This window comes from Diceros bicornis, chromosome 24 (assembly GCF_020826845.1).
Source record: "Diceros bicornis minor isolate mBicDic1 chromosome 24, mDicBic1.mat.cur, whole genome shotgun sequence".
Classification (NCBI taxonomy): Eukaryota; Metazoa; Chordata; class Mammalia; order Perissodactyla; family Rhinocerotidae; genus Diceros; species Diceros bicornis.
In genome coordinates this window covers 9917910-9989998 of record NC_080763.1, presented here as the reverse complement: position 1 = coordinate 9989998, position 72089 = coordinate 9917910, and the positions used below count along the sequence as shown (strand labels likewise).

The window sequence follows — 72089 nt, the reverse complement described above, 5'->3', positions numbered from 1 at the left end:
GCAGGATAGAAGAAGCTTTTTAAAAGCTGAGTGTAACGTTACGTCGCCAAGAATCCTTAGACAATAGAAAAGGAAATGGAATTTACCCAGGGAACAAAAGAGTCTGCAGCTCACTTCTCTTTAGCCTCTGATAAGATAACCGTGTGGAATCCACTGCAGGGCTCCGGGCGAACAGAGGTTGTGCCCAGATGGGGAAGAGGCTTGTCGCAGGAGAGGCTCATGGGGTCGGTGCCTAGTAGCCCCAAGTAGAGCATTTGTTATAATGCCAAATTGACATTAAGGCAAGGAAGCAAAAGGCTGTGTTTCATCTATGCCACAGATTGCCAGGGGGGACCCCAGAGTGGTTAGGAGCCTGGACTTGAAGGCAGACTTCCTGGGTTCCAAAGCCCGGGCTTAACCAGCTAGTAGTGGGGCACCCTTGTGCACGTCAGGCACCCTCTCTAAGCCTCAGTTTTTCATCTGAGTAATAGGACAACTATCACACCCATGTCATGGTGTCATTTTGAGGATTTAAGTGAGAGGCTGCATGGGGAGCACTCAGCATCATACCTCGCACAGGCACACACACAGCATCAACCATGTGCTGGTGCTGGTTTGATTTGCTTTGCCTGGCCCTGTGCGAAGTGGTTGTGGAAGAGTGTAGCCCATGTTCTTTTGGGCATATCCCTCTGGGCCTGTCGTTTCTGTGTCTGGAAGAAGGGAATGAAGCATCTGAAGCTGGTTTTATGTGTTTGTTGCTTCTCTGGGCCTCCATGCAAGTCTCTTTCCTTAGGAAGGCCAACTGAAAAAGCCTGCTCCCTCCTTTCACTGCTTTACCTGGCTCTGGAGACTTACTGTTCTGGATTGAGACGTTGGGAAGTCCTCTCCAGTGAATTAAAAGAGATAAGAAGGGAGTAGTTAGTAAATAACTTTTATCTTGGATGACAGAGGGAGGAACAAATTATATATTGTGACTCAATACAAGGGACTCTGTGGGTTCAGCGTGTCTCCCTGATTGGGGGTTTCTCAGGGGTGGGATAATGAGGTACAAATCCCAGGAGTCCCTGGCAGGGTCTCCACATTCTTTGAGACCAGCGCATTTTCTTAGGAGCCAAATCTGGAGGATTTAATAATCCTATCTTAGAAATCAGGTCCTGTCCCCCACCCCACACTGGCCCTTCTGTGGCCTATGTTGCCTTTTAGGAGTTTGTGGGAATGCCAGCTCCTCGCACACGTTCCTTTCTTTGAGATTTAGGAAGGATTTAGCGAGTCAAGGATTTAGGAATAAAGTGGAGTGGTGATGTGGGCCCCCCAGGGAAAGAGGGGACACCAGGGAGGATCAGACACCTGCCCTCGGATGAAAAGTGTAATGAGCAGCCACAAAGCCCCTTCCCCAACCAGCCTGTGAGACTTCTTCTTAACCCCGGGCAACAGCTGCAAACACTGCCTACCCGCCATTTAAAAAACAATCAGCGTTCACGAGTTAGAAATTAGGCCAAATTTAGTCATAGGGATACAATTCATATTTACAGCCCTTGAAAACTCTCCTGGCCTATCCCCTTGCTCTATCAGGGCGGGAGGCCATGGGGCTGGCTTCTGTGCTTCCCAAGGTTGAGAGCCTGCCCAAATATATTTCAAGGTGATTTTTCAAAAGTCATGCTTACATAGTGATCTTGAGTTCTTGCGGTGAAAAGATTAATTGGCCAACTTGAATTTAAGACCTAAATGGGCTTTACAAGCAGTGTCTGCAGCGCTGCATTAAATATTCCATATAATTTATTCACCTCGACTCATCCTGACCTGGGAAGCATACATCTGAGGCTAAAGGCTCACCCTGCCTGCAAACTGGTGGGTGGGAGCCCCCACATGAGCCTTCCTCCTGCCCATAGGGACACAAAGCTGGCTCTACAGAGGCTGGGGACATCCAGGGAAACACAGCCACTTGCTGTTCAGGAGGAACCTCCAGCCAACTGCATGGTTTATAGCTTTGAAGAAGTTGAAGGGGCTGTGAAATACCCAGCAACAGAAGTTCACCTGAATCCACAAATTCTAAGACAGATGTGGAGCTGTGCCCATGAAAGGATGGGGTCAGCTGACCTGCTGACAAGCCAGGGGGGTGGAGGGACTGGAGAACTGAGTGCACTCAAAGCTTCGTCAAGTCCTAGGTGAGCACCTCCCATGAGCCCAGCCAAAGTGCTCACCTGGGCTCAGGGCAGCCCTGGAGGAATAATTAGGAGCTGTTTGGGAGACAGTGGCAGCCCCTGTGGACTCTGCCCCTGCCCTGCTATCTCCCATTTGCAAAAGCAGCTGGCTGTGCCTGCTCCCCAACCCTTCGTGGTGCAGCAGAACTGGGTGGGACACAAGAACGTGCCTGGGAAGCTCCGGGATGGGGCTTCCTCTGCTGTTTCCATAGTAACAACCATTACTTAGCGAGCTCTCATTAGGGAGCAGACCGTGAGTTAAGCAACTGACCTGCATGCTTGACTCAGGGCGGAACTAACATTACGCCTCAGATGGATGCTGCCATTCTTCCACTCCCCTGTGCATTCACTGGCTTGTCTCATAACTCTGTACAGCATCTCTTACTGTTCCTCAGTGACAGGAATCGTCTTTTCCACATCTTTATCTCCTGCAGAGATTAGCTCGGGGGCTTGCATGCACTCTTGGAAATGTTAAGTAAAATCCTCCACTTATGTACTGGATGTGCTGCTGAATGCCCACCACACTCACAGATGATCTTGCCTTATCCCACATGGCCTTGTCACCCTAGGTCAGGGGTTGAGTCTAAGGCAGCTGTCTCACAGGCTGGCTGTGGCCCATGAGTTGGCCCAAAGAGGGAGCTCAGCCCAGTAAGACTCTTGAGGATGAATGTTGACTGGCCAGCCAATCAGATCCTCTCTTGGATTAAAGGTCTATGGAGGGAGTGCATCAGTTTGGTGGCAGCAAAAGTAGTGGAACCAAGTTGAGTCACAAATGTGGTGGAATCTTGAAAGTGAACAGCAATGGCTGCCCACGTATAAGAGGCTAGAGCTCTTATATCCTTGAATGTTGTAACCCTGAGGCTTTATTTGTCTAGCTAAAATTACATGCTATATTTAGGAACACGTTTACTCTTCTACAACCATCATCCAGATGTATAAATACTGTAAAAGAGTTTGGGAACATAAACCAAAATGAAAAACAGCCAAACAAATAGTTTCTTGGCTGAGCCCACTGTTGTGAAATTCAGGCCAAGGCCAAGCACTCTGCGTTGCCCGCTCCTCCTCCTCTCTGCCCTTCCTCACCTAGTTCCACGGTCTCACATGGCTGACTGGAACGGGACCTCTGGCCACACAGGCTGCTATACCTAGAATATAGGCCACTGCCTTGTTCTCCAGAGGGGATGTGGGTTAAGAAATCAAGCTCTCTTTGGATAAGTTGTATTTCTGGTTGGCCAGGGAGGAGCGTTCCCAGGTTGCGGTAGATCCAGCATGGGGTCTACCAATCTCAGGTAGTGCCAAACGATGGAAGCCTTCCAATGTGTAGGTGCTTTTTGTTGATTCCTAGGTAATTTTAATTTTTTTCCAATGTGCATTGTCTTTTTCTATCCTCATTATAGTTTACTTGTCCCCAGATAATGGGGAATTGATTATACTCGGTAATTCTGTATATATCTATACACTTCCATATAAGATGCAAACATTTTACGATAGGCATTGCCAACAAATGTGACATGGTAACCAACAATAATGACTACATTCTAGAAAGTAAAGGAAGCTATGGTTCAGCTAATAACATGACGAACTAATAACATGATTTTGTAATAATACAAAGTCTCCTTTCCCAAATCACTGCAGATTTGAAGACATCCAACCTGGATGCAGTTAGAAGAAATAAAATGTCATTGAGTTTCTGTTAAGATATTTTTATATAAATTGTTGCCCAGAAGACACAGTGGTTCTTGAAGGTTCTAATCACAGGTTGGTGTATCTGAGCTAGGACTTAAAAGTGCGAAGTTGTCAAGAAGCAAAGGACTTCAGATCCCAGTGAAGATGGAGTATCAGGGACCAGATTTATCCTTCTACACGAAGCAATTAAGGAAACAGACAAAATATATGAAACAGAGGTTTTTAGGACATCGGACAGTCAGGCAGCACAGCAGAGGGATCCCTGAAAGAAGGGAAACATAAAACATGAGCCTCGTGAATGCCCCAGCTTCCTGCCCGGGCAGAGGCTATGGCGCAGGGAGAGGGAACCAGCTCACCCCAGCCACCCCCTTGTGCTGAGCAGAAGAGTTGGGAGTCCGGCGAAGCCAAGGCCACTAGAATTCTCAGGAGTCTCTGAGGAAGCTGAAGAGGGAAAGAGCTCTAGAGATCTGCAGAGGTTCCTGCAAGTCTTCAGCTGAGTTCCAGTCAGCCACGTGCGTGTGAGGAAACTACGTAAGCAGGGACAGAAGCACCCAGCACGGGACAGTGGTGTAAGTATTCCAGTGGAAAACTTGATGTGACTTCAGTTTGGGGAATTTAAAAAGTATCACCCTCTATTTGATGAATAAAGATGACCAGTTCATGATAAAACTCCCTTTTGCACAGGCTGCCAGGAAGCCACAAACCAAGCACAGTCCATATGACATGCATTCTCTATACTAGCCTTACTCCAGGCTTCATCTTACTTCTGCTGTTCTTGCTCTGTGTCTCAGTCAGTTTGGGATGCTAAAACAAGGTACCATAGAGTGTGTGGCTTATAAACAGCAGAAACTTATTGCTGACAGTTCTGGAGGCTAGAAGTCTGAAATCAAGGTGCCAGCATGGTCAGGTTCTGGTGAGGGCCATCTTCTGGGTTGCAAACTGCCAACTTCTGGGCAGCATCTTCACGTGGTGGAAAGAGAGCTAGCCAGCTTTCCGGCCTCTTATCCTAAGGGCACTAATCCCATTCATGAAGGCTCACCCTCATGACCTAACCTTTCAGAGGTCCCACCTCCAAATACTATCACATTGGGGATTAGAGTTTCAACATATGAATTTTTATTAAAGAAAAAACCAAAAAACCATTGGATTGTATATTTTTGAAAACTACCTTTTAGAATAAGGTATAAACATCTAGCCAAATCAGAACTCATGTTTCAAGAAGAAAAATTCTAGTTTTGACTTTTGGAAAAGCCAATAGGACAAAGATTAGCAATGAAAGTATGTCTAAAACTTTCAAGATTGATGGAAAATAGTAGAAATCTACAGGATGTAAGAGAGGGAATAAAATACTTAAAGGAGAGGAAGATTGATGTACTGTTCTCTCAGATAAATTCTTTTGATAGTATATTATCAACGTCTTCTCTACTCTCCAGGGCACGTTGTCCAGACTCAAAGCCAAAAATAGGGTGCGGTGAGGGAGACAGGAAAGCTTGGGGATGGGTGAAGCTCAGAGATGGAGTAGCAGTCAGGATGGGATGGCAGTAAGTCAAAGGCAAGGCTCACGATTCGAGAGGGGACCAACAGTGGGTTGAAGCTCAGGATAGAGGAAGTCAAGGATGGCGAGGGAATATGTTGTTAAATGCTAAAAGTTGGAAAGAAAAGGGAAAGCCTTTCCTTATAGTAGAATACAGAGAGTGGAGTCAGAAAATCAATTGATGCTAAAACTGGTGGGTGAGAGTTTGATGAGGAATAGACTATTTACACAGTCTCAAATAATCTCCCCACAAATTACACATTAATTACGAAGGGAAAAACAATGACTGCACAGTGGAGAAAACCAGCAGGCATCACCTTAACTGAGTGATCAAAGATAACATCACCAGTAACGGGATAAACAGATAACATGTGCCTCCTGATATGATGCACACAGGAGGACAGGATGTAAATTCTGTGTTGGTCCTGCCAAAATTGCATAAACTGAAACTAATAATGAAAAACATTGGACAAATCCAAATTGAGGGATATTCTCAGAATAACTGGCCTCTACTCCTCAAAAGTGGCTAAGTCATTAAAGACAAAGGCAGGCTGAAGAACTGTTCCAGGATGAGGAAACAAGAGATATGACAACTACATGCAATACGTGATCCTGGGTTGAACCTTGGAATGGGAAAAATAGCTGATAGACATCTTGGGATAACTGGTGAAATCTGAATATGGACTGTAGATTAGGTAACTATATTTTACCAATCTTATATTTCCTGATTGTGATAACTGTACTGTAATTATGTGAGAAAACATCCTTGTTCTCAGCAAATACACATTGAAGTATTCAAAGGAAAAGAAGCACAATGTTTCCAACTTATTCTCAGATGGTTCAGAAAATTTATATATATATCATATAGAGAGAGAAAGAGAGAGAGGGAAAACAAATGGGGAAAAATGTAAACAATTGGTAAATCTAGGTAAATGGTATTGGGAATTCATTGTACTATTCTTGCACTTAAAAAAAATTTTTTTTGATAAAATATTATGAAAGTTAAAAATGGAATGGTCTTTTTAGGGTCACAAAATAAGTGTGAATATAAGATGTTTCACAGTGTCAAGATGGCCACAACAAAGTTCATGTGCTCTTTAAGAATCACCAGAGCCCTGTCTTTTGACAAAGCTTACTTTCCAGCTTGCCTGGGGAAAACTATATGCCATCTAAAAGTCTGCACTCAAAATACTAAGTTAATCATTCCTGTGTTCTGCTATGCTGGAGACAGCTCTCCCAGAGAAAAAAGGCAAGGAGGTGTGGATGACCTTTGGTAGAGCACCAGAAGGCAAGGCCTTGAAAGCCCCAACACCCAATAAAGCTCAAGCACTAAGATTAGAGATCAAGTCTTGTCTACCTCATTTAGGTTTTTTTCCCCCCAAGTCATTTATTGAGAACCCCCCAAAACTTCTATCTTTGGGTGTGACTCAGGATAAGAGAAAGCATCCTAACTGGCCCAAACTGCCATGGGTGAACCTTGCCACCTGCCCTCAGGACTCAGCAGGGTTTGGGGTATCTGAGATCTGCAGGGTTTTGCAGTGAGACTGTGCCCTCTTTGACAAACACCTGCTCTCACTTCACAGCATGACAAGGAGATGGGCTAATGCCCTTGGGGTTCACTGGCTTTATTACATATCCACCACCCAGAAGCACCTTGTCTTACAGAACAGTAAACTGGCCTACTGAAGATCAGTCCCAGGTAGCCACCAGCACATGTGGCTCTTTAATTTAGATAAATTAAAATAAAAAATTCAGTTCCTCAGTCACACTAGCCATATTTCAAGCGCTCAATGGCCACATGTGCCTAATGGTTACCATACTGGATAGCACTACAGACAGTTCTGTTGGACAGCATTGGTCTAGAACCAAAGTGGTAGAAGTAGATCACTTGCAAAAATTTTGCTTTCAATTCCCATGACTGCTGGTTTAGAAACTTTAGTATTCAAAGGAGGAATGCTTACACCAAGGTACAAAACCATAGTTCCACTAAGCTGGAAACTGACACTGGCACCTATTTAGAGCTCCTCATTCCACTGAGCAAACAGATTTTTAAAAGGCTGGGGTAGGGGTGTGTGTGTTAAATCATTGGCTGATGTGTTAGTCAGTAAAGACTAAATTATGCTCTCACAAATGACTCCCAACTCTCAGTGGCTTACAACAACAAAGGCTTATTTTTCATTCGCGTTATATGTCAATCATGAATCAATAGTTTTGGCTCTGCCCATGTCCTCTTCACTCTGGGACCAAGGATGACGGAATAGCCCCTATATGGGGCAGTGCCAAGCTCATGAGAGAAGGGAAAGGCGATAGCAGAACCACATGATGCAAGTTTCTTCATGGAAGTCTCTTAAGCTCACATTCAATTGGCCAAAGCAAACCACATGGCCAGCCTGATGGCAGTGGGATGGGGACGTATAATATTCTCAGTGGAAGGTCTCACAGGAAGTGCCCTTTAGAGAGGGCCAAGGAGTAAACACAAAATAAATACAAAATAAAGTAAATACAGAATACAACAGCTTAGATGATTGACCCAGACCGTTAAGAGGACATAGTGTTGCTGATACAACAAAGAGTGGTGTGTACATGTCTAAATGTTTCGGATAACTTACCTTATTTCTCCCCCTACTCACCCACGCACTACTGTCAGTTGCTGGTTAAACTGACCATTAAGTGTGTAAGTTGCTGAATGGCAAGATGGGACTGTGATGGGACTAAAGAGTAGACATCACAGAGATATCTTGGACTTGGAACGGTAACTGACAACACTTTGTATTATCTCCCTCTGGGGAAGGGCTAATGCATTTTTGAAAACTGCATTATGTGAGTCAGGAGTATTTTGGGGAGTATATGAATGAAAAGGATGTGGATGTGGATACTGGGAAACAAATGAGATGAATTATAGCAGACCGTTGCCATAAATTGTTGCCTAGCATTCACTCCCTCTTCCTAACTGTGTTCTGATTTTCTTTGGGAAATCTCTTATACAGCATTATGTATACTCTTGGTGCTTCACTAAAGCCCCAAGTGCTTTTGGTGTCTGCCCCACTATGAAGCTAAGAGAACAGATCCTTCCTCTAATTACCTTGGTTCCTACCCATTTCCAAGCCTGGTTATCCAGTCTTCCTACAAGTCTGTGAACTTCTAAATTGCCTTTCTATAAATTTCACTTTTTGTTTAAATTATCTCAGGCTCTATTGCCTGGAAAGGAAGAGCCCTAACTGCTCCATCCACTGTGTGGTAGGCACTGTGCTGCGTGTTTTGTATACATTGGCTCAACAATTTTCACAGCCATCTACCAGCCTCATGGGCAAGACAGGCATATAAGGGCTAATTGCTAGTAGCAAGGGCCGCAGAACCCACCTGTCTTGGCTAATTGGGAATTTTAAATGGGGAGCATTTAAGTGCCAGGATTACTGTAGGAATCAGGGTTGATCCTCACCAGCCAGGTAATAGGAGGGAGAAGAAGCAGTTTGCAAGATTTCTGTTTCCAGCCTGTGTCCCACGTCAGGTGAGGCAGGAAGAGAAAAGGAACAGCTCAATACATGGTTGTGAATAAAGTTGGTAATCTTGTCAACAAATGGTGCTGGCAAACTGTATATCCACAAGCAAAAGAATGAAGTTGGGCTCTTACCTTATAACATAGACAAAAATCAATTCAAAAATGGATTGAAGACCTAAATTTAAGACCTATATAATCCTTGGAATAAAACATAGGTGAAAATCTTCACGATCTTGGTTTAGGCAGTGATTTCTTAGGTATGACACCAAAAGCTTAGACAATAAAAGAAAAAATAAATTGGACTTCACCAAAATTAAAACCTTTTGTGCATCAAAAGACACTATCAACAGAGTAAAAAGACAACCCAAAGAATGGGAAAGAATATTTGCTAGTCACCTATCTGATAACAAATTAATATTCAGAATTTATAAAGAACTTCTACAACTCAACACACCAAAAAAACCAAACCACCTTATTAAAAAATGGGCAAAGAACTTAACAAGACATTTCTCCAAAGAAGACACACAAATAGCCAATAAGCACATGAAAAGATGCTCGACATCATCAGTCATCAGGGAAATGCAAATCAAAACCACAGTGAGGTACCACTGCACACCACTTAGGACAGCTATTATTCAAACAAAAGGAAAGTAAGTGTTGGTGAGGATGGGGAGAAATTGGAGGCCTCGTGCATTGCTGGTGGGAATGTAAAATGGTACAGTGGCTGGGGAAAACAGTCTGGTAGTTCCTCAATAAGTTGAACACAGAATCACAATATGACCCGGCAACTCCATTCCTACATATATACCCAAAAGAATTGAAAACAAAGACTCAAACTTGTACATCCATGCTTATAACAGAGTTGTTCACAATAGCCAGAGGGTGGGAAAAACCAAGTGTCCATCAATGGATAAAGGGATAAACAAACTGTGCTATGTACATCATTGGAATAATATTCAGCCAGAAAAAGGAATGAAATTCTGATACATGCTACAACATGGATGAAACTTGAAAACATTATGCTAAGTGAAATAAGCCAGACACAAAAGGACAAATAATGTATGATTTCACTTATATGAAATATCCAGAATAGGCAAATTCCTAGAGATAGAAACTAGAATAGAAGTTGCCAAGAGCTGAGGGGAGGGGAGTGGGGAGTTACTGCTTAATGGGCACAGAGTTTCTGTTTGGCATGACGGAAATGCTCTGGAAATAGTGGTGACATCATGAATGTCCTTAATGCCACTGAATTTTATGCTTAAAATGGTAAATTTTATTAGGTATATTTTACAATTAAAAAAAATATGTCAAAAAGATAATAAAGCTGGTGATCTCTTCCCTGATAAGTTAATTTAAGTGGCTAAAGTTGAAAAAATACTGTTCTTTTCCAGCTTAAGGATTTGTTTTACAGGTTATTTTAAATCATAGTGGGAGATAAATCTAGTATATTTTAATTATTGATAGTCTCCAACTTACACAATAATCCATATACATTAGGATTTCTATTTTTTTTTTTTTTGTCTTTTCCCTGCATCACGGTTGTCACCAAATTTGGAGGCTTTTAAGGTAGTCTAACTTAAAATATAGGCTCCGTGGCAAACATAAAATTCACTTTGGTGCTCCCGGAAGCACCTCAGAGAGATAAGGAAGCATCATCTAAAGATGAGCCTGAGGCCCGGGTATCCGCTGGGGCGCAGAAGCATGCAATAGAGAGCGCAGTTTCCATGTGAACTGCCCACCGAGTCTCAAAGGCAGAAACTCCAACTGCAGGTGTGGATGGCAGTGGAGGGGCCTCTGACAGGGGCAGCTTTAGCATCTTTCAGGGTTAGTGACAGCAGGACTTCATTGTTTAACAGTGATTACTAATACTCCCCAGCAACGCTGGGCAGGACGGCAGAATCCGCAGCAAGATGAAGTCCCCAGTAAGTGAGCAGAGCCCTTGCTGTTGGGTTTTGCTTTTGTTTTGTTCTCTGCTCATCACTTATATTCAGAAAATTTCTACTTCAAAGAATCATATTTACTAATAAGAAAAATATACCGTTTTACCTCATGTCCCAGCCACAGCTGCTGTGACTGCGCTGGAGTGGAGGAAGCAGAGCCCCGTGGGTGGAGGGAAGCTTTCTGATAAAACAAAGGGTTTTGCAATGTTTACAATCAAATTATCACATTCACAGTGAATGGACTTGGGTAACAGCTTTAGAAGCAGCTCAAAAATATGCACATAATAATTATACATCTTAAAATAGTCACATCAGAAATAAGTTGCTGATAAATTGGAGGCTGTTTTATAGTGTTTTTTAAATTATGAAATATTTGTTATCCATTGGAAAATGATAAACTATCAAATACTTGGCTGCTTTTAGCTCTAACTCCACATTCTGAATGTTCATGTTACTTGTTTTGGCTGGGAGGGTGGTGGTGCACAGGACAGCCGCGGAGCTAGAACAAACAGGAAACCTCAAACAGCATCTCCTGTGGTCCCCGCCTTTCTGCTCCCACGCACTAGCCTCCAAGTGCACAGCTGACATTAGACCTCGGCTCCCAGCTCGTACTGGCCAGGTAATAGCCAGGCCAGCTAAAGAGGGCTCAGCTAATGTTACGAAGGACGTCTTCCATGTGGATCCACTGGTCTGCTGGAACTACTGCCAAGGCTCTCTACAGCCTGTATCTCTTCCAGAGGCTCCAGAATATTCCACTCGGGTGGAAGACATAAATTTTTCTGACTGGGCAATCAGCCAAAATTATTTGAAGATTGCTGGTTTCGGGCAGCACTGCACTGGGTGGTATATGAGGGGAGGACAACTCCATGTGTTATTGAAATGCCACTATACTTGAGGAAAGCTGATTTGAGATAAGCAATGTCATATTCATAACATAAACACAGTGAAAGCTCTTTTCAAGAAGCAGAGGACATTAAAAAGCAGGTTTTCTTAGGGATGGACCTTTATCTAAACCTCTCTCACCCCCTGCCCCCAGCACCAGGACTCGGAGTATAGGAAATTCCTGGAAGGCGAGCATTCTCCCCAGCCTCAGCTGCCTTCCCTACACAGTACTACTTTTCCTTCGCTCACCTGTTTCCTCTGCTTGGAAAACTCTTCCCACTTAGCTCTGCCGATGCAAATCTAACCACACCCTCAACGCCAGTGTTCTACTTCATCCCCAAAGATGCAGGAACACTGCCCTCTTTTCAATAATTATGAGCACTTACAACGTGAGACCATCCCACGGGGTCCCAGCATCTATGCTACCAGCAGACCATGTCTCCTGGAGCGTATATAATACCAATCTCGTTTTCTGCAGGTGCACACACATGCACAGGCTTATCCATCCATCATATTGTGCCCCCGTGGTAGTTATTACGGTTCTTCACAAATATTCTAGCTTGTTCCTTTCAGGTCGCCTTCAAGTTAGATGTGACTTACTTGCTTTGGCCAATAAAACAATCCAGGTAGAGGGAAAAGCTAAAGCAAGGGCCTGTAAGACCCTAGGGTTTGAATGAGAGAGGCATGTTCTGGGAACAGCCAGGAGACCAGTGTGGCTGAAGCAGAGCGAAGGAGGTGAGTCCAAGAGGTCACAGGGACCAGATCATAGAGGGGGGCTTTGTAGGCCACTCTAAGGACTTTGGCTTTTATTAAGTGAAACGGGAGCCATCGCAGGGATTTGAACAGAGGATCTGAGGAGGGGCAGGGAAGGAGGCAGGCATTCACTGGGGATGGTGGTGGGGTAACTTTCAGTGTGAACCTTCCAACTTAACCTTCACTGCTGAAGGATTTTTTAAGCTTCCCAGGTCATTCCATCTTGTGGACAGGTCAATAACTACTGCTTCAGAGAAGCCAGAGAACCGATAATAGAAGGGAAAGCTGCAATCCTTATCTTAAACCTCATTTTAATTGCTTTCCTAATGGAACCTACAAGGACAGCTGACAGCTGAAGTTGGATCATCCTCTCCCCTTTCTCTAATACAGGGTCTCTGGAGGGATAAAATGGAGGGAGAACAAGAGACATGACTCATCTACCAACCAGGGACACATTACTGACTGCTATAAAACATAAGGATGACTTATGGGGCCTAAATTGATTAATTCCATTTTGAATTTCAGAAAAACAGAATTCTGTCAACTTTTAAAAGAACATACCTCGTTTTACACTTTAAAACAACCTCCCTTTCCTGCTGTTAGTATTTATCTCCTTTCCTTCCCTTCCTCCACATTCCCTTTTCTTCTTCCTCCCTTGCCAAAAAGAAAAATGCCAACTTCATTAAATGACTTTCAATTAAAGTCTAAGAAAATCATGATTCTAGGATTAAAAAGTACAATTATTTTCACATAAAGTACTCAAATTTTTATACTTGAACAAATGATTTTTGAACAAAAGTGTTTGACTTTCAGTCCAAGAAACTAAAATACCCACAGTTCCAATAGATTAAGAGAATCATTTATGTGACCTTCAAAAATTGCTACTGCATTCTTTGCTACTGCATTCTTCCTTATCTTAAATTATGGACACTTGCCCTCCAAGAAGTTTCCTTCTTGGAGTCCTGCTCCTCCTGAGATGAAGCTTTTACCAACAGTGTGGTCCTGTCAGATGCCAAATCCACCTGGTTGTGAAGCAGGCAAACCTCTCTGAAGGTCAAGTGGAACCAGAACACTAGTGACAAGCGCTGTGGAGTTGACCTTGAATAAGGATATTTACACGAGCATACGTAATACACTTATAACCATACTGTCATTAAATACTCCAGCCTATATATGTTGTAAAAGTCAGGACACAGCACATGGCAAACCCTTATGATATCCAAGGATGCAGAATTCAACGCCCTCAGACTTTTCTAAAAAAATATTTACAGAAGTTCTAAAGCAGAATGTAGTCTACGAACTTATGTATTTAAAAGAAGACCAAGGGAAAAAAACAAGGCAAGCATTCTGATTTCAGTAAATACAGTAAATAAAAGTAAATATTAAGGAACGAGGACACCAAGCAAGCTTCCTTTCTGTGATCCGGGCACAGAAGCAGTTTCATTGCCCTTATTAAATGCTAAGACCACTCTCTTTTTATTTTAAGGATCGTTGCAGACAAGAGTCTGTCTGTCAAAATACATCAAGAAAGGTGGACAGTTATAAAAGTTGAATTTACATCAGTTACATGAAGACTTTTATTTGCTTAGTAACAAGTTAAAAAAGTCACTTCCCATGTGCTTTTACTACATCCAATCAATAGAAAATTTTAGTTCTTTTGTTAGGAATGTTCTGGAGACTTTTAATTAAAAAAAAAACCCTCAGTTTTGTTAGCAAGCAGTGAAGAGATCAATGGCTAAAATAATTGAGAATAACTCTGCTCTTATAATGATATATAGTGAATCTTTGTTTTCTTCATTAAATAGAATCAAATACACATTCAAGATTGTTATACTGAGAATTTAAAAGACAGATAATCCCGGAATGATTTCAGTATGCTAATATAAAGTACACATATACCCCTTTAACCTAGAACAGTCATAAACTCTTCTAGGGAACCCTTTGACTTTTAAATACTAGACAATTTTAGTCAATTGTACCAAAACAAACACAAATAGCAAAATATAATACAAAAAGATCTTTAGGAAGGGCATAGCACAGCTACAACCTAAGTGAGGGTTTGACTGTCACCTAGAAAGTTGGAGCTCTCATCCACCTTTAACAAAGACTGCACTTAAAAGAATAATTATTTCCAGAGACTTTAGTGATGTCTCACAATCAGACTGAGTTGAACTCATTCATCTCAACACCCTTAATAAAATGTTTGAAAGAAACTCTCCACTCACCTCATTTAATTATGTAATTCAAAATAAATCCTTAAAATCATTTCCCCATCTTATCTTTATGCTTCATTATAATCCTGCCTGAACATTTAAATTCAATATTATTTCCTTTCCAGGTCACTGCTGGAATAACATTTCTCATACCAATCTTTAAGCAGCAAGTTGATCTAATACTAGAGCATCTGTGGGGACTCTATGAGAAGTTGGAATGACAAAGACTAAGTTAGCAATTTAAAATAAAACGTTACCTTAAGAGCTTTCATTTAATTTCAAGGTAGGAATTATAAATTTGGTATTGTCTATATTTATCAAACTTCATATTTGCAAATTTGTTCAAATATACATATGTAGCTTTTCTTTAAACCTGTCATCCAGTTTTAAGGATCAATTCTAAGGAGACACGATTAAATTGAAATATAATGAGAAGTACTGACTTGCAATCTGATCATTCAAAAAGAACTTCAAAAACATTAAATTGAACCAGATAAAAACTGCCATTTTGGTAGATCAAAAATGGTCAAATATTAGAAATTTCGCTGGTCCAAATTAACATCTGGAAAAACTTTTGTGTAGCTATAAGCAAAGCCATAAACAAAGTGCTTTGGTCTGGAAGACCCAAGCCCACACCTAAACTATAGCAGGGAACGACACACAGGCAGTGTGTTTATTAGCTACTCCACTATTTAGCTAACAGTACAACTATGAACATGAAACACAACATCTTATAGAAAGCTTTTCAGATACCCTGAACCACCTTATATAAGGTCTCAGAACAAATAACTATGAATCTCATGAAAAGACAACAGGCAGCAGCAAAGCACAAATCTTTTACCAGCCTCTGGTGAGCGGCTGGTTTTGTGGCAAGTAAACCAAGTCCTAGAGAGCGCATACAAGCCAAGTTTTTCTGGGGTAGTTCATCTAAGAATAGACTTTTCAACTAGAATCAAAATTTCTGTGATTTTATGGGAATTTCAGTATGAGCTATTAAGTGATAACAAGGAAAAAAGAGTATCTCAATATTAGTTTCTCAGTAACTAATCAATTAAGGGGAAAAAGTAACTGAAATAAACAATTTTTACTAAAAAACACAAAACCAAACCTAGCTTCAATGTTCAAAAGAATAACTACAAAAACACAAAAACAAAACTACAGGATACACTTTGACAAGTGAACAGGGACTAGTTACACGTAAGCCAAATAAATCCTTATTTGCCTCCACCTTACTTAGTTCTAAGACTTGCTACCTTTGGTTATGATGCCTCGTTATTGTGTTTTCATTACACATTTTACAACAAAATAAGCTCTTGAAGTTCTCAGAACTTCAGTCATATCACCAATTCAATGTACTCTCAAATCTAATTTTAATTATGCAGCCTGTAGAAGTCACACTTTCAGACCTGAACACAGGTAGTACATACAACCAATTATCAGAATTAGCATAGGAAGTAAGCATCCTAAACTCGCTCACACGTTCCACTACACAGAAGGCACTACACCAAGGATACTAGATGAGGAAGTCCTTTTTCCAGACCACTTCCAATTCCCAATTTCAACTCTTCAAGGAAGTAAGAAATATATATCATCTATAAGAAGACAAATGGGAATGCTCTTGTCAAAGAGGAACAACTTCTGGTTTCTTTATTTCCGGAATGTTTTCATGAAAATAACCATCAACCAAAATTTACTGGCTTTCAGTAATCTTCCTAAAATCAGGAAGAGACAAGTCTAGTTCAAATTGTGATTATCAGATCTTTTTAAGCAAATTAACCAAATTCAGTTGAACAAAAATTCTCTTAAGGTCTCCTAATAAATAAATTCAAATTTTCCAGGTTTCTGGTCAGAACAAAAATGCTGCTTGCCATGTCAAACAATCATAGATACACACACATTATGCAACTGCCTGTTTATTTAGTGGCACCTGTTTTGCAAACTAAAAATTATTTCTACTTTTCATCTCACATACAATCTGCAACCATTCACAGGCTGAATGCAATTCCTTCAACGAACTTGAAAATAAAAAGTACATTATTAAAGTAAGAACTGAATTCACATATTTTCTTTGGACTAGGAAATGGTACATAATATAAAATGCACATTTATGGAATTTCTTCAAAAGTTTGGATCACATAAACTGCAAACAGCGGGTGAGTTAACTGTGGAGAATTTTGTTGTACACTGTGTTTAGGAAAAATATTTCTGCAGTTGTATTAGTTTTACATATGTAGGTTTTAAAAATGAATCTATATATAATGCAACATGCTTTTAACATGTACACAGTCTCTCTACTCATAACATTTATACAAATTAAGTGAAATAAATCATTTCAAGAGTGAAACCAACCAGTATTGGGGCATATTACTACAAACTAGATACTTTCCTGCAGATTTGTTGTTGACTTAGTCAAGGGCTAACCAGGTAAAACAATGGTTTCTGTGTTTCAAAATTCCCACAAATAGGAACTAAATAAGCTGTAATTGAACATCCAATTTTGGCAACAAATGCAATAAGCTAATCAATTTTTTCATGGTAGTTATATTTTAGAAATCTCATTAATCCTGTACATTGGTGGCTATATGTTAGATCCTATTTTAATATTTTGTATCAGTAAGTAAATACGTAATTCCTTAGAATCTGAAGTGAATTGAACATTTAATGAACTTTAACACCAGGAAGCTCAAAATCTTAAAACCTGAGTAAGATCTGACTGTTAAATGTGTTGTTTGTGAATACATTATATCTGTACTATGCAGGTCACAAATGGTCCACAAACATTCAATTTCTGTTTTACCTCTTTTCTGTTGAGTTTCAAAAGTGGGGAACTTATAGAATGATGTTATGCTCCAAAGTTAGTCCAAATACTATATTTTTTCACCTTTCATCACTCTCCTTTTCCCCAAAATACCACCTTTAAAAATGATATTTTAATATCAGATTCTAGCCTAAGCCCCCATCCACCACCTCTATCTTTTAAAAAGTAAAATAATTCCTTAAAATACACTCAAATTATTTTGATGTCCTTGAAATATTTTTATGGGCTTTGCAGGAAAAAGGCTGATGCCCTATTACGCTGTAGTATGAGATCTTAGCCAGGGGCCCAAGGACCACTGCACTATTGTAAACTTTGGAGAGTTATGTACATTATATGCATTTTCCTGGGTGAGGAAGTTCCTAGGATTCACTGGTCTCCAAGGGCCTGTGTCCCTAAAAGGTTAAGAACCATTGCTATAAATGAATTTGTGCCATTCATTATACCTAATTATTACCCATTTTGTTCTGCAGTACTTCAGATAGTACCATACAAATGCAAACGTTACGAAATGTCCTTTACTGGATCAGGAGGACTATGTGCAACATTTAGTTCAATGAGAAAGCTATTAGTAGAAAACTGGGTTTTAGAGCAATGAAAAGAACTGAAGGGTTGGGTTTTGTGGTGAAGAAACATTGCATTTATTTTTTCAGTTGTTTCTATGTTGAAGAAGCAGTAATTTTTATCATTATCTCTCTCGCTGGAAAACTCAAATTATCTGAAGAAGCAAATGTTGGTTCTTGCTGGTTTATGTGATGGTTTATTAAGGACTGTGATTAACAGTCCTTAATAATTTACTGCTGGGTCCAAGGAAGACCTTCCTATGGCTTTTAAAATAATTAAGAGTAATCCTCCTCTGTCCTCCTAACTGGAATCTCCTCACCCCTCCATCTCCTAAGTTTTCTTATTTTCTGCCTACTTTTACATAGCATTAATTGGCCTTGGTGAGGTAATGCACTAAGTTTCCTGCTCAAGAAAATGGAATTGGCCTGTTTCAGTTTGAAAAGAGAGAGAGAAGAAAAACCACCAAGAGGGTAGGAGAGGAAATGAAGCAACATTTCACGCAGGATAAGGGAGAAGAAAATTTCACTTTGTTGTTGTATCAATTTAAACAACCTTTTTCCCTATGTAATAAAAGTGTGAGTTGTCAACAACAATTTCAGTACCTCTGAGTTCTTCTAATTGGCGCACTCCTACCTGCTGGTAATAAGATTAGGCAAACATCAGCAGAGGCCAGCAGCTTAACATATAAAGCAGGTCAAGAGCAAGAATCTGCGCTGAGGTGAACAAAAGCGGAAATGGCCGTCTGACGGTGAAATGGGCCAAATGCCTCTCCTCGTTTCTGTACAGCATTCTATCAGTAATAACCAACACCTAACTGACAAAACAATACAGTAGTATACTCATGACATTTAGAAAATGCATTCTTAAATATTTCAAGCATATTCTGAAGTAATGTATAATTTAAAACAAATACAATCCAAAACTCAGCACACTGCTGAAGCAAATAAAGTAAAATTAGGCTTCTAAAATTTTAAACTATAAAAAAGTCTTCCTAATGCTTAAAAGAAAAACTAATTAAAAGACTAGATCCTCATTTAAAAAATGGTCATCTCACCAGAAGTATCTGCAAGCAAAAGTATATGAAACTCTTTAAAAGTTCCTTCAAAGAAAAACCTCAGATGAGAAACATTTATATACTGAAATATTTACATAATATTTTCTAATATGAAATCCTAACAATACTGTACAAATAGCAATCAAAACATTAAAAGCTTAAACCTCTCATTCAACTAAAAGTATACATCATGAAATTCAAAATTAAAACAAAACAGAAAAGAAAACCTGTAACCAATTTCATCAGTTCTTTCAGAAACTACAAACTGAATTTCCATATGAATTTGTCCAGTAAAGATGGGCAGTGAAATTATTTTTAAAAGTTAAAACACATTATAATCATTTGGCTAAAATTGGATATTAACACTGGCAGTGTGTTTTCAAGAAAAGAACACTGAGTTTTACTTAAATAAGATGAATTTAGCTAGAGATATATATTTTTTAAAATGCCTTGGGGCAGGCCAGATGGCGTAGTGGTTAAGTGTGCACGCTCCGCTGCAGCGGCCCAGGGTTCGGATCCCAGGAGCGCACCAACACACCGCTTATCAAGCCATGCTGTGGCAGCGTCCCATATAAAGTGGAGGAAGGTGGGCACGGATGTTACCCAGGGCCAGTCTTCCTCAGCAAAAAGAGGAGGATTAGCGACAGATGTTAGATCAGGGCTAATTTTCCTCACACACACACCCACACAAAAAAGCCTTAAACTCCACCAGTATTTCCGGTTGGAGAATTCTAAGAAATCCATTACCTATTTCTCTGACTTGCTGCTGTCAGCGGAAGAGTAAAGGCCGTTCATTAAAGGCAATCAAGCACACTCAATAGACCTGAGCCTCATCAGTCCAATTTCATTTCTATGCAGAGCAAAATTTTCTTTTGAATGAGATTTTTAACTTTGGGGAGAAGAAAATAACAAAAGAAAAGAGCTTTCCAGTGAATAAAGGAAGTACAAATGAACACTTTAGGGCAGAGACCTGCCTCATTCAGGAAAGTATCTGGCAGACAGTAGTTGGGCAATAACTACTTTTTTGGATGAGTGATCCAGTTCTAATGTTAACATACATTAGATTATAAACTCTACTCAAATGTAAACTTCTTGAGGGCAATGACCTATTCTTAGCCTAGAATAGTGTTTTGCAGATAACACAATACATTTTGTGGAAAAGCTGAGTTATTAGCTGGATTAATATATGGTCAAATGAATGATCACTAGAAGTACTGCTATAACTCAGATTATCTGAATTACATAATTGATTCTTTAATCCAAATTTGTTAATGTTATGTAGTTAGTAAAAAAAAAAAATTAAGTGGCTGGAATAGTATACTAATTGCATAGTACTCTAGAAGCAAGTTAATGCATTATAATTAAAAATATGTTTGAAATAGTTCTAAAGCTTATTAAGAAATTTTAAAAGCTAATGATAATATTGAGAACTGCTTTTATTATCTGTAAAAATACATTCCCTAAGAAAGTGGAAATTAAGAGAGTTTACCTTGCTAAAACAATAAGAGATAAGTGAAATTTTTTAATGTTAGGGTAACGAGAGTCTGCTATACAAAATGAATTTCCTATTAAAAGCAGCAAATTGGGTTTATCTTATTAAAACATTTAAATGAAAGTACATTTTGAATAGTATATTATCATCACACAAGAACTTTTCCCTCCAGGGAAAATAACATATAATACATCAAAAAATTTTGAGGCATTGCCCTGAGATGCTAATTAGCACACAAAAGGGGGTGAGAGGTCAAGAATTTAAGTGGTACAAAAATGAAGTGCACAATAGAGGTGCAAAAGTGCCTTTTAAAAGTGTGGTTGGTTCCTTACCACCCCCATTACCCCCAGGAATCAAGAACACACACAGTCTGCTGTTATACTGTATACTTCCTTCCTGTATTTTTCTAATGAAAAATTATATCTAGTATGGCAATGCTGACTCATGTGGAAAAGATTTAGTCTTCTTAGATCACACAGTGCAGTTTCTCTCACTTTCAAGCCTAATTTCAGTACTAATAATTTTAACAGAGGAATATTTTAACCTCCTCTTTTTTATTTAAAGACTCTCAAAAAGGCTCTAAATATGCTGTTATGGTTTGAAATATAGCTTTTCATCACATTTTTACTTGTGATTTAAGATTTTGCATCTCAAAATCCAATTCAAGGTTTTGAAATTTCCAGAACTAAAAACTTCAGTCTACTTAAAAAATTAAGGACCTGGCTTCTTGTAATAGGGATTTAGTTTTCAGTACTATGTCTGGTAATCAATCTACACTAGAAGCATGGTCTTCACTAAATGCACATCTAGATGCTTGCAAAGCCATAACTTAGAACGTTATCATACTTCGCACTCTACCACAGATTGAGACATTAAGCATTTATTTGTAAGTTAAGTACGGAATTTGTTCTGTAATTCCCACTGTTATGAATTTCTAAATATAAATAGTACTTGTTTTTCTTCATTCATGCTGGATTAAGATATAAATTAAGTACAATTAAGTTACATTTAATCACCTCACAAATATGAGGGATAATGAAAAGATTTTGCTGGTATGTAACTACTTAAATCTGAGACATTTCACATTACTTTTCCTCCTACTGTACTCCCTTAACTTTACATTAGTTTTAAGGTTATATATACAAATATGTATATTTCCAAGTTAGGGAAAAAACAAATGCAACAAAATTGATCATACTACCTTTTAAACACAAAGTTTTGATTTTGTATTCAATGTTGTATTTTAATCTTACATTTTAATAGTTTTCTAGAGGGGAATCTGCCTACTGAATTATTAAATTACATGGTGATAAATACAATATTCAACCTAAAGAGACAAAAATACAGAAGGGCACAAAACAGTAGTCTTTTCAATGTGACAGATTTTAAAACTTACTTTCACATGCTTAATCAGAGGAATTTAAGCCTAAATTAAATTAGGTTATTTTTATATCTACAATTCTTTAAGCTTTGCAAGTTATTTTTAAAGGTCAACAGCTAAATATTATCAACATGCTATCTTTCAAATCACAAATACATCTTAACTACTTGATTTCTAAAGACGGGCCAATTAAAAATCACAAACACACTCACAAACACACACACACACCCCTACCATAGAGTGTTGGACTGTCAAGCTTTGACAATTATTTAATTAAACAGTAGGCAAATTCAAGCTGATAGACATCTTAATGAAAAAACAGCAGCCAGAAAGAAACCCATTTAAAAAATAGATTAAGGAAAAACAGAGACTTAAATCTTTCAGTCTTTCTAATGGAAGAGAAACAGTTCCATCTATGCCTTGAGTAACAGTATTTTCCAATTAAAAGAGACTAATATCTTTCCCCATGAGAAACTTTTCATTTACAATGGCATGGTGTTTTAAAAGGGTGGGGTAAAGGAGGAATTACACATACATGATTAAATTTCTTGTTTGTTAAATCAAGCTTTATTGATAAAATGGAATTCAGAATATCTTACTAGGAACAGCAGCAGGCCCAGCCAATCATGATAGCAAAAATGTGGCAGTCTCCTACTCTATGTAGGAAGCTGCTGCTTATCAATTAGTTAATTAAATGTAAGGACTTGTAAAAGAGGTGCAAAGAATCAAGGCATTTTAGCCCCAAGATTGATATTCTTATGAATATACTGTATTACCTGCAATACTCATGGCAACAAGGAAAGAATAACCTAAAAGACAGTTAAATGAAGGGACCAGCTTTATCAACAATGCCAATCCCACTGCCAAGAACATTAAGAAAGTTTTCAACTAATTCCCTGGATGTTCAGCTTTGTAAGATTCTGGAATTATCCTCCATCATCCAGTGCACATTTGAGTGTCTGGCTGATGTGGCTGCTGCTCTCCCTGTCCCAGCACAACGCGACTTGAAAGGGCTATATCTGTTGCATCGCACAACAAGCCAAACATTTCTTGTAACTTTGATAGTGATTTAAAGCAGTTCATAATTAAATATGAGCATTTTGTACAAGGACAATTACACTTTACAAAAAACAAAATCATACAACAAAAATTGCTGGAGTCTGATTTACAACATGAATTATGGTTTGAAATCACGTTTACGTAAGTCTCAAATTTACAAAAAAAAAAAATCAGTCCTGGGCTAGCTGTGGTACTGCTGAAGTTCTCTGGTGTAATCACTCTCACCCATTTCATATGCCCTTCTTTAAAGTTGAAGATGGATGTTTAAAAGGTTCAACGAAGTTGAGCTGTACTCTCCTTTGGAGGTGAAGGTAAACTCCGTGGCTAGATGAGCGGTTTTACCACATATCATCAGTTGATGTAGAGTCCTTTATAAAAGGAAACAAAGCAAAACAAGAAACTAAAGCTTAGAGATGCCAAAATACATTACTTTCTGGATAATGAAGATAAGGTTTTGTAAAGTTGCCTTCAGAATATAAATGTTTTTCAAAGTATGTAAGTATGTGTATGTGTGTATATGACATATCAGTATTTATTCTGTTCAAAGAATTGTTAACCCTTTGTTTTCTTTTGGAATAAAATATGTGAATTATGATTTTACCATGAGGTTAACTAAATGTATTTCTAAACCAATAAAACTACTAAAAAGAATTCTATTTTTTTCTTCAATAAAACCCAATTTATTTTTGAACACTATTTTTATAAACTTTTATTGCATAAGAAGAGATTAAGACCTCAAGTAATATGAGATTTGACGAGAGTTCAATACATAAAATATCTCAGAGCTGTGCCCAAATGATTTTACGTTACCACTTCTCTGTAAACACCATACTACAACAGAAATTAAAAGGAAACTAAATTGAAGGATATGGCATTCTAATATCTATTTACATAAACAGAATTCTCAACTTTAATATTTAAATGAAGTATATACATCAGGGTTCTTGGCAAAGGTATTTCTAACCATAAAAACTATTTAGTGGAGTTGGGCATTCTGAAGTTCGGTTGTAGCTGCTTACAAACCTCAAAATAATTCAAGATTCTGAATAGAGATATTATTCCCAACTTCAAAAAAAAAAATTTAGTGGAGGCAAACCTTCTGAGGTTGATTGCTTGCAGAGGCTTAAAAAACCCAGAATAATTCAAAGGGACTTTCTTCTTTTTTGAGAGAGGTGGCCACTCACCATGGTTATGTCCTCAATCACTAGAACTGTGATGCAGGCAGAGTTCAGAGCAATCAGTCAGGAGTGTGTGTAAGAGAATGGGTGCAGTGAACAGCTCTGCAAAAACAGGTAGCAAGGATATGCATTTAGAGTGGAGGGGTAGGGAAAGCAGAGCGAGCTAAAATGCTACTTACAGTGTCATCATTTTTGTAAGGATTCAGTCTATTGTAAACGGCTTCAATTACATTCCGCCTAAATTTAAAAAAATGCAGAAAGTTACTTCAGAGCACAAAACTATTTAATAATCACAGCCAGGTGGTATTTAAAATGTCAAAGATAATCTTACACTTAGAAATTATTTTAGTTCTATTTCTTACTGTCAATAAGTGAGCCTCACCTCAAGATATTTGGGCCTCACTGTTGAAGTAGAGGTGAATTTACTCTAAAACGTAACATTCCACCAACCCAATTAATAGAAGACTAAAAATCATAGTTGAAAAAAAAAAAATCAGTCTATATGGTCTACTTCTACTTGAACAGACTTCAGTGGTTAGGAGTCAACAATGACGATGCAGTTCTTAAGATATAATACTAATATATTCTGGTTAAGAGTTGAATGTTAGTTTTGAAGTAGAAGTAACTTCAACATCTGTTGTAGTAAAATAATTTAGATGTATTTTACATTTAAATTTCTGCTTTTCATAATGCCCCTTTAAGAAAGTTCTATTAAAACTGAAATGTCAAATATGTCATTTCCCTGTTAAGTCTAGGAATTAGTTTTTGAACAATAATTTGTTAAAAAAACCTGTCATGGTATTTGTAAGTTATAGCCTCTCTACTTCCAAAATTGATTTGAAGCAATTTTATAGTCATTTCATGGAAGGTCATATTGGAGGAAAGTTCCCAAAAAATAAAAGCTTCAAATAGGAATTTTTACAATTACTATTTAGTGAAATGATTATAAAGAATATGGCTACACTTACAGAACACAATGCAGAATCAAGGAACATATCTTTGTAGGTCAATTATATGGGTATCTGAGGTAAAAATGTTTTAACCCTTGAATTATACAGTTGCTTACAGTCTCTACTGTAGTTTATAAAGATGTAAGCTTAATATTTAACATGGATTAGTCCAGTTCCTGAACTGAAGTGCAAAGAGAAAAAGGCAAGCAATGCATCCTCCTATCTTCCATCACACAAACCCAACCAACCAGCAAACCACCAAAAAACACTGGGAAAATCAGAGATGTAGAAAAATGGTCCAGATGGAGGAAGAGAAAGATGCTTATCCCTGGGGTGTTAAATTATCCAGGGATTGACAAAATCAAATTATAATATAGGAATAATAATGATACTTAGAATTTTGTAGTGCTGTGTAATTTAGTTAAAAAAATTCTTGGATTATCTCATTTATGCTATATGAGGAAATCCACGTAATCCAAACCTCCACTACAGACACTTTCGGTATAATTAGTTACCAACAATGACATTCTGATACCTATTCTAAACAAGCACCATGTATCATTAATACTGAAAATCACTGAACCATAGGTTAAATATTTTGAAGATACAGTTTGATCAATGGACACCTAACATTTTCATGTACTGAGATAAATCATAAGAGTCTGCAGAACACAACTTACTTGCTTGCCAATTCACCCCCTGGTGGGAGGCTGGGGATGTTCTCACTCGCTAATGTGCGCATCACATGGACTAAGTCAGGGACGCCTTCCCCCTGCTTCTTTATGATTTCTGGGAATCAGAAGTACTTTTTTTGTAAGTGTTATCCAAATTTAATTTAAAAAAAAAAACTGAAACAAAGATAACTTAGGTTTTTAAAGATGACATTTAGCACATCTGAGATTTTCTAAACTGGTATAAGAAAAAAAAATCAAGTTGACCTTTGAAAATTTATGACAAAGAGATGCACAAAATGACACAAAAGATGAGATACTTTCCAGATTAACTTCAAAGAATGAAAATAACAATCAAATTGTGAAAAAAAAATTTTATGTTAAAATCAATGTATTACATAATCAGGGATACGTGTGTACAAATGAGAATATTCTTAAGAGGCCAACTAGTTACTTCTGAGATCAACTCCTCTCTTTAGACTGGAAACATGTTTCCTGAACTTTGCCCTGAAAATACACTGCACAGATTTCAAGATTTGGAAAAAAAAATAATAACCTTGAATTATAGGGGAATTCATTGATTATATACTAACCCAAATCATTTTTACATATGTTTATATTTGCAAAATGATACTTAAGTAGCATGTGCAGATTAGATTATATACTTGAATACCACTCTCAGCTTAATTTTTGTCTAAGGTATCTTTAAGCAATAAATAGATATATAACATCATTTTCTTAGTTATTTGAACAAAGCTTACAGAATGGAAAAAAGTCTAAATTTCATGACAAATTTTTTAAAAAGAAAAAATGATAAACCATACAACTGAATTTAAAATTGTTAATTTTAAAACATCTAGTTATTAAATGAGTATGTTACCATCTGCAACATTGCCATGCAGATGCGTATTGTTACTCATACCAAAGAATACCAATAATTATGTACAAACAACTTAAAAGAACTCTCAAACTATTCACTTCAAGTACAAGAAGTCTTCACTTGGAGTTTTAGCATATTCCAAATGCAAGATCATGCCAAAGGTATTTGTAAGTTATATGTTCAAGTTTTGTTCAATTTTTTGTTTTTCAATGTTTATACTAAGAAATTTTCTTTGTCATCATTGGGGCAAGAAAATTATCATTCTAGTTCTCAATTTGTAAATACCATTGAGAATAACAATGCATGTAAAGGTTTTTTATCCTTTGATCAAGTCTCAAAATATTAACTCATCACTAAAGCCACATATTAAAAGACAGACATCACTACCCATATTTCTTTAAACGACTCAAATTGTCCTTTTAGAATTAGGCCAAATTTTACCATCTATTATTTTTTGCCTTAAAAAAAAAAAGTCTTAAATCTGAACAAAAAAGCAAGGATCTCAGATTTGGTTTGCCAAGTTCCTTTATTGTGTAATCTTTAACATCTAGTATATTTATTCTACATGGTTCTAATGCTGGAAATCTGCTGTACAAATAATAAAGGGATTTGATGTTTACCTAAACTGCACAATTTCACAATCTAAGGCTGTAATACACTTAACATACAGTCTCTGCTAAGCCAATACAATTACTGGAAAGATAACTAGATACAACAGAAATGAACACTGATGATAAATTTAATCAATGATGGTTTCAGGTCTAAAAAACATTACCTTGAATCATCTGTATTTGATCTATCTTACATCTCCTTTATTAAAATATAAATTAGGATATTTTAATTGTGAAGAAAATTACAGGAAGACAAATTCTTTTAAAAAAATAATGTAAGGCTTTAAAAACAGTTAATATTTCCTATTCCACAAGGGACAATACATTTAAACTATCTGATCATTACTACTACACTGGCCTTGCTTCTAAAAAAGAAAAAGTAATGAATTTTAAGAAATATTCCTTTAATTGCTCTTGGACTATACATTTTAATTAGAATTGTAAAAAGACTGGATGCTTTTATTAAAGAATATATATGTATAGAAGATCTATGTTTCACATACTCATATACAAATAAACACATTCTGCTCTTCCCCACCCCCCTCCACAAAGTCTGAAGGATCCTATCAGTTATCTCCAAATTAGCAACTTTAATCTTGGGCAGTCAGTAGCAAAGATTTTAAAAATATATACGCACAAGTATAATCTTAAATTGGCTTAGAAGGACCACAACTTTAAGCAGTATGGTTTAAATTATGAGCTGAATCTTTTCACAACCGTAGAGTCAAGTATTTAGAAGGGCACAGATAATAGGAGAGCTGAAGAGCCTTTGTCCTTTTCTGTGGTGTGGATAGAGAAGCCAAAAGTATTCAAAGCAAATAAAATGAGGTTTAGTAGGTCACAGCAATTTAGTGAAGGCACATATTTAAAGAAAGAAAAAAAAAAGTGCCTGTTTTGGAAGTTGAATGCAGTATTTTTCACTTAAGACATACAACAACTTTCACAATACAAATAGTTACATATTTCCTGTTTTTAAATATAGTAGTTGTTTTAATGTAATATTTAATCTCTGGTTGCAGTCTCATCAAATCTACTTCAGTAAAGAATATCATTTAATTTATGACAATCTCCAATTGAATGGTACAAGTATAACAATACTTCAACATATCAAAAATATTGAGAATTAATGTAAATTCTGTTCAGGTGGCAATTCTTGCTTGCTAATAAGCAATATAAAACTTAATATCGTAACATAAAATTATGTATCTAAAGCAATTGTTTACAATTGCATCAAAAATTTAAAGAGCGTACACTAAACAGAAAAGCAGAAATTCATTTCTAAAGTTTGATCCCATTGCATAGTAAATAAAATGAAAGTACTTATTCTTATTTCTTTAAATCAATAAGAGAACAGTATAACCAAGTTCCTTTAAAGTGCTAGTAAATTAAATATCAACTTATCCCAATACATAGTTTTCTTACAATTTCATATTTTTCCACTAACCAGCAGTTTGAACCAATGTGATACGACTTGGTAGCATTCTAAATATTTCCTTTTACTGTATTATGTATAAATAACTTATATTGAAATGATTCATTTAAAATATAAAAATTCCAAGACCTTTGGTAATAGCGAGGAAACAAACCCATTGAATATTGCATCCAATGAAAGAAATACTAAATAGTACATACGCATACTAGATATATCACTCTTAAGTGGGGGAGAGCAATAAAAATAAAATGGCAGCTCTAGATAGTACTGAAAATCAAAACCATTATAATTCTAATATCAGACTGATTATAATTGATATAAAACAGTAAAAAGGGAGAAAAAATCAGAGTGCATATTAATTTTAACACTGCAGGCACAGCTGGATATAATAGTGTGTAGGTCAATGCTTACATGCTATTCAAGGTCTTTAACGTGTAAGTTAATGACATTAGGGACCCAATGCATTTTAACACTATTATAGGCATGTCAAGTTTTTCTGCTTAATGACACTGCATAATCTACACGCTTACTGCATATATGCAGGAAACTGGAATTCTCTGGGGAGACTTAATATTTATACCAAGTAGGAGCTGCATCAAAGATCATTGAAATTGTTTCAAATATTTAAAGGCATTACACCTGAGAGTTACAAACATCTTTCTAATTATCTCAAGGTAATTTGCAGAATTATGACAAATATACTCCCGGAATTCCCAACTTATTTCTTGATTTTATTCGGCATTTACATTTCTGCCAGGTAGAGACCTAGAATGTCTTCTATTTGGGTCTATGTTGTCTAGGTGAGGCAGTTTATGGCTTAGGCAAAAAGCTGTGAAACAGTTTAAAATAAATTTTTAAAAACTGTGGCACATGAAAAGTTGTTAATAACCAGGCTGTGATCTTCAAGTTATTAAAAAAAAAAATCCTAAAGATCTTAAATTCATATACACAGCTTTACACAGAAAGATGGCATTCAAATTATCACCATCATAAATAATCTGTTTATAATTAAATAAACCACAAATCAGACTTTCCTGGCACAAAATTATTCATGCCAATGAATTCATAATGAATTTGAAAGCATACAAACACTTCAGCCTTTTTAAACAAAAGTATCCTGAACAGAACGTACAGGGCCACACTAGTTATTTCTAACATAACTGTGATAGGACAATTGCAAACATCTCAACAGCTACTACAGAAATGCCCTTTCCCGTTTTTGTACACTAAACACTAGATGTCAAAGGCTTGTAAAGATCTAAAAGCTAAAATGTTAAAGTTTGTGTTGAGGTTTTTCTTTAATAAAGCTACTTATTTTTTGTTAAATGATCCACCTTCTACTCTGCTTTCCAGGTACTTGTCCAACTCTGCCTCCTTCTTCACTGCTTCTGGCGATACTTTGGGTGCATTTGGAAAACAGATCAATATCACACTCATGTTGTCTCGACTTCCCTGGAAAGATAAAAGTTTGAAAAAATAATGTGGTTTTCTTTTTGCTCTTGAAAGCCTTGATAACCTTTATAGTGATGCCAATTATAATTATACTTATTCTAGTTGAAAATATATGTTTTTAAAGAGAAAAAAATGTGGAGGGGGTAGCTCCCCAATACACATACAGTATACTATATAGCATACAGTATAACCAACACTACAAAAGACAGGAGAGAAACATTACAGGTCAAATTCACTGCAACAACCATTTTTAAAAATTCTATAAAACAAAAATATTTCTGAACATTTACTGGTAAATGTTATCACTTCAGGTGAAGTGATACCTAACATACATAAACATACACACACATTCATTCAATTCAACAAAATAGAAAATTCTAGTGGTGCTCCTTACAACAGGATTTGACCTGTAGTTACATGTACTTGACAAATTTACATTTAAAATAAATTATAATAAATTGTGGGGCTAATTAATTTTCTTCATAATAAATAGAAATATGGAATCAGAAGTAAAACTACATATATAAAGTTTATCAACCAGCTTTTAACTTTCATAATTTTAAAAAACTGACTTTTTTGACTTTCATTTTTAAAGACAACTAGGTATTCAAAATGCCATAATTAAAATACCTGAATTGATGTTGGCCTCCCCACATTCTCCTTCCTATTTGTAACTAGAGTTAACTTTTACGTTTTAAGAATTTAATTCTGCTATCTGGGAAAACTGACCTTATACCATTAGTTTAAGCAAACAGTACAAAGAATTTAACATTAAAAAGAATCGTGGAGGAGAACTGTATAAAATGTGGCAAAGGATAAGCTATTGAATAATTTTTAAAATAGAGTAAAATGCAGAAGAGATACAGTGGAATCTGAGTCATAATTTACTAATATCTGAATCTGGCAATTTCTCTCAAGAAAACAGCTTTTAATTCAGCTAACAAGTATTTAATTCTTAAGTGCTAAAGAATAAACCCAACAAAATGGATGCTACTTTTATGCATACTAAAAGGGACAAAGAACATATGTATCACTGTTTAGCTCTTCCCAAATTCAGAAGTTAACAGTGTGAACTATTATTACTCTACTGATTTTTTTAACATGTGTTGGATGTTACATAAACTTGATTTGTGTTGGATGTTACATAAACCTGATTTCTAAGTATGATCAGATTTTAATTAAGATTTTAAGTCGAGTTGGCAGTGTGCATATAAAACTACAAAGAATATAATGTTGACTTTCTACTGCCACACGTTAAAAGAAAATCAAATACATAGCCTCAGCAGAATTTTATGAAATTAACATGTTTAAAAGAAAAATCAAAGAATTAGTTAATGAGCATTATTGACAAAAGAGAACAATGTGGTAGCAAGAACACTGAACCTAAGTCGAGGGCTTAGATTTTGGTCTTAGTGCTATTACTAAAGAAGTAAATTGTACAATAACCCTGTAGAAGTCACTTTTAACTTCTCTAGGAAAGGGAGCAGCATGTATCAAGTACATACTATTTGCTAAACTAGGCACTTCATAAATATACATTAGCGCATTAATTTAACTCCTCAACAGTCTTACGCGTTAGATACTATTATCTCCATTTAATAGCTGAGGGAGGCTGAACAATTTGTTCAAAACTGTAGAGCACAAAAGTAATAGAGGTAAGCAGCCCGCCCGGTGGCGCAGCGGTTAGGTGCTCGCACTCCACTGCAGTGGCCGGGGGTTCGGATGTTAGCTCAGGGCTGCTCTTCCTCACCAAAAAAAAAAAGAAAAAAAAGCTAATAGAGGTAAGCCTTGATTCCAGGTCTGTCTGACTTTTAAGTCAGCAAAGCCTTCTCTGGCTTCAGCTTCCTCGTCTGCAAAATAAAGAAGCTGAGCTGGCTCGTCTGTATATACAGTCCCATTTGATCAGCCCAACAACGTCAGGAGACACAGTAATACTATCTCTTACCTGTTTTACAATTAAAGAAACTGATTTTCCAGATAGTTTTAACAGCTTACCTGAAGTCATACACAGTCTCATACCAAGTTCTTCTAACTCCATGTTCAAAGCTATTTCTATTACACCACACCAAATGATCACTAAATTCTCTTTGTTGCTGCTACAGGTTCATTAGACCATAGCCTCAAAGTACTTCCATAAATGTACTGAGATATCACATGGTAAAAATAAAATGTTAAAATTCTAAAATGCTTTTCATTTATGGACACTGAGGCTTAATGTTCCCCATCCCCTTTCTTTTAAAACATACACTTTGACATAATCTTTTTACCTTTGATAATCTTCCACAATATTAAAAAGCTCAAGTAGTCATGGTTACTTAAAAGACTAAATGTTCAGATTATACCTCTTGCATATTTCATAACTGGGTAATTTATTTCTAAAAACTGTTCTGATATTTTTATAATTGATGAAGAGTAGCCTGCAATTGTAGCAAAAACTTACTTCTGAGAACTACAGGTTCTAAAATGATTAAATACTACAGTAGTAATTAAGATGACAAAATCATTTTATCTTTTAAAAGAAAGTCTAGCTACCTTATACAAACAGGTGTCGACTACTTCATTGCAAACCTTCTCAAGGTCATCAGTGACTTCCAGTCTGGATCTTACAAAATCACAGAGCTCTTCATTTCCCATAACATCCCAAATACCATCACATGCAAGGATAATAAACTGATCATCTTCTTCAGATCTTTCAATATCATGGACTTCAGGCTCTGGTGAGACAAGCTGCTCTGTAGGACCTTTTCCATGGACACACTTGTAATCAAAGTCCCCAAGGGCCCTTGATACAGCCAGAGAGCCATTCACACGCTGAATCATTACAGAACCACCTGCATTCTGAATTCGTTCTTTTTCCAGCGGATTACTTGGTTTGTGATCTTGTGTGAAGAAGTGAACTTTCCTGTTCCTACAAAGTAAACCTCTCGAGTCTCCACAGTTAATGAAATAAGTATGTTGAGGAGAAATTAAGACACCCACCGCTGTTGACCCACTTCTATCTGCACCATGTTTCTTCTCTGACATAACTCTCATATGTTCATCAATCTCCAGAAAACCTGTTCTGATTCCATTCTTTACATTTTCCACAGAAGGTGCTCCTGCAGACCCTTTAAAATCCTGGTTATTGGTGATGTGATCTAACAAATGCTCACAGCAGTATTTGGCAACCTGAGAACCAGCATGCCCATCATACACAGCAAAGAAAGACCATGTTTCAAGTCCACTTGGCAAACCGATCACGGCCGTATGTGCATCCTCCATCTCAACTCGCCAGCCTTGCATGCTGCTTAGCCCATATCGCAACCCATTACCCTGCCCCTGGGCATTATGTTTTTCCATCTTTGGCTTGTCTAAAAATGCTCCCATTATGTCTTGATCCTCTCGGTCTGCAAAGGAAGAGAAACAGGAAAGTTAATAACTATCTTGTAAACAAAATTCATATCCAACAACCTTGTTAAGAGTGAAGGAGATACAAAGAAAGTTTTAAATAAGAATTCACAACTCTTGTGATAAGCAGACACTCATTTTATCACTGACTTAGAACCTGGAGATTAACAAAGAAGAATTAGGGGAAAGGCTGATCAGGCACAACTTGGAATGGACAGCAGGCAGAGAGAACTAAAGCACTGGGATAAAAGCAGCTGATCTGACACTCCCCAAGGCACAACCACTTGAAGTAGAAAGGAGACTTGGCAGTGGCCATAAGCTTACATGAACCAGGTCAAATGTTTAAGGATGCACTGAACATGTGAATCTCTTAGGGAATCTCAGAACTAAGTTATATGTATATATTACAAATGAATTCACAGGATATAACAAAAGCCTACTAATTCAAACATCTTAGTCAAACATTCAGAATTTTCCGAAGTTTGATTCCGAACTATCTAGTTTTATTCCTACTACATAAACCTTCTGAAAACGTAAAAAATTATCTACTCACAATGGTCCAAATTTGCAAGCTCCTTCCTTTAAGCCTCTGCTCATGTCAGTCCCCTTAACTGGAATCCCTTGCCTCTCCTTCCTACTTATAGAAAAAACCATTAAGGTTTAGCTCAAATTCTACCTTTTCTCCAGGTTTTTCAGTCTTTGATAAAGCCAATAAGTTACTAAATTACTGTAAGTGGTCCAGCCTCAATTTTCAAGTTGCAAAGCAGTTATACATACATATAACAAAGCTTATTGTATATAACAAAATTAACCTACTCTAATTTACTGGTATTCTATTAATCTAGTGGTAATAACATGTACCATTATTATTGTACTCTATGATCATTAGGTATAAATAGTGAAGGAGATCAAAGGGTTTAGGGACAGCCCTGTGGACAAGTCTGAAAGCGTAGCTAATATAAGCTTTTCCCAATAATCAAAAGCTAAAACCCCTGGTCTGGAATGGGCCCACACAAGGCAGGGAGACACTCAGGATTCAGACTGGCCTTTACTTGAATAATAGCCTAGGAATGTAGAGATATGGGTCCAAGTCATCAAATGAATCACAACTGAACTCAAAGCAATCTGAAAAAAGGACAGAATGAGACTGAATGGAAGTGAAGCAGAGATGGGGAAGTAACAGGTAGGGGTGTGGAAAAGTACCTAGGTAAATCAGGATGCAGTTAGGAGACTAAGGGATTGATGATGCTAGTGATGCTAAGCTCTGAGAAGAAGCTGGGAGAGAAAGGAGAAGAAAAACCCCTTAGGAAGGAGGCAGTTTCCCAGCAACCTTCCCCTCTTCTTTTTCCTACTAGTACACAGGCAGAGAAGTCTGGTTGATTGGTGTAATAAAACAATCTCCTGCCTACTCCTTTGCCCCCATTACAATTCCACTAATGGAAGGTAAATAATGAAAACTAGCAGACTGGCCCTGTGGCTTAGTGGTTAAGTGCGCACGCTCCGCTACTGGCGGCCCGGGTTCGGATCCCGGGGGCACACCGACGCACTGCTTCTCCGGCCATGCTGAGGCCGCGTCCCACATATAGCAACTAGAAGGATGTGCAGCTATGACATACAACTATCTACTGGAGCTTTGAAGGAAAAATAAATAAATAAAAATTTTAAAAAAAAAAAGAAAAGAAAACTAGCCATCATTCATTCCTTATAGTGGTATTCATCAGATTACCTTTCTGATACCAAGTTGATACACAGTATGGCAAGGGTTGAGTGTTTTGACTGGACAAAGATAACATAATGATGACACTTTAATAGCAGACAATTTTTAAGAAGAATTCTAAATCACTCTGATAAGTGTTTTCAAAACATTATCTCATTCATTCTCCTTAATAACTCTCTAAAGTGGGTAACAGTATTATCTCCAATTTATAGATGAAGAACCTTAGCAAGACTAAAGAACTTGGCCAAGGTCACTCAGCTGATAAATTTGGAGGAATGAGGACTCTAATTCAAGCCTGCCTGACTCTAAAGCATCATTTATTACTAAGGCAATGGTTTCAATCATGGCTGCACAAAAAAATTATCTGTGGACCTTTTGAAAAATTAAGATTAACAAATCAGAATTTCCAGGGTAGGGCTGGAACCTAGGCATCTGTGTATCTGTGGAAAAGATTAGATGGAACGTCTAGATAGGAAGGTAGAAGATGATTGAGCCATGGTAGGGTAAAGTCATCTGCTGAAGGTCAGCAGCAAGGTGCCTCATCTCTGCACCTCAATTCCTTTATCTAGGCTGAAGGGGAGGAGGGAGGTATTATATAGTTAAGATGCTTGTTACCTACTAACCTAGCATTCCTCATCTGTACAATGGGCATATTACTACTTACCTCTGAATGTTGCTGCAAGGTTTAAATGAGGTAATGGCTGCAAAGTAGCCACAGAGTCTGGCAAAAATGAGGCACTCAGCAAATGGAAACTGTTTAATTATTACTTCATTCTTACATACATAGCCACATCTACATTCTGATATTACCTAACAGGGACCTTACTCTCTCTTTCATAGGAAAGTCTGGTAGTTATTTTCCAGACATACATATGAAACTACCAAATAACTCTTTGAAGATAGAGTACATTTTCTAAAAACAAAACCAAACTTTTGAAAATTTATATTAGAAATGTAAAAATGTAACAAACCAAGTCAACCATCTGATAAACTTTTAGGCCCAGCTCTATAGCAAATTTAAAAATATAGTCAAGGGCAAATTAATAATTTTGTGGTTGGACTTCCACGTACTGAAACTAGGCATTTCAGAAATCTTACCTCCTGGGATTCTGAGTAATTTGTAGAATCCTGGTGAAGCAGCCAACTATAGCTACATAAATATAGCAGATAGTTATGTAAATATAATACTTACCAGCAATTATTAACTTATAAATACTATATTTTCATAGTCATCTTCTATAAGTGGACTTACTAAACAGTATTTTATTTAATCAAATTATTAAATTGGCATATATCTATAAATAGTAAACCCCAAGGGGATTCAACTTGCCCATGAAAGTTTTAGTTTCCGAGAGAAATTCTAGTTCTCGCCTAGTCTTAAACCAACTCGGAGCACATGCAGGGTCTCATCACAACACCAGCATTATCAGTTGATCTGAACTTTTCAGAACAAAGTACTATGACAATCATAAGACCAAATTCATCTTTGATATAATCAGAAAATCTGGTGAACATTTTTGTCTTTTAAAACCAAACTAACTCTGAAATTGAAAAATTCTAAGGCTGGGCCAGGCAGTCATTCATTAAAGTTCAGCCACTTTTTTTTTATTAAACAAACTCATCTCATAATCATAGCAAAGAGTCTAGAACCTGATCATTTGGTTTAATTCACTCACAATTATCCCAAATTTTAAAAAAGCTCTATATATTCCACTGTTAAGATCCCTAAGCAACCTATTAGCCCCCAAACAACAAGAGTTATTCAACCAACAATTCGGACAGAGGGCTTCAGTAAAAAATGGAAGAATAAAACCCTAAAAGGTTTTTTTCTGTTATCTATGGATACATAGTCTAATATAGAACCCCTCCAGGCTCCATAAACAGAACAAAATACACATATGTAAACAATGTGGAGAAAATTATATTCTCTTAGCAATTGATAGAATTCTTTTCAGGGCAAGCCCTACTTTTTCTGAGAAACATTACTTTGATCAGACATGTAAAGTAGGGGGTAAGGATCAAAAGATATACTCACATAACAAAAGATCACCGTGAAATAGGCATTTGAAGGAGGGTGGATGCTGGTAACTGGAGGACCTTTGTTTGATGAACACTGAAACAGATTTGGCTATAAAAGTTAGGGAGGAAAATCTGGAGTAGATCTGCATAAAAAATAAGAAATCTAGGGGCTGGCCCAGTGGCGTAGAGGTTAAGTTCGCACACTCTGCTTTGGCGGCCCAGTGTTTGCCAGTTTGGAGCCTGGGCAGGGACCTACGCACTGCTCATCAAGCCATGCTGAGGCAGCATCCCACATAGAGCAACTAGAAGAATGTACAACTATGACATACAACTATCTACTGGGGGCTTTGGGGAGAAAAAAGGAAAAAAAGGAGGAAGATTGGCAACAGATGTTAGCTCAGGGCCAATCTTCCTCAAAAAACAAAACAAAAACGCAGTTAGAAAAAAATAAGAAGAAATCTAAAGGTTGAGGGAAATCCAGAGGAAAAAAACTATACAGCAAGAGAGACTAGAAGCTTCTTGGGAGAAGAGGGAAAAAATGGAACACTAGCTAGCAGCATAGGCAACAGTGTATAACATGGCAACATTCAAGTTATCTGCAGTGGGGTGTGGGATGTAAACTCTCTCCTACTACCAAATCTTTAGTATATTCTACACTGCCCACTAATGCTTACATATGAATAGACTTTATCAAAGATGAGGACAAATGGTTAGTTGACTCTGGAATGCACATTACTGAACGACAGAATATTAAGTAATATATTGCATAGCTGGGATTCAGTGAAGAAACAGACTTGTAGCCATATCTCTGGCAGAGGATAATTTAGGGTACAAAAACTACTTTTAACTTTGCAAGCTATGAGACATGGTAATCACAAATTATATTTTGTAATCCAAGGCAGATATCTCAAAGTTAACTATGGTAATGATAAATAAAGACATGAACAAAACTTGAGAGCAATTTGAGAGGGGAAAAAAAGGCTAATTGCTGGGTAACTTTTCTCCCATTTGGAGTCTGAAATTTCTCACTGATCATTAAAAAATGATTACACATATACGTATTTACAAATTTGATTTTGATAAACTTGTATCATTAATCAGAGCCAAAAATGTAGAAATGATCTGTCTAACCTATTTTACAAATGAGAAAGTGCAGCAAAACAGAATGATCTGCGCAAAGCCACAAGGTTAGTTCAGCAGTAAGACTGAGAAAAGGACCTAGGTTTCTGGACTTGCACTCTAATTCTCCTATACATGCTATCCTGTATACCTGCAAATGAAGTAATGGAAATCTAAAAACGTAGGCTTTTTAAAGACAACACAGAAGGCACATAGCTAGGGAAGATTAACACAAAGCTGAAACTTCCTTTAGTGCCATTCCTTCCTCTGCTTACTCTCTATAATTTTCCTAAACAGCCAAAGATAAATGACCAAAAAAAAAAAAAAAAAAAAAAAAAAAAGGGAGGCAGGAAAGGTAAAGAAGAGAAAAGAGGAAAAACAATAAATCTAAACCTTTCTTTTTTTGTCTGAGATTGAAAGAAAACAACAGTGAAATAACTACAATTTCTAGCAAAGTCAATCTCAAATACTCAGGCTAAATAAAATATAATAATAAGCAAAGAAAAATAAGAATGTATTTTTAAAGATTCAGAAGTTAAAGGGCGGGTGAGGGGACTCAGTATTCATTAGCTCCAAACTAGAAACTGCCCATGGAGATATCAGATGACACTGAATAAAACAATTGCAGGCTGTCAATTTAAAAAAAGGGGGAATCTGAAAGTAGGTTCATGGAAATGAAAAACAATTACTAAACTAAAAGTTTCAATAGAGACAACGAATAACCAATTGGATACCACAAAAGAAAAACCCCAAACCAATAAATGAGATCACCTCAAGGAATTCTTTTAGAACTCAGGTCTTTCCTCATCTTGTTGATTCCAAACATACAAACCCACCCACATCTGTAGCCATACTATCCTCATACCTTTTTGTTATGATAGAGGCCTCTCCGTCTTCTCACTTAAGATAAGTCTCTCTACTACAGCTTTGGAGCCCACGCTTCAAAGGAATCTTATATGATTTACATGTCTTCTCAGGAACCTTACACTATTATCCTCCTTTTTCTCTTTTATATTCAATCTCAACTTTTAAAGACCCTCGAATGCCACCCATTAAAAGTAAGTCTTTATGTGACTCTTTCTCATTTAGCTACCCACCTGCCTCTCTCTTCCCTTTACAGTTCAACTTCTTAAAAAAAGAAGTGTTCATGCTCAAAACTGTTGTCTGGCCATTCCACCAAAACAAGCTCCTCCAAGTTGCTTAATCTAACGGACATTTTTTAGCCCTCATCTGACTGACTGCTCACAGCAGCATTCAACAACACTACCTCTTGAAACACTCTTCCCATTGGCTTTTCAAGATGCTACACACGCCCAGCTTTCCTCCTACCCCTAGCTTTTCTATCCTTGACTCCTTTGCAAGCTCATCCTCATCTCCCAAGCCATTAAATATTGACATTCAAGGCTTAGACCTAGGCCCTCCTCTCACTCTATGCTGGCTCCCTACGCACTCTTTCACATATCTGCAGCTTTTGCCAGTGAATGGCACCATCATCCATCAGAGTGAATAAAAATCAGGGACATATGTTTGACACCTCTTTCTACTTCATCTCCCATCAGTCCATCAACTCCCATGGATTATACTTCCTAAATATTCTCAAATCTGTCCAGTTTTTTCTCTAACACCTTAGTCTTTAAGCTACCATCATCATCTCTCACTGCATTATTCTATACCAGCCTCCTATTTCGTCTCTTCACATGCACGCTGGCCTCCCTCTAATTTATTTTACAAACCTCAGCTTAAGTAAACCTTTCAAAATACAAATTTCACCATATCACTTTTGTACTAAAAGTTATTCAACGGCTTTCCAGTGTTTTGGAGGACAAAGAACTGCTTAATATGGCTTACACGAAGCCCCTGAGTGGTCAGGCACCTACCAACCTCCTCCAGACGTATCTCATTTCATACTGTTCCCGCCCCAACATTCTCTATGCCAACCGTAAGGCTTTCTTACAGTACCTAGTACTTGTCATGCTCCCTTCTTCCAAATAACGTAAACAAATGCTACTTCCTCTACCTAAAAAGCTATTCCCTCATCTCTTAGTCTTGTTAATTCATACTCATTTTTCAGTTCTTAACTCAAGTATCAGTTCTTCAGGAGAGCCTCCTTCAAATACCCTAGGTCAATTTCATATACACATAAAAAATTAAGACTTTCTGATGGGGAAAACAGATAGAGAGGCTATAATCAAAGAAATGAGAAGAAATTTTCCCTCAGTTCAAGTCTTCAAACTTATAAAGCTCACTGACTATCTAGCAAGATTAATTGCTGAAAATCCACATCTAGTTACCCACAACTAAAGAATTCAAGGAAAAGAAAAATACTACAATGTAAGCTTCTCGGAAAACCTTGGGTAACTGTCAAAGGAAAGAGTATCAGATTGGTATTACCCATCGCAACGATAAAACTGAATCCTAAAAGACAACAGAGAATACACAGAGTTCTAAAAGTAAAGGTTAATGTTAGAATTACACAATTATCCAATTTATTTTTCACATATATAGGTGGACAGGGAGGCAGAAAACATTTTAAGATACACAAGAACTCAAAGTATACACTCATATCTTCTTTATGAAAAATTCAAGAAAAAATTCCAGCCAAGCAGACATCTACTCACTGTTTTAAAACTAAGTTCATCTCTATGACTTGCCATTAAACTCCTTAATAACATTACAGAAAAAGTTAGAAGTAATCTTATTCGTAAAAGTAACAATCTAGAAAAACAAAATCCCAAATATAGAAAGTAAAAAGAACTTGGGACATCGCCCAATTATCCAATTTAATACTAGAGAGACACTCCTTTTATGTCTTTAGAATCCTCACATCAACAGCAAAGCACATATGAAACATCAAAAAAATGGAGATATCTTTCATAAGATTAAACTTTAAAGTTACAGATTTATCCAATATGTGACTTTGGACAAGTCCTTTAGCTTAATGTCTAACTTTCCTCATTGATAAATGAGAAACCCTGATTAATTGTTTTCAGAACAATTAACTTCTTATACATTTCTCAGAAAAGGTAAGTGAGAAGACTAAAGTTCTAAGAACACCTTGGTCTAAAATCATGCTGATAAATTCCCATTTAAAAACTCTTGTTCTCAATACCAAGATGAAGATTATAAGAGATAAATACGATTATTTTACTATGGAAAAATCAACCTGTAAAGAATGAAAAAAAGAGAAAACTGGCTACCAACTAGGAGTGCAAGCTGGTAGCCCGAACTGACTTTTGCATATATTGTTAGCCCCTGCTCCAAAACAACATGCATTCTCCAGAGTCCCCACTACTCCTTATTGACCACATCTAGCCCACGTCATCCACTTTTCCGACGCAGCATCTGAGTTTGCATCATTTGGTAAAGAGGACAATACCTGTGATTGTAACAGCATACAATCCAGGAGGATTTACTCTAATCTGATTTTTCACTACCATGGCCACCTCATCCCAAGGAAGCAAAACAAAATGATACCTGCAGGAGGCTGAACAATGGCTCCCAAAGATATCAAGTGCTAATCGTGTAAATGTTACCATATTTGCAAAAACAGTCTTTGCAGATGTGATTAAGTTTAGAAATGTATGATAGGCGGATTATTTTGGATTATGCTGGGGCCTCTAAATGCAATCAGAAGTGTCCTTATAAGAGAGAAGCAGAGGAAGATTTGATACATACACACAGAAAAGGTGATGTGAAGACAAAGCAGAGACAGATTTAAAGATGCTGGCCTTGAATATTACAGTGATGTGGCTATAATCCAAGGAATGCTGACAGCCACCAGACGCTGGAAAGGCTAAGGAATGCATTCTTCCCTAAAGCCTCCAGAGTGAGCACATTCCTGCCGACACCTTGATTTCAGCCCAGTGAAACTGATTTTGGACTTGTGATCTCCAGAACTGTAAGAGAATAAACGTACATGAAAAATAAGAAACTAGAATATAAAAAGTATTAACAGAGCTAAGGAAAGAAATTTAAAGAGATAAAAAATTATTGTAATATTTTAAATAGCATGAAAAGCAATCATGAGGAGGAAAGAATCTACAGCAAACAATCTGCAAGGGGTAAAAAACAAAATAAGAGAAAAATCATCCAGTATAAGAATAAAGACATAATGTGAGTAGATTGGAGAAAAGATACAAACGATGCAGATCCAACAGTTTAATCAGTACATTGTAAAAAGAAAATCAAATAATGAAAGAGAAATTAAACTTCAAAGAAAGAAGAAATTAATCCTAAACCGAGGGAAAACTTGAACTTGATGATTGAAAGCGTTTATCAAGTACTAGATATTTTACTAGAAACTGCCCAACACCAAAGCATAATTTGGTGAAGACAATGAATTTCAAGAATACAGAATTTAGACAAATGACACATGCCAAAAAATAAAGACAAAAACAAATCAGGCTGGCCTTAAACGTCTTTGCAATGTCAGATGATAGGCAATAATGAAGTAATGCCTATAAATACTGAAGGTAAATGGGGACATCCCAAGAATTCTACACCCAGCAAAACTGGCATTCATATGGAAGGGTAACAGAAAGATATCATCAAACACGCCAGCACTAAAAAAGTGTATCATCCATGTACTACACCTGAAAAACCTATTTTTCAAGGCAGATTAATGCAATCAAGAGATTAATCAAATCAAGAAACTCAAAAATGGAAACGTCATAGTATAGAGGGCTTTGGGGTGGGCAAAATATACTAAGCAAATATAACCAAAAAGAAATCAAGGGTTTTAAATCAAGTATTTGTTGGATTATATATTAGAAAACAAAAGCTTTAGAGTTTCCTAACACACTCCCACTCACCCTACCCTGGGGACCAAAAAAAAAAAGAAAAGAAAAGAAAAAGTAAGAAAACAGATTTAATACAGTAACAGCAGACATTGTTAACAATAAAGAAAGAAAAAAACTTCAAACATCTGGAAATTGCTTTAAAAGGCATGCTTGTAATCAGCTTTGCACACAGTGTGTATATTTTTACAATTACAGAATATTAAAAAAAAATAATTAGAAAGACCTCATATCAAATTCTATGAGCTGTAACCAAATTTTCTTCAGGAAAACTCACACTTCCTTAGTAAAAAAGTGAAAATCAGAATATTAAATATTCAACTCAAGAAGTAAGACGAACCACCACACACACACACACACACACAAAACCCAAGGAAAGCTGAAGGAATATATTATGAAATATTAAGTAAGGTAAATATGATGTTATACCAGAGAAAAATGAGTAAAACAGGTAAGCCACTAGTTAGCCTAACTGAGAAAAACTATATTAATCGAAATTACAAACCAAACAGGCCATACGCACCTCACAGATAGAGGTGTTTTTTTGTTTGGTTGTTCTTTATAAAACACACTATACAATTCTTTGCCAATAAATTTGAAAATATGGAGGAAACTGACAATGCTGTTGGAAAACAAATTACCAAATTTTTTTCAAGAAGTGACAGAATAAAGACCAGTAACTCTGGAACAAAATGAGCAAGTTATCAAAGAACTATCCCTCAAAAAAGCTCCAGGGCTCATGAAAAACAAAAAACAAAAAGGCTGAAGAACCATTCCAGGTAAAGAAGACCAAAGAGATATGACAACGAAGTGTAGTGTGTGATTGTGCACTGGCTTATATATATTCGTGTGTGCAAAGAGAATGCACATGCACACACACACAGGGAAAAAAAGTTATTTATAAAATAAATGTGGCAAAATGTTAACAATTGGTAATTTAGGTAAATATGCAAGTTCACTGTACTCTTTTTTCAAATTTTCTGTAAGTTTGAATTGTTTTCAAAATAAAGTTATTAAAAATAAAAGTGCATCAGGGGCTGGCCCGGTTGCACAAGCGGTTAAGTGCACGCACTCTGCTGTGGCGGCCTGGGGTTCACTGGTTCGGATCCTGGGTGCGCACCGACGCACTGCTTAGCAAGCCATGCTGTGGCGGCGTCCCATATAAAGTGGAGGAGGATGGGCACGGATGTTAGCTCAGGGCCAGTCTTCCTCAGCAAAAAGAGGAGGATTGGCAGATGTTAGCACAGGGCTGATCTTCCCCCCTCCCCCAAAAAATAATAAAAATAAAAAATAAAAGTGCATCAGACAATTCCACAACCAAGATGTTTCAAGCCTTAAAAGAACATATAACTCCCAAATTACCAAAAGAAGAGAAAAAAACTTTCTACTTCTTTTTACAAACCTACCATAATCCTGATACAAAATTTGACAAAGATAGCACCAAAAAATAAAACTATAGTCCAAACACACTTATTAATACAGATACAAAAAAACCCTAAGTAAAATATAAGCACATATTACAAATCACCAAGTAGGTTTCATTTTAGGAATTTAACTATAAGCCAACATTCAGCAACCTATTAATATAAGTCAGCTTTTCAGAAGTTCAAAGGAGAAAAACCATATGATCATCTCTTCATATGCTGAAAGGGATCTGACAAAATTCATTCCATAATATAATATATATTTCAAGCCAAATAGAAAGCATAGTGATGAGAATAATTCCCAGGAAAGAAACAAGAACAAGGATACCTACTCTTATCCCTATTATTTAGCACTGTCTAGAAATAGTGATCAATGCAGTAAGTCAAGATAAAAAAAAAAGAGGTATAAAAAATATGAGACAAGATCAAATTATTATTTGCAGATAATGACTGTGACGGCAAACTCAAAATCTAAAACATTATTAGGAAAAAAAGTTCAATAAGGTTGACTATAGAAAATCATATTAAAAAATTTTAACAATAAAACTAACAATAATAATCACTTAGAAAATAAAGAAAAATGGCAATAAAAGTATATCTAAATAAATAATTAACAAGAAATATTCAGAACCTTTAAGACGAAAGCCTCAGAATAAAAGACATTCCTTTTTCTTAGATAGGAAGACATGTATCTCCCCTTTACTAATTAAGAAATTCAATATAATCACAACTGGGTCTTTTTGTTCCCAGACCTTGATGAAATGATTTCAAAATTCATATGAACAAATGTTTGAGAACAGCAAAAGCATTCTTAAAAAACATTAGAATTTGCCATACCTAATATTAAAACAATTTCAAATTATGGTATTTAAGAGGGAATTGATGGCCGGCCCCGTGGCTTAGCGGTTGGGTGCGTGCGCTCCGCTGCTGGCGGCCCGGGTTCGGATCCCAGGCGCGCACCGACGCACCGCTTCTCTGGCCATGCTCAGGCGGCGTCCCACAAACAGCAACTAGAAGGATGTGCAACTATGACATACAACTATCTACTGGGGCTTTGGGGAGAAACAGGGAAAAAAAAAGGAGGAGGATTGGCAACAGATGTTAGCTCAGGGCCGGTCTTCCTCAGCAAAAAGGGGAGGATTGACATGATGTTAGCTCAGGGCTGATATTCCTCACAATCCATCAATCAATCAATCAATCAATGGTTTTGTATATTCACACTTTGAAGTGCCCCTCTATTCCAAACGTACTTTAAAAATAGATTAACTATAAAACAGAAAATTAAGAAGACCAAACCACCTGCTAAAGATAAACTCTTGAAATACAAAGCACTTTGTGAAGCTGAAACTGTGAGCCTCCTGGGCTCAAATAACAGAAATGGACAGAAGTCCACATCCTGTAGGGATAGTAACAGAGATTAAAAATGCTCCGGTGCAAGGCTGGGGATAGAACCCAGGCTCACTGAAACTAATGTCTCAGGTGGAGGGGCTCTGTTGCCTGTAAAAGTTGCTGGGAAAAGCTACTTACTAACCATTGCCTAGGGCTATAGTTTAGATGAAGTTATGTGCCCACTGAGCAGAAGTATAGATCTTCTTTTGGTCTGTGTCTTATTCTTGGAGACAGAACCCTGATCCTGATGTTATCAAGAATCAGGAGAACCAAGCCTCCAATATAAGACATGTTTTCAGACTGGGCACCCCACAGCCAAGATGTAGGTGCACGCAAAAACGCTGGATAAGAAGTGTGAAAAGAAAGAAAACAAAACAAAAACTTGCCATTTGATATGAGACTGCAAAACCAAACTCCAAAACTCAAGGAAAACTAAACTAAGATGGACATCAAACAAAATCAACAATTTCCTAAATCAACAATTATAGGAATTCAATCTGGAAGAAAAAATAACAATATGAAAATAACTTAAAATGTGTATGTTTAGGATCCTTCTGAAGTTAAAAAGAACAGTAGACGTAAAGAGGGAAAAAAGGATAAAAAAACAGTTAGAAATCAAACCAGAATAGGTGGCCGTTAGAGAGAGAGAACCTGAACATGAGAAAAGTATTCACTGAGAAATAAACAACTGAGGCCACAAACTCTACCTGACCAAGATCAAGGTGTGAATTAGTAAACTGAAAAACGATACTTAGGAATTGCCCAGAACATAACACAGAGATTAAGAAGGAATACTGGAAAAGCAATATTCAAAGATATAAAGGCTCAGGAATTTTCTAAAACTGAAGAAAGATAGGAGCCTACAAACCAACAATGTATTTCATAAGAGTACCTACAGATAACACAACATACACAACATCTAGGCACATCATAGGAATGTGCTCAGAACGTCAAGTATGGTAAAACAGACAACAAATACTAACATTTATATCACACTTGAAACATGGAGGGTTCTGTCCTAAGTGCTTTACATTAATATTAAGGTAATCATCACTACAACCCCTATGATACAGATACTATTTCGTTATCTCTGTTTAGAACTTGTTCAAAGTCACACAGTAAACAGTGGCAACAGGATACAGAAAAGGAATCTTTTTAAAAACTTCAAGAGAGAAAAATTATATACAAAGGCATAACAATTAGGTAGAGACCAGACCTCTCAGAGATTCAAGTTTGCCAACCTTTATAATATAATGAAATCTATTGTGGGTGCCGACAGGAAGGGGGGAAAAAAACCTTATTGACCAAGAATTCTTGATTTGCTAAAAAAAAGAAAGCAATGTGTAATATACACTTTCAGACAAAACCTAAGGACATTTACAAGCCACACTCTGTTACTAAACACATTACTAAAGGATATACTTTAGCAAAAAGAAAGGTGAACCCAGGAGTGAGATACAAGGAACAGTAAGTACAGAAACCGGTAAAATATAGTGGCTGATGAAATTAGGTATTAACCATAAAAAACAAAATGAAACGTTTTTATGCTACAAAAAGGGGAAATAAAATTGTAGGCAATTATACAGACGATGGAGGAATGTTTAGTGTTTAATCAAATATGAGCTAATAAAAAAATCACCAAATATACAAGGAAAAAGCTGCCATGAGTAGGAGTTAACATATAAAAAATATAACTCCCTTAAGACTTCAGATATTGGAATTAGTGAATATAAGATATAAAATAACTATGTATGAAGGGTTTAACAAGATTTAAAAAGAAAAAACAGAAAAATGATTAAAAAATTACCAGGCAAATTGGGAATGAATTAGATACCACTTTTGGAAATAAAAAAATAATTGTCAATATTAAAAACTCAAAGGATGACTTAAACAACAGATTATAAACAAATGCAGTAAATTAGCTCGCTGAGTTAAAGAAAGAAATAAAATCATGTTCACTTCAAAAAATCTACAACCAAAGGATGGGGGGACGGGGGAAGGAGAAAAAGAAAATCAAGCTCTCAAACACAATATTAAGTAGCATAAATAGTCCACAGATGTAGGCTCAGAGAAATTTAAGCTCAGGAACTATCAACTAATCTCTCTGTTCATGTCAACTCCCTGGATCATGGCTATGGTAGTAGTAGAGTTCTCTAGACTTTAACATCAACATTTATTCCACTGAGAGAATCAGAAAACATCAGCAAAATAAATTACCTTATCCTATACAGTAGAGCTTAATCTTGTTTAACAAATGCTCCCCTGGTATCTCATATTTTCTAAATATTTTTAATCATAGCAGTCTTTACATTCTCACATCTTACTTTAGTTAAAGATAGAAGTTTCTTATAGGGTCCATTAGTTTGCAGTTCACCAGCCAAGGTCTCTAGAACGCTACTCCAATCTCCCTCAGGACTAAAAATATTTTCACAGATTTCTCTGGTTAAATATTCTTTTAATAAAGATCCTATAGATCAGTCAATTAAATCAACAAATACTCATAAGTTTCTCCTATGATATAAATAATCTATAAAACAGTTATGAAGATTTATACAGAGTTCTTTTGTACAGAAAGGAATACTTATTCTTAAAACAAATTATACACACAGACATTTTGTAAACTTGGTTTCCAATACAAAAAACATTCATTTAGACCACACATTTTATCTGTTAAATAATGAATCCCAATTGCTCTAAAGAAAACGTAATCCACCTTCATCACCTTTCTCCTTAAAAAAGTTATACACAAAACATTGTAGACGGGCCGGACCCGTGGCTTAGCGGTTAAGTGCGTGCGCTCCGCTACTGGCGGCCCGGGTTCGGATCCCGGGTGCGCACCGACGCACCGCTTCTCCGGCCATGCTGAGGCCGCGTCCCACATACAGCAACTAGAAGGATGTGTAGCTATGACATACAACTATCTACTGGGGCTTTGGGGGAAAAAATAAATAAATAAAATTATTAAAAAAAAAAAAAAACATTGTAGACAATATTTCTGATGAGGCCCTGAATACAGGTTTTAAAGATGTCACGCAAGCGGTCAATACACGTACTAACAACAGTTCTCATTAGTTTGCCCTCCTCTCGAATTTCCAGTTTGCTTATTACAGGACTTAACTAACTTTAAAACTATATGTGGGATGCTGGCTCTTTTGGGGCACTTTACTGACTGACCCTAAAATCTCAATTAGAATTGTTAATTCTGGGCCGGCCCCGTGGCTTAGTGGTTAAGTGCGTGCGCTCTGCTGCTGGCGGCTGGGGTTCGGATCCCGGGCGCGCACTGACGCACAGCTTCTCCGGCCATGCTGAGGCCGCATCCCACATACAGCAACTAGAAGGATGTGCAACTATGACATACAACTATCTACTGGGGCTTTTATAAGTAAATAAAATCTTAAAAAAAAAAAAAAAAAAGAATTGTTAATTCTAACCCAACCAGAAGGCCCCTGATCTATCAAATCAAATAAGATTTTCTTGGGGCTGGCCCAGTGGTGTAGTGGTTAAGTTTGCGAGCTCTGCTCCCACAGCCCAGGGTTTGCAGGTTCAGATCCCGGGTGCGGATCTATGCACTGCTTATCAAGCCATGCTGTAGCAGGCATCCCACATATAAAGTGGAGGAAGATGGGCACAGATGTTAGCCCAGGGCCAATCTTCCTCAGCAAAAAGAGGAGGACTGGCATCAGATGTTAGCTCTGGGCTAATCTTCCTCACACACACACAAAAAAGTTATCTGGATTCTGTTTATACGAAATACCAAAAAGGCAAATCTATAGAGACAGAAAGTAAATGAGTGGTTGACAAGGGGTAAAGGAGAATGGGGAGTGACTGCTAATGGGTACAAAGTTTCTTTTGGAGGTGATGAAAATGTTCTAAAATTAAATTGTGGTAATAGTTGCACAATTCTGTGGACTATACTAAAAACTACTGAGCTGTAAACTTTAAATGGGTAAATTTTATGCTATGTGAGTTATAACTCCATAAAGCCATTTAAAAAGATTTCTAGGGTTTTATATGGGTTTCTGTATCTATATTTTAGTAATACGGAAAGTACTATATTAAAATTTTTTTCCAAGATTAAAAAAGAGTTACCTGAAAATTTCTCAGCTGCCCAATAGTTCTTCATCTTATAGCTTCAACTAAATATTTACTTCACTCTTTCAATTAACTATTTACTTAACCTCCTCCAACAAGCCAAATTTCATCCAAATGAATTATAATGCAAAATACTGTTATTGAGTTAAATAATTCCTTAATTTAAATGCCCTAAATTAAAACCTTAAAAATGAAACTTCAAAAAGCAAACCAAAATCGACCAATCGAACCAACCAGTCAGTCAGAAAAAGCTCTTCTGTGCTAAATAGTGTTTCTATAAAGCCCATGACACAGGTCTCTACCAAAAACTATTCAAAAATAATTAGTCTTTGCTAAATTAGGTAACAATTTACAAGTACCCAAACCAGTCAGTTTCCACAGATATTACCAGCAATTTCAATTTCACAAAGTATGCGAGAGACAAAGCTTGCCACTTCTGATGTTTCCTTTATGCTTCATGACTTTTTAATGTATCAACATCTTCTAGACATGTGCTGTGATCTGGATGACATACTCCATAAGGCAGTCTTAAATTTCTACAAAGGTATGAACTGTACAATTTTTAAAAGTGAACTTTTAGCAGTACAAACTGCCTGAAAAATATCTAAGCTATATTTAGTTGGAGGGCTCTAGTGACTATAAAAATTAGTGACCTATTTTCACTAACAATTATAGTACAAGCAAAACACTGAAAAGACTTAACATAGAGCTATTTAGTTTTTAAAGTTTTCTAAGAATGTTCTGGTATTCACAATCTCAATTTGCGTCATCTGTTAACTATTTCAAATTTCTCAGTTTTGGATAACTTGTCTACAGATTGGAAAGTGGATTCAGTTCCCAGTTTGCTATTTTTTAATCCTTGTATATTTGAGGATTCAGACTCAAACTGACCCAGAAAGCAATAAATGATTTCCTCGGCCAATCTATCCTTTTTTTCTTTTGCTTAAAACAAACAAAAGCCCTCACACAGAGCATTTATTAAGTATTTGTTGAGAACCTTGTATATTTAAGCTGAAAGAAGGGAAAAATAAAACCTTAAATATCTAAGTTGGTAAAAGGTTCATTCACACACAGAATCTGGGGATTCTAAGTATTTTACACACATAAAATGTCTCTGCTGGAAAAAAAGATGAAAAAGTATTTGCCTCTAAGAGACAGACCTCTGTCCATACCATCCAACATTCTTCAAAACAGAATCATTCACTGAGTCCATAAATTGTGATATGAGATGTTTTGTGTGTATGGAAAAGGATGCTGGGGAAGTATGAGAAAAAAGGTTTTTTTAAAAGTGAAAATTCTATCTTTCTAATAGCTTAAAAATACACACATATCCAACTACCTCCTGTATTTGATTAGTCACACCTCAAATGACAGGCTCAAAATGAATTTCTCAACTCCCTGCCACTTCTCCTACCCAGTTCCCTGTCTCAGGAAATAGGTCTACCACTAGTCATGAGCTCATGGAATCCTGTATTTCCCTTATCATAGCACAAGAGACCCCGTGAATTATTTCTCATTTTAGATTTTCAGGTCCATGAGGGAAGAGATCATGTCTTTTTTGTTCCTAGTACTTAGCACATAGTGACACCTGATTAATATGTAGGACAAATGAATGACAGCCATCATCGTGACTTCTCCCTTATCAGAGGAGTTGGGAATTCTTTTCTATCCAGGAAAATGGAGTCCCATAGAAGCTGACCTACAAACAATATCCTACCATTTCCATTGTGTTATTCTATAGAATACATAGTTCTAATTTTTTTAATCTATACAGAAACATAATTGATTTTTAATAAGAAAATATTGGACTCAAAAGCAAATTCACAGCTTACCAATCAAAGCTTGATTTGCAGATTACTGTTCATTAATGACTTTTAAAAGTTTCTCAACATCATTAGATACACACTCCATTACTGAAAAATGCCACATAAAATAATTGGAGAGGACAAAAGAGAAAAGATGTAGTTGACTAGAGGTCAGAGCCCATACATTCTCTTTCCCTGAGCTATTTACTTATAAATCTGCTCATTCATTCAATATTCCCAAATCGGTAAATTTTTTAAAAAGTCTTTTCCATGTTAGAAGCAAAGTATAAGGTAATTTAGACACAAAGGAATAATTTCTGGGAGCTAGGAAATCCACTTTCAATGTATTTTAGACAAAATTAACTTAGTCTGGGAGTTTTTCTGTATAAAATGAATAATCCCATTGTACTTAATGAGCTCCTTATTCTACTGACTGTAGGAAACCAGTACAAGATCACACTAGATGGCTGACTAGTTGTTGAAATATAGATGGAGAAAATGAAGATGTGAGATATGGAGTAACACAGAGTTAAGCTGTGGGTTGACCACAGAACAAAAGCTGCCACTTCTAAGATCAGCCCTTTGACATCCAAAACAGCCCTACAGACTCTCAGCAATGATAATATTCTACTGCTTCATAAAAAGTGAAAATTTTGTTTACTACCTATTTACATGTTTTTTTAAATATTTATTTGCTGTTGTGATTGCCAAGTTATCATTTCTGGAATATAAGATTGTCAATGGCACCTACTCATGATGACTACCCAGACAGCTGCCTACACAATTATCTTTCTCCCTTTTTTTTTGGCAAGGAAGATTGTCCCTGAGCTAACATCCGTGCCAATCTTCCTCTATTTTGTATGTGCGACGCTGCCACAGCATGGCTTGATGAGCGATGTATAGGTCTGCGCCCAGGATCTGAACCCAAGAACCCTGGGCCGCCGAAGTGGAGCGCACAAACTTAACCACTACGCCACCGGGCCAGTCCCCCTATTTACATCCTGAAGCATGACGGCATACTGCAAAGATGTTTTTCTAAAGCCAGGTAAGTTTTGCAATTCTGTTTGCAAAACAAAACCAAAAAAATAATATACAGACACTCCTTGCTTATCCTTATCATTTTCATTTCTGAATTTTGGTAACAAAGGAAAGTAAGCAAGCCGCATCTCCTCTAGATGTAATACCAAATTTGATGCAATTTTCTACCACTTATGCTAAAGAAAAGGAGCAGTGCTAAGAAGCCAAGACATTCATTCAAAGTTGGTAATGAATTATGTTCTTATTCTTTGAAATAGTACAACAGTTCTTGAATAACATATTCTTTAAATAAAATAATTAAGCCACATAAAGCATGACTCAAACAAAACAAAACAAAAAAAAACCTGTTTATCTACATCCCTGCCTGAGACAGTCATATCACAGATGAATACAAAGCCTAAATTTAAACTGGGTTACACATGACCTATGCTCTCTCGTGGTCTGCTATACTTCCGGCTCACCTTCAATTTTCTTTGTCATGTGTTCAACAGAAAATGAGCAGGAAGACAAGGATTAAATAATCATATATTGAGCACCTATTTAAAACAAATGAAACCTGGTCCCTGCTTTCCAGGAATTTATTTTTAATAAATCTTAATATTGAAATGTTCCATTTATAGTATAATCTCTATTGTAAGCCCAATTAGGTAGCTTGTGTTTAAGACTATCTTCTCAAACTCACTAAAAATTTCATTTGAATAAAAGACTGATGAAATTATTTGTCAGTAGGTTTCAAAGTAACGAACATGAATAAAATAAGCCATAAGACAAAATTGTGTATGGCTGTAGTACTAGCTGTATTATAGCTATATCTTATATGCTTTTTTATATTAAAAAATTTAATGGTTCTTCTTGGTGAAAGTTCTAAAGGGAGCTGACACGACATGTTATACTCTACTTTTTAAATGTAGTATACACTTTCACCTCAGATGCCAACTCAATCACAAGATTCACTCTCCGTAGTCATACCCTTCATATACAAAGATTTTCTAATCCATCACAACTGTCAACAGATTTTCTTTTAGCAGTGGCAATAAAACTGCAGTGACCCACATATATAACTACTTTGAAAAGTCCAAGGACATGTATTTGGCTTTTGTTACTAGCCGTGAAACTTTGGACAAATCACTTAACCTCTGTTTCCTCCTCTGTTAAGATATAGGTAATAACAGTATCTATCTCATATAGACAGATATGAAGATTTAATGAGATAGTACTTGAAAATTTCTATGATAATGCCTGGCATATAAGTGCTAAGTAATGCTAGCTATCATTGTTACTAGCTAATGTCAAGGTTAGAAAAACTTAAGAGGCACAGAAAGAACCAAATTCGTTGATTCTGGTCTCATTAGTGTCATACTCCAATAAACGAATCTAAGCAGCCACAGACTGTCTATATAAAATTATCCATTTAAAACTGATTAAAAGAAATTTTACTATATATTTTCTAAATACTGGAAATAGTTTAACAGTTTGATAAGGTTTAAAGTTTAGCTTAGGGGTTTACATGAACACAGACTATTCATATTTAAGACATTTGTTTGGTTCAAATGATATCAGTTGATAGTTATCTCTCTTCTTTAATTAATACACTGTCTAACTACTGTGATTCCACAATTTCTGTTTAAAAAGATACCTCGTTCATAATATTTGCAAATGTAACTCTGGAAAGAGATGCATGATTATGAATGTCCTGTTAAACCCTGAAAGCCAAAACGTAGGAAGCTAAAATGAAATCTTTAGGTCCAGAATTGGTCAACCTAATTTTTTATACCAACAACACATTTCAGATTTGTATAATTTTCACTTAAATATCCAGGTTCAGCCAAAATAATACACAGGAAGAGAGTGAGGAATGTCTGCTACCAGAAAGCTCTAACTTCTTCCACCACCTCCTAAAGCAATCACTCCCACTCTCAGGTAGATTTTGCCTAATACTTACAAAATATCTGAATGTCTACTATCCACACAGCACTGTGCTAAGCTTTGGGTAGAATAAAAAGTTATTTCCCCTTCAGAATTTTATAATTAAATTGAACACACAAATATAATTAAAACACAAATACCTAGCAGTAAAGCATATGATTAAAGCCATACAAATTATACAATAGACACTGCTATAGAAGTACAGAGAAAGGAGAGAGAAACACTCTGGTGATCACAAAAGGCTTTCTGGAGGAGGAAATATTAGAAATGAGTTTTGATAAAGGAGAAAACAAAAGCTGGAGAAGGAAGGGCAAGAATTCCAAGCTACCACTCAGCATGAGTAAAGATCCACTGAGAGAAAAGTATACGGTGTGTTCCAGAGATGGCAAGTGTACCAGTTTGGTTGAAACAGATCAGTCCTAAGGTCCAATCATGGAAAGTGTCAAAAGCCAGGTCAGAATTCTAAACTTTATTCTAGAGGCAAAAGGGAGTCAGTAAGTATATTGAGCAGAGAAATAGTATGATGAAAATAGTATTTCAGGAAGAATTTTGTGATGGTTTACAGAATGTAGGAGGGAGATGCAGTACAGATGCTAGTGGGAAAGACCAGTTGGAGTGTTAAAACCATAGTCTGGGTAGAAGGTAATAAGACCCAAATTGTTCCAATACAATTTTTCAACTTTAAATAACCCAGGATCCACATATAAAGCCTTAATGCCTTTTATGAAGACTTCCCTCCTCCCACTTTTTTTTTGTCACAAGAAGAACTGAGTTAGAATAATTTAGTTTCCTTACTCTCTCTTGCATCTTTTCCCATAGCAAAATCTTCTTGTCCATTTCTAATCATTAACTGTAACTCCTCTTCAAAATATCATCCATTGTCCTTCCTCGCTTACTGATCATTCTAGTCTGAACATTCACCTTTGCTTTATTACTTTTACTCTTTATCCTCTATTTAACCATCTACTCTCACCTAATCATTAACTCCAAACCCATAACTTCTCTCCAGCTTCATACAGTCAAATAAATCTACTTATACTCAACTTTCTCTTCCACTACCTCTTAACTTTTAGTCTATTTATATATGAGTTCAATATACCAACAACCTTTACAACCTATTCTAAAGTCTACTCAATCTCTTATAGTTTGGCTTCCATGCTCACTGCTAAAATTATACTCAGAAGACAACCTTCTCATACCCACTAAAACTTTATTCCCCTATGTATCTCAAGATTTCATATACTACTCAATAATAGCAGCTACCATTTATCTGGTAATTTTCCATGGTAGAAAACATGTCAAGTGCCTTACATAATTATCTCACTTAATCTTCAAGATTGCCTTATTAGAAAGGCTTTTCCATTTGACAGAAAAGGAAACAGAGGCTTAGAGAAATCAAGTTGCTTGCCCAAGATCACCCCACTAGGAAGTTTCACCACCGTCTCCTCTCTGGAAACTTCAATGTGGCTCTATTGACTATATGTACTCAGAAACATTTCCCTTAGTCCTTCATTAAGGATACAAACCATTTGAGAATTAATATTGATTCCATTCCTCAATCTGAATGAACAATGACAGCTGAAGACATAAAATTGTTTAGCTCTGTTGACTTCTGAAACTTTGGGAATGAGAAAATGAACTTAACTTCTTAAATCTTTTCTGAATGTTTTAGAAGGGACCCCTACGCACTGGAAGACCTAACTACATAAATTTGTAAGGTCTCTTTTAATTCTAGGAATCCGAATCAGAAGTGTTAACATTCAGCTTTTCAAATTTTGATTCTAGGAACAAGCAGGCTCATCTAATTGGGAAAAATCCACTCAGGAATATTTTGAAAATAATTTCCTATCTACACTGATCTGATCCTGGCATGCTACTTCGAGTCTCTGGGCCTATATTTCTTCATTTGTAAAACAGGGCTAACATATACTTTAGAGGGTTGTAGTGAAAATTAAAGCCTGACACAAATAAATGATCAATAAATTATGGCTTTTATTAATCACTTTCTTCTGTATCTAGAAGTAGTTCGGTCCCATAGGATTTTAGTTCAAATTGTATCAGCCACAAAAACTCTTAATGACTTTCAATCCAGTCCCTAAATATGACTACTACATAAATTTGGTCAATGGATTCCAAATAAACATATTAACAATTATAAAAACTCAAGCTCCCTCCTTTATCACACATTTACTCAAGGAATGTTTAAAACAGCTCTAATTTTATAAACAGAATCAACAGTGTACCTTATGAATACACATTAGCATCCAGTACCTTTCCCTCAGTCTCTTACAAAAATTCTGAAGTCTATTCCATTTCAGATAAAGGTATACAGAAGCTCACCTCTCTTAATCGTTTACTGTCTCTAGCTCCTCTTACCTGCCTCAGCAAAAGAAAAGCTAGGTAAAGAGATTATCTAGGTAGTACATACATAGCTAGGACATGCAAAGGTCAAAACCATCAAGGAATATATTCTAGAGATTCATAATAAAATATAAAATTTACTTGTGTAATATGGAGCATATTAGACATTAGAAAGAGCAAAAGAAGAAAGAATACAGATAATCAACCTTTTCATTTTGATACAATTTAATCCAAGCTTCTTTCATTTAAGGGAGTTAATAATCCCAGGTGGAAATGCAGAGAATTTATACATCCTGGCTAAGAGTGGAATAATAAATGAAGCAATTGAATTTTTAAAATATTGTCACCAATATTATTTGAGATGGAAGACAGAATATATTATATTCTGGCATAAAGTTACTATGCAAGGTATAGGAAGATAACCTTTTACCTAGTTGCCTCACAACACCTTCCCCCTCCCTCAAGGCCCATAGATTTCACAGGGCCACACCTTATTTTATCTTCTTGCTTAACTCTTAGAGGACTCCACTTGAGCCCATTTTCTTACACGACTGCCTCCTTCGTCTGATTTGATTAACGATGGAAAGGAGCCAAGAGTACCACTCAGAGTCAGGTGCCCAGGCAAGTGTTAGATAATCATTTTGGGGAGGGAGGGTTAATCAAAATATCACCTTATAATTAATTATTTCTACATGATCACATCTCAAGAAATTAATCCAGCTCTCATGGGTGAGCATTTCAGGGAAAACAAGCTCCCTGTGGACCTATGTCAGTGTTTAGTTTTAAATTATTAAATAAATAAGCATTCATGGTTAAACCAGAATCAGCTACACATTCTACTAGCCATTATAACAAACAGTCTAGGTGTAATCGGAACAAATTCAAAGACTGTAGCGTTTTGGTAACTGCTTAACAATATTTACCATGTGACAGCATGAGACGGCTACAGATTTCTTTGAACAAAAAATTAGGTATTAGGAACAAATTTTCAAAGGAAGGTTTATTATCAAGTCAAAATAAGCAAGACTCAGCTTGAACTGTCAGAAAAACCTTCATAATGTTTTCTTATAATGCCCTTCACATCAAACTACCAAGGGTCATGTGCTTGTTCAAACCTGTAGTCTCATCCACCCTTTGTCTCCTGTGGAATCTCCATCCTCCTTCTCCCTCAAGTTTTTCTAGACTTCCCAATCCCAAGAGAAAAATCAATAAATGCTACCTACAGGAATACCTTTCCTAAAGAACTATCAACAACTTAAAATTCTTTTAAACACAACCCAGAAAGATAATCAGCTTTAGAATGCTGAAACATCTAAATGCCTAGCACATACCAGGCATTTGGTCAAGGCATACTGAATAGACAATGTTAAGAGAATCAAAAAATTTAACAACTGGACAGTACATTTGATAATATAATCTATCCCTCTGGCTTTACTGATTTGTAAGCTGACACTCAAAAGGTTAAAGGGCTTGTCCATGGACACTGATATTTTGGAGCATAGCCATGACTAAACAATTCTTGTCTCCTAGTGCAGTGTTCCCTTCAGCAGGTTATATATATATACATATATACACACACACATATACATGTTATATATAGGCGTGTGCGTGTGTGTATATATATATATACACACACGCACACGCCATGTAAAAAGAAATTTTGATGACTCCAGCATTCAACCGTGTTATTTCTCAAATACATACTGAGGTAGCTAGCCAAACTTTCCCAGTCCTAATATACCTCTCCCATAATATAATTACTTCACCGATGTGAAAAATGTTTAATGATATCAAATCAAAAATGTCTTAAGCAACTTCTATGTGCAGTTCATTATAGTTTCTATAACGTGGTATTGCTGTAACTTGCAGGTTAAAAGTAATCACCTTATATGATTGAAAACTTAATCAGATATATGAGAGTTACACATAACTACAGAACTATAACATCAGGCAAGAAATGTTTCTTTGTGCTTCAAATTATTTATTGGCAAAGAAAACATTAAATCAATAAAAGTAACATCTGTAATTAGAAAATAGGCGGTGGGGTGGGTCACTGTCTCCCTAGTCAGTTTTCTAATCTGTAAAGAGTCACAGTAATACAATCTTTGGAAAAGGCCCAATATGTAAAAAGGTAAACGTGAAGTTGCTCCAGTTAAAGCGGACTTGGGGAGCAAACCCTGCTAGCCTCCTGCAAGCTCTGGAACCCCTAAGGCTCAGCAGAGTACTGTTTAAATAAATCAATCCTCTGACTCTTAGGAGCTCTTTATGTCTAAAAAGTGACTGTTTAAAATCCCAACGTGCAAGTTTGAAAAGATTAAGTCTTCTTCCTCAGAACAATTTTTTAAATTTCTCTTTTCTTTCAACAATGTCAAAATCATTTACTCTAGGAAAATAAGACCTATCTCCCATAGATTTTTACACCTCCCATACTCTTCCAATCACTTCTTAAAATGCATTCGGCTCGTTACTCCAATTAGCAGAAAACCTAGGGCAGGGGGTGGGGACGGCGCAGATTTCCTGGCTTAGACAAATGGAGGGTGACCTTTGTGGATCCCTAAGTACCAAGCGGTGCTTGAGAAGAGAGGAGGGAAAATACCCCAGGGGATGAAATTTTCAAAACGTATCTAAAACTGTGGTCGGGAAAAGACTCTCCACAGCCCGCTCTCAAGAACATATCTAAAGTCTACAAACAGAACAGAACCATACCTCACCAAACTCTAACATCAAGAACTTTTACCCACACAATTTGCACGGTTAAAAAGACAGCAGAAGAAATCCGGGTGATTTACTTCAATGGACTTGTCCGATGCCTTAATAATGAATGAACTGGAGGCATCACTGACTCGAGTTCTGAAGGAGCCTCCCTCTCAGCTCTGCCCCCTATAAAACCTGGAGCAAATTCTCCCGAATTTGGTATTTCGAGGGTAAGTCCGGTCCAATTGGAGCCTCCCCCCGTCTTCTCCGGCCTTCCTCCGGGGGTTGGAGCCCAGGGCGACCCGGGCGGCGCGGCCGGGCGGCGGGTGGGGGCGCCGGGCGCCGCGCCGCCCCTTCTCCGCTCGGGAGAAGTTCCGCCGGCCGCTCTCGGGCCAGGCCGGCCCGCGGCCCTCGCCCGCGCCGCGGCCACCAACACCCCCCTGGCCTCGGCGGCCCCAGGGTCGCGCCCCCTCCCCGCGCCGCCCCCGCGAACACCTCGCCCCCGCCTCCCGCAGCCGCCCGGGCGGAGCATTAACCCCTAGCCGCCCGCCGCCCGGCTCCGGGGAGGAGGCTGGGCCAGGGGGTGGAGTTGTCGCGTCTCCTCCCGGGAGCGCCCGGGCAGACGCCCGGCTTGTTTACAGGCCCCAGGCCCAGGCCTGGCCACCGCCGCCGCCGCGCAGGCCCGCGCCGCTCGCCCGCCCGCCCGCGGCCCGAGCGGAGCGCTTACCCGGAGCAGCCGCGGGCGGGCAGGTCCCTGGTCGGCCGAGGCGGCGGCGACGGCGACGGCGGCGGCGGCCGGGGAGGGGGCGGGAAGGGGGTCACCGCGGCTGCGGCCGGCCTGGTCAGGCCGGGGAAGGGGTGGAGGAGGGGAGGAGCCGGGCTGCGTCCGGGCCCCCGGCTCTCGGCGCCCTCGCGGTTCAGATCATCCGGGCGTTGGAGCGGGAGGCGGAGAGCGGGTCCCGGAGGAGGAGGAAGAGCCGAAGATTCATCGCTTTCGCGCCTCACTTGCCTGGCGCCCCCCCACCCCCCCTCCCCAACCACCGGTTCCCGAACTGCAGCCGCCCGAGCACCCAAAGCTTCGGGCCGGACCGGCGTCGAGACCACTGCTCCCTCGCTCCCGCGCGCGCTCCCGCCCCTAGCGCCGCCGCCGCCACCGCCTCGAGCGCGTCCCCGCGCAGGCGCGCTCACGGCGGCGGCTGCTGTCCCTCCCCCACTCCTCCGCCCGCCCAGCCCGGGCCGGCTCAGCCGCGGCTTCAGCTGCGGCGCGGCGGAGCAGCTGGAGAGACCCGGATGTCGTTAGGCAGGAACTGCGGCGAGGGCTGGGGCACGCGGGGGAGGGGCGTCGGTAGATGACGTCACTGCCTTACCCAGCTCCTCTCGCCGCAGCCGCTTGGCGGCCGGGCCCCCAGGCCGAGGCCGAAGGGAGCCTTCAAATCCCGGATCCAAAGCGAGACCGTGGCTTTCACGCCCCGGCGCCGGAGGCTGGGCAGAGTGTGCGAGTTGGGAACCCCGGGAATCAAGAGCCTCTGCAAGCCCGGCAGTCTGCGGAGCCGGGACTCGGAAGCTCCCCCTAGGCGGGCCGCGCGTCCCGCCCCGGCGCGTCCACCTGTCTGCAGATACACACCCACTCCCTGCGAAGACGCCGTCCACAGAGCCCCGACGACTGACCCGCGCTCTCGCCCTCTCGGGCGCGGCCGCGGACTGGTGGCGGCCCGGCTGCTGCGGCTCGAGCGCGCGCTGGGTCCCAGGCCGCCGCCAGACCCCTCCCCCAGGGCCCCACGCCTCCGTAGCCATCCTCAGCCAGTGACCCCGGCAGGCCCGCGCAGGTGCCCCGGCCACACATCTCGAGTCCCGAAGGGCAGCAACACACGCGCCCTACCCGCACCCACCCACACGGGAGAGCAGCTGATACAAGCACGGGGCACATGAGTTTCTGGCAGGTTTTCGGTCTCTTGCTCAGGGGATTCCACGCTGTATTTATTGGCACATGTTAGTCACGTGATTCTGTCACGGGAGACCTCCAACGACCTCCAGTGAAGTAGGAGGAACGAAGGATTTTTCAAAATCTGGAGGATAATCAGAAACGTAACAGCTGCTTCTATTAAGAGTTAGACATCGGCTAAACCTAATTGAAACTGCACGTGCAGGTGGCCAAAATCCAGTTTAGCTAGCTAGACTACAGAAAACCCAACCCACGCTGTTTGCAGACGCCTGGGATAGAATGACAAACCCTAAGCGGCCAATGAATCAGAACTGGGGAGCAGTACATCACCAGCACGGATTCCTATTGGTTGGGGTGCCTTTCCCTGTCTTGTCAAAGGTTAACCTGTTCATGAATTTGACCTACACCACATTTGCAGGAACAGAAGTTTAAAAGAAAAATCCATGTTTTCAAAAGATGCTCTGTTATATACAAAGAAAAATCAAATACTTCATTGTAGGAGGCAGGTACTTTAAAAAGAATACCTGAAAATATGAGCCAAATTGTGTTCTGGCCGATAAAAAGGTAAATTTGTGAGGAGGCCTCTCCGTTTTCTCTCAAGAGCTTACTGTAGCAATGTGTCCCTTGCTACTTTGTATCTCCTAAAACCACTTTTTTGCCCCAACTCTTAGATCAAAAGCGACCTATTTATTCTTTCTGCCATTCAGCAAATAGTTAGCTGCGTTATAAAACTGTAAAAGCCATCTCCAATTTGTTCAACATGACTTTTTGGGGAAGGTTCTGTTTCTTTCACTTTTAGGCCCGGGACCTAACAACAGGATCAAACAGTATCACCAAATGGTCGCTGGCAGGCCAATTCTTCATGGAACCTAAAAATCACTCTACCCGATATCTTTGGGGTTAGAATTTCTTAGAGTAAGACGAAGATGGATCATTTCCAGGTATACAGAGTAAAAATAAAATACACTGATGCATTTGGTACCAGTATCATCTGAGGACACATTTCATAATCCTCCACACACTTGCCAAAAAGAAAATAATCATAATAAAAATAAATTAGATCAAAGATCTTTGAAACTCTGTCTTATTGGAATCCTTAATACTTCAGACAAGTAACAGCATGATTAGCATGCTAGTGGACTCATTACCATTCTGAAACAGAAAAGCCCATGTGGCAACCACTATTTGAAGTGCCCTTAGAAAACAAATCTTATTTATAAGGCAGAGCCTGGGCCTCCAGTAGCAGTATCGGATCATAGAGAACTCAAAGGTCTTGCCTGTCTTTCTGCTTCCTTCTTTTAGGCTTCCATATGTTTCTTCTCTCTGCTCTACACTTATGGGAGAATCTGGGTCAATTATAACCGAAGAGGTAGAAAATATGAGCATAAAGAGATTTTTTTTTCAGTGAGGAAGATTAGCCCTGAGCTAACATCTATTGCCAATCCTCCTCTTTTTGCTGAGGAAGACTGGCACCAAGCTAACATCTGTATCCATCTTCCTCCATTTTATGTGGGATGCCTGCCACAGCATGGCTTGACAAGTGGTACATAGGTCCACGCCCGGATCCAGGCCTACGAACGCCAGGCTGCCAAAGCGAAGTGCGTGAACTTAACCGCTATGCTACTGGGCCCTGCATAAAGAGATTTTTAAGGAGTCTGCACAGTGTACCACAGCCTGCTGATAAAGCTGCACCTTTGTACTATTTCGTATTTCTGGATACAGCTTGCAGGGACATTTTAGTATGAACTGGGAAACTCATGGGTTATAAGATTAACATTTTAAGATTTGGAACAAAGGTATCTTAATATTGTTTGAATAAATATGCTTGATACTATACTATCCCCTTCCTTATTATTATAGGAAATATTATATTCCCTAAATATTATACTAAATATTCCCTAAATATTATTCTAAGGGCAAAAATCTTTATTTGGAAGGGGAGAAAAGGACATTGAAAAAAGAGAGTTAAAAGTTTTCTCCTCTTTTGAACTACAAGGCTTTGCTTGGGCCTCCTACACGTATTTGGGATATTCATGGTAAGTTTTTGTGAAACATCAGTGAGAATATATTGCCATACTTGTATTTTAGTAATTTCTGTAGGTTTTTTAAAAAATAAAACTATCCTACTCTGCTTTGAAAATCTGTTTCTATTTCAATTACCAAAGAGGAAAAAAATTTTCTGAAAGATTGGCTTTCAAGTTCTGAATTTAACTGAATGCTATTAGCCTACTAATTGGGAGGCTTGGGATGAGGACAAGAATGAGTAAAGCTTAGTCTGGTCAGTGATACTCTCTTTTCTTTTCCTCCACAATCATGATTTAAAGAAAAAGTTTGCATTTCTTGTTCTCAAATTACTATTGTGAATCCATCCAAGAGAGTCACCCCTGAGACAGTCTTGCTTGGGCCTCTCAGAATAAATCGCAGCAATTTAAGTGACCCCTCAGGGGAGTACCTGAGAATGCCCCTCCCCTGACGATACATCCTCTCACACTGAAGCCAGTCACTACCCAAGAGTCACGAAGCCCAGAGAACACAGGTTTAACTCTTCCTACCTCTTCCTCCTCCACTACCTGTTTCACGTTTTTTTCTCACAAATATCCTCTTCATTTGTCCTCCTCTTCTCTCTTTTCTCCTTCTTATCACGCTTTTCCCTTTCTTCTGTACTCTTTTTATCTCCTTTGCTCTTCTTTTCCCCATTTTTCTTTTCTCACTTTTCCTTGGCTTAGCCCAAATTACAGCTTCTGCTACCCACTTTCTCTGGAAGCAGTACATATAAGCAGATAGTGTCCCTAAACTAATTTTCTTGGGAGGGGCTATAACCCCCACCCCAGTCCTCTTTCCTCCATCCTCCCTACTATATGGGGTCATGAAAGACTTAGCTGTTTAAAGGACTGTCACAGAATGAAAAGGATTAGAGAATCCTGTCCTGTGTGACATCACTGAGCTGGCCCTATTAGGGTGGGGCAGACAGGAACCAGGAGTCTTGTGGGCCACTCTGGCTCCTCCTCAGCCCTGAGAGAAAGGCAGGCAGGCCACCGTGAGCACCGCAGACTGGGCCCTGGATAGTCTTTAGGGTGAGCTCTTGCCTCAAGAGAACTGCGTGTGGCCACAGCCCCATGACATTGGTGTGGATCTTGTCCGACAAGCTCGTCTCTTCAACAGATGGTCATCGTGTGCCAGGCACCGGGCTGGATGCTGGCATAGATAATGACATCACTGGGGGCAAATTTCCAGCCCCCAAAGAGCTGATATTATAGTGAGGGATATAGACAAAGAACTAAGCAAATAAACAAGGAATTGCAGATTGTGTTCAGTGTTGCGAAGGAAATAAATAAGGAAATAGATCAGGGAGATGACTTGAAACAGGTGTTCAGAGAAGACCTTTCTAAGAAAGTAGCATTTGAGGCGCCGGCCCCGTGGCTTAGCGGTTAAGTGTGTGCGCTCCGCTACTGGCGGCCCGGGTTCGGATCCCAGGCGCGCACCGACGCACCGCTTCTCCGGCCATGCTGAGGCCGCGTCCCACATACAGCAACTAGAAGGACGTGCAACTATGACGTACAACTATCTACTGGGGCTTTGGGGGGAAAAAAAAAGGAGGAGGATTGGCATGGGCAGAGGGCCTGATGTGGGGAAGAGCTCAGCAGAAAAGTCACCTACAGACCAGGGATAAATTCAGCAAACTTAAGGCAAATATTGTATAAAGTCACTCAAGTTTAGAATTTCAGCTTAGGATATTGGGGATACTTAATCCAATTTACGACTAGGAAACCACCTTGAGCAGAGGGGCACAATCCCTACAAAATAACTTAGTGAATTGCTCTGGCTCAAAAAGCAAAGCAGCTTGAAAAATCAAAATTAAAAATCAAAGGACCTTTAATCAACTACTGAAATTAAGAAGCATTCCACAACTCCAGGGAGAGGTCTCTTCAGACAATCCAACAGCAGCTAGAAATGGGTCAGCTGTTAGTTGTGAAAAAATAATTTTTCTCCCAATATAGATAGCTATTCTTAATGGGTTAAAACTAGCAAAAATTGGATTTTTTGAGAGCAGTTTTTCTGTGTGTTTACTGTCTACTGTGGGCATTACAGAAAATCTCAAATTAACCATACCTTTGAAAGCTGCAACACATTTTGCATCCTTAACAATGATGGTCTGGTTGAAAACCAGTGAGGAAATGACCACGATGATAAAGGCTTTTTTCTGTATCTGGCTCTGCAGTTGACAAAGCACTGTCACTTAGACCAACCAATTTAATCCTCACAACCACCCTTGTGGGTAGACAGGACAAGGACTGTTGTTCTCTTCCTTTACAAAAGCAAAAACTGAATGTCAGAGAGGTAGCGACTACCCAGGATCACCAGTAAAGGCTGGTACCCAGGTTTTTCCTGTATCCTACAGATCATCCCTAGCTTTTACATGCCGATAAGAAAGGCAGCAAGGAGAGTCAGGAGTGGAAAGAGTATGATCTTGGAGTCAACAGTGCTGTGTGGAGCTGGCTCAAACTAGCTCAGAGCAGACTCTTAAATTTTCAGGAATTTTGCCAGCTGTTTGTTAAACACAGCCGTTATTAAAAATCAAATTACATAAACATCCAACTAAATAAATTTGAAACAAAGAAAATGTATATTAAAAACTCATTGCTTCCAAATTATTTTATTATATCTTACTATTATCTGTGCTCTTGAGATTACTTACACCCATTGTGTCTGTATGGTGGAAATTCTCTATGATGTGTTCCTGCACATCTCTTCCCACTGCTGCATTCAGTGACTTCACTTGAGTAGCTTGAAATTGGCCGTGGAGGGAGTATTTACACCATGGAAGTCAGCAAATGCCACAGATCAGGGCTTGACTTATTGCTTTGTTGATTCTCTAGACCTAAGAAAGTGACAGAGAAACTGTTAATAATGCAGATTAAACTTAAAAAACATGTTATGTCTATAGCTGTTAGATGATGACTGGCACAAAATCATCCAATTCAGCAAAGAAGTCACTCACATCATTGACGAGTAAGTTCTCATATATGTCTTTGTTCTCTCACCTTTATCTTAAATGAAAATTTAAGGTAACATGACCAACAGGCATGTCAGAACTACATTTGGAGAGCTGGTTGTTAAACATTTAGCAGCACACCACTGGATCTGGATCCACTGTGCCAACTGGGCTTCTTATTGGCTCTGTGACCTTAAGCAAGTCAGTTAAATGATTAGCCTCAGTTTCATTCTCCACAAAATACTTCCTCTCAGGGTGTATTGTGAGATTTGGAATAGATGAGGCACCCTTCACTACCACGTCTTCCTTCTTCCTCACTGGTAGACCCTTGTCTCACTAGAGTTTGTATATGGATACATGCTCTCTCAGTCTCCCCTGTAGACAAGAGCAAAGTGTCCCAATCTATGTGCCAGTGCATGCTGGTATGTCTCAAGTGGGTTATAGATGTGACAAAGTATTGATCCCTTAAGCCCTTGGGACATTTAAGAAAGGCTCAACTGCTGAAGCCCTGGAATAGTCCCATGTGGCCACAAGCAATCTCACCCAGGTACCCCTCTTGTCATAAAAACATTATCTTTCTATTTGTGTCATGATGTAAAAAGTTGGGAAACACTGGCTTACGACATGGGGTGTGTGATGCAATTCTGACCAATGCAACCAGAGGAAAAGTCTTGGGGGATGGATCTGGGAATGATTCTCCTCCCTAGTAAAAAGAGTCACATGAGAGAAAATGCCTTCTTCAACCATATGTTGTTGTGTCTAGATGTGAGCCTGGAACTTCTGGGCCATCTTGCAAAGAACCAATGTGATGTGGAGAAGAGGAATGATGGCAAGAGGTGGGTTCCTGCACATCATTGAGCCATTGAGCCATTGAGCCATCCTGCAATTGCCTACCTTGGGAACTGATTTTTAAGGGAGATAATAAATGTTTAATTTAATAAATGTTCATTGTTTAAGCCATTTTTATTTTTGTACTCAGTTATTTGTAGCTAAAAGACCCAAATACAGTAGAAGAGCTGGTGCATCCCTGACACCGAGTGAGTGCTCAGTGAGGTTAGCTAACTACCAAATTAGACCCTTTGCCTTTAGCAAAGCTGCCATGGTCAGATGTGCACTGATCTTATCCTTTAAATATTTGAGGAATTTCCTCAGTACTTTGATTCACTTTTGATCTTTATCTTGATTCTTTCTTAAAAGTGTAGTAAAAGCAACAATTGAAAAATAAAGTTATTTTAAGCTTGAGAGCAATTAAATACAGAGATATTAATATGCATTTTTTTCTTGCAGAATCTAGACAAACTAGAGCTCCATCACATGAAAAAGGTGACAGAATCCCTTCGTGTTTTGCAGGATAGAACTAGAACCAATTCATGGGAATTACAGAGAAGACAATTTTAGTTCAATATAAGGGTAGGGAATGAACTTTGCCTAGAATGTGCCAAGCTCGATATCAGGCCCCTTATGGGTGTTATTTAATTCTCACATTAACTTTGCAAAGAAGATACTACTTTTTTATTGTACAAAAGAGGATAGTAAGACTGAGAAAAGAACTCTTTTGCAGACCTAGAACCATCTGATTCCAAAGTCCCTGCTTCTTCTGTTGCAGAAGCTGACTGGGCCTTCTTGAGATGACTTTTGCTCTCCTTGAGGCCGTTTCCACTCCATTTTCCCATCCAAGAAAAAAGAACAATTCCAACAACAATGTGGTTACTGAAGATGTCTTGGTGAGATGAAAGAGGAGTTGTACTGCAATTACACAGCAAAAATTTCTCAGCCTCCTTGCAACATCATCACTTTTCCTAGAGTTTTGCTTCCAGTTGTCACCTCCTCCATTCTCCTGCTCTCTCCACTCAAGGAAAACTTCTCTCTTCCCTTCTTCTAACATACATTCCTTTCTTTCTGGGGCATTCTTTACAAATCCCACTCAGAAAGACAAAAGCTAACACGATACCCATCGACCCCCACCCACATGTCCTTGAACAGCCTTCTCCTCCTGTCATTGGTACAAACATGGCAGAAGCCTCTTTGTAAAGAAGCAGCAGTTAGTGGGAAGAATTCAGGTTAGCATCAGAGACTGAAAACTCAAGACTATGGTAGGAGCCAGGCAGATCTACTACAAGGGTGAAATCAGGCTGTGTACAACACAGTGCGCAGTGGTGAGAACTGTGGACAAGGAGAGCATATTTGTTCCATTGGAAGACATTCAATGCAACAATTTTTTTTCATTGATGTCTTAATAGTTTGTAACATTGTGAAATTTTAGCTGTACATTATTGTTTGTCAGTCACCATATAAATGCCTCCCTTCACCCCCTTGCCCCTGGTAACCACCAAACAGTTCTCTCTGTCCATGTGCAAAGCAATAATTTTGAAATATTTTAAAGATGTTGGAGATAAGGAGATATTCCGAAGCCTATCTCTGCTCTGTGTAGTCTGTGGACAAGTTATTTAACCTCTCTCAGCCTTGGTTTCCTCATCTGGAACATGAGAATAATCACCTTGCAGAAACAGATGAGATCCTGTACATAAAGAACCTACCACATTGCCTGATACCATGGTGTGTAGACACACAAGAAAATGTAACTGTTACTTTTAAGCACATCATGTGATATTTTTAATAATAGCAACACATTGTAAATGATTTGACACCATCCATGCAATATTTTCTCTCCTACAGGCCCGAGGTATAAGTTCACACTAGGGTTGTCAGTTATAGGGCTAAAATCATTCTTTTCAAGACTCGTTTTAATTTCCAGTCCTTTGGCTTAGTGAGGGCCCGTGGGAGTGTATGTGTGACCTACAACAAGGATCCTCTGCTGGAGTGTTCTGCGTCCTTCACCAGTGCTGACCTTTTTTGTGTGAGTTTCTCCTTCATGCCATCTGCACCAAAGGTGACCATTTGGTTTTTTTGTTTTTTTTTTTGCTGAGGAAGACCAGCTCTGAGCCAACATCTATTGCCAATCCTCCTCCGCCAATCCTCCTCCGCCAATCCTCTGGCCCCAGTAGATAGTTGTATGTCACAGTTGCACATCCTTCCAGTGGCTGTATGTGGGACCTGGCCTCAGCATGGCTGGAGAAGCGGTGCGTCCGTGCGCGCCAGGGTCCAAACCCCAGCCGCCAGTAGCGGAGCACACGCACTTAACTGCTAAGCCACGGGGCCGGCCCAACCATTTGGTTTTGAATCTAAACTCTAGATTGTTCTTATAGTGCTTCAAAAGAAGAACTTCTAAGCCCTATATTTTATATGTTATTGTATTTATAATTATTATAGTATAGACTTGAGTCTCCATACATTTTATTCAGTCAGTAAGTATTGAGCACCTGGAATATGCCAGGCACTGTGCTAGATGCTGGGGACATTGTGGTGAAGAAGAGAGGCAGTTTTCACGGAGCTTACTTGGGGTCGATAGAAGACTGACAAGATCATTGCAGAGGCATAAGTACTGTAATGGATGTAGAGCAAAGTATGACATGAGCAAGCAGAGGGAGAGGGGTGAAGGGGGGGTTACTTTAGACCAGTTGGTCAGAGACAGCCTGCTAGAGGAAGTGGAAGCCAGGCAGACCTGAGTGACAGGAGGAAGCCACCATATGAAGATCTAGGGGATCAGCGTCCCAGGCAAGAGCAAAGGCCCTGGTGTGAGAGTGAGCTTAGTGTGTCAAGGAACAGACAGCACTCTGGGATGTCTGGGCATAGCCGAGGAGGGAAAGAGTGCTGTGTAGGCAGGGTGCACATAGGCCACAATAAGGATTTTGATTTTATTTTAAGTGTGATGGAAAACCACTGGAGGTTTTTATGCAGGGCAGTAATGTGATCTGATTATGTTTTGCTCTTGCTGCAGTAGGGGAAGAGATTTTAGGAAAGCAAATGTGGAAGTAGAAAAATCCTTTCGTGTCAGTTTCAAAAATCCTTAAAGAAGCTGCAAAATTAGCTTTCAGCTTTAAATGGCATAGAGTGTTTACATTTTGGTGGTGGGAATGTGGTCTTTTAGAGAGCTCTTGTTATTGGGGCTCATGTTTTCATTTTCTGGGAACTATACTTAGATGTTTTTGGCAATGACTCATCAAGTAACCTTTCTTGGTAAGTTTAATAAAATGTAGCAAGGACTACCTTATAGGAAAGGCCAACTTAAGAGTAGGTAAAATAGTTGCCCACTTAAGTGGTTCAATTTCAGGTGAATATTTCTTGCCCTCAAAAATATTCTCCAATGACATTCTTCATGGAGATAGAACAAAGAATCCTAAAATTTATGTGAAACAATAAAAGATCCTGAATAGCCCAAATAATCCTGAGAAAAAAAGAACAAAGCTGCAGGCATCACAATCCCTGACTTCAAAATGTACTACGAAGCTATAGTAGCCAAAACAGCATGATACTGATGCAAAAACAGATGCACAGATCAATGGAACAGAATTGAAAGCCCAGAAATAAAACCACACGTCTATGGACAGCTAATCTTTGACAAAGGAGCCAAGAACATACAATGGAGAAAGGAAAGTCTCTTCAATAAATGGTGCTGGGAAAACTGGGCAGCCACATGCAAAAGAGTGAAAGTAGACCATTATCTTACACCATACACAAAAATTAACTCAAAATGGATTAAAGACTTGAATGTAAGACCTGAAACCATAAAACTTGTGGAAGAAAATATAGGCAGTACACTCTTTGACCTCAGTCTTAGCAGCATCTTTTCGAATACCATGTCTATTCAGGCAAGGGAAACAAAAGAAAAAATAAACAAATGGGACTACATCAGGCTAAAAAGCTTCTGCAAGGCAAAGGAAACCAGGAAGAAAACGAAAAGACAACCCACCAACTGGGAGAAAATATTTGCAAATCATATATCCGACAAGGAGCTAATTTCCCAAATATATAAAGAACTCATATAACTCAACAACAAGAAAACAAAAAACCCGATCAAAAAATGGGCAGAGGATATGCAAAGACATTTTTCCAAAGAAGATATACAGATAGCCAACAGGGACATAAAGGGGCCAGCCCACTGGCGTAGTGGTTAAGTTCACATACTCTGCTTCGGCGGCCCAGGGTTTGCAGATTCGGATCCCTGGCGTGGACTTATGCACTGCTTATCAAGCCATGCTGTGGCAGGCATCCCACATATAAAGTAGAGGAGGATGGGCATAGATATTAGCCCAGGGCCAGT

At 38.3% G+C, this 72089-nt stretch overlaps 1 protein-coding gene across 8 annotated transcripts; it reads right to left on the bottom strand.

Moving 5' to 3' along the window:
- Positions 1–21476: 21476 nt before the first annotated feature.
- PPM1A (protein phosphatase, Mg2+/Mn2+ dependent 1A) lies at positions 21477–60789 on the bottom strand. 8 transcript variants are annotated; one of them, XM_058567051.1, is made up of 8 exons: positions 60041–60327; positions 37366–37443; positions 36429–36480; positions 32759–33612; positions 30109–30226; positions 25861–25969; positions 24410–24467; positions 21477–23420 (listed from the first exon to the last, which is right to left on the bottom strand). In XM_058567051.1, the coding sequence occupies exons 4-8, from the start codon at positions 33590–33592 to the stop codon at positions 23391–23393; spliced, it is 1149 nt and encodes a 382-aa protein (XP_058423034.1). In that variant the 5' UTR covers positions 33593–33612; positions 36429–36480; positions 37366–37443; positions 60041–60327; the 3' UTR covers positions 21477–23390. The 8 variants fall into 8 exon arrangements, with proteins under 8 accessions (XP_058423034.1, XP_058423033.1, XP_058423032.1 ...); XM_058567050.1 differs by lacking the exons at positions 36429–36480; positions 60041–60327 and adding an exon at positions 60721–60789; XM_058567049.1 differs by lacking the exon at positions 36429–36480.
- Between the last annotated feature and the right edge of the window lie 11300 nt (positions 60790–72089).

Coding starts and splice junctions, on each gene's coding strand:
- PPM1A (XM_058567046.1), bottom strand. Junction 24,468..25,860: donor GGGGGTGAATTGGCAAGCAA/GTAAGTTGTGTT, acceptor TTTTAAATTTAG/GCGGAATGTAATTGAAGCCG. Junction 23,421..24,409: donor CTTACAAAAATGATGACACT/GTAAGTAGCATT, acceptor CCTTTTATAAAG/GACTCTACATCAACTGATGA.